The 72,089-nt window shown below is 46.6% G+C and overlaps 1 pseudogene; it reads right to left on the bottom strand.

The window, feature by feature from the left end:
• Window positions 1-36,959: 36,959 nt before the first annotated feature.
• On the bottom strand, window positions 36,960-69,187 carry LOC125436404 (annotated as a pseudogene).
• Window positions 69,188-72,089: the final 2,902 nt, after the last annotated feature.

Genomic DNA, 72,089 nt, shown 5'->3' with positions numbered 1-72,089 from the left:
TGGTTGCTTTCCCTCGATGTAGTATGGATGTTTTGTGTTTTGTGCTTTATGTTGTGTTTCCTGCTTCTTTAAACATGCAACGTGGAGCAAGGAGTTTTTATAGTCGGCAAGTCTTAATACAAATTGGGCTGAGGCTTAGAGACAGCTTCTACTCTAGAGCTGTGGCGATGCTGAACTCCGGGGCTTCGTGTTGATGTGTTTGGGGCTGTGTAGTGATGGGTGGAGGAAGGGGAAAGTGAGGATGGGGTATGAGTCTGGAATTTGTGTGCACCGAGGAATGCTGCTGTAAATTTTCGTTGTGCGTGCACAATGACAATAAATGCTTATGCTTATGCTTATGCTTGTGAAGTAGGTGGGGTTGAGAGAGTTCCAAAGGAGAACCAATTCCAACGTTTTGAACTTCCTCACTCCACTAACCACAACTCACATGATTATGGCTCCCAGGGAATTATCTTTCTCGGGATCAGAAAGGGTTGTAAACCCAGAGAAGGAGGAAAACTTTCCACTCAATTGACTGGATCCCATCTAAAAGACCCACATATTCAAGAAAGAAAGTCTATCCCTGTCCCCTGCCCCTCACACATACGCACACTTGTGGCATCTCTCTAATTCATGGTGTTGTGGTTAAGAGCAGGCGCACTCTAATCTGGAGGACTGGGTTTTATTCCCTGCTCTGCTGTGGAGGCTTATCTGGTTAATCAGATCAGCTCGTGCACTCCAGCACATGCCAGGTGGGTGACCTTGGGCTAGTCACAGTTCTTTGAACCTTTCTCAGCCCCACCCACCTCACAGGGTGTTTGTTGTGGGGGAGGAAAAGGAGATTGTAAGGCCCTTTGAATTTGAGGCGGGATATAAATCCAACTCTTCTTCTCTCAGAGAAACATTTCATGAAATGTCAGGGGCTGTTTTGGAATGTGAGTCTTCCTTCTTAGTCCAGCGTGAGAGCGGGGGGAAAAATTCAACATAACTCTCAGAAACTTTCACACATCTTTTAAATTCCACTAAAACAAAACTTGAAGTTGACGAAATCTGGGGCGATACCACATTTCTCGTGGGGAGTGGTTATCCGAGCATCCCTCCTTTTAACCTTCAACAGGAAGATATTTCTCCGGATACTGAAGGCTGCTTCTCACCCTTCATTCAAGCAGATGCTCGGTGAGTTATTCAGAATAGTTTGGGCCTGCAAAACTAGAACAGCCATGAGACGGACGAGAGACTCACGCCTGCCGGAAACAGCACCACGGGTTCCTCGCCACAGGCTAACACGTCAGCTGTTCTGGGCTGGGCTGGGCCCGGGCACGACCATCCATCCGCACCTCTGCAAGGAAGTGGCATCTTCCCCTTTTCTCTGTTTCCTCCTCCAAATTAAGAGAGAGAAAGAGAGAGGCCTCGTGAAGTGGACACGATAAACAAAGCCAATTGGAAGCAGCGTGAATAATTTAATCGCTCGGCGGGGACTGACCAGCAACGAGGAGATACGCTTCAGCATCCCCCAAATTAATAAAAAGGCTTTTATGGAACCATAAAAACAGGCATAATTCAATCATTTTCAAAAGGGCACTGGCTATGAAGCTTATTAAATGCTCAGTACAGCTGAGGTGCGCGCTGGGATAAAATAGAAAGCGTGCTCAGCAACTATGTGGCAAAGGGCCTCTTCCTTTCTTTTGCTGACAGGCAGATCGCCTGACCTGGGCATCTAATAAGCTATATTTACTGATCATATATATTTTCACTGACTTCCACAGCCAGGGTACAGCGCTAATGAAGAAAATAATGGCAACCGGAGACACGGAAACTTTTTTTCCCCTTAAGTGCACTGAGGGAGGAGGTTTCTGTGTCTGAACAGGACACTTTGCAAGCTTACCTGGGCAGCAATAATCTTCCCATAACAGAATAAGGACACACGTTCCCCTTGAACGTAGGGACCCGGAAACACTGCATGCGTTTGATGCACATGATTTTTTCCATAATTTTTAAAATGCAGTTAAGATACAGTTGGTTAAGAGCAGGTGGATTCTAATCTGGAGATCCGGGTTTGATTCCCCACTCCTCCACCTCAGTGGCGGAGGCTTATCTGGTGAACCAGATGTGTTTCTGTACTCCTCCCTTGGGTCAGTTCTTTGGAACTCTCTTAGCCCCACCTACCTCACAAGGTGGGGAGAGGAAGGGAAAGGAGCTTGTAAGCCACCTTGAGTCTCCTTACAGGAGTATATAAATCCAAAACTACTACTACTACTCCTGCTCTTCTTCTTCTTCTTCTTCTTCTTCTTCTTCTTCTTCTTCTTCTTCTTCTTCTTCTTCTTCTTCTTCTTCTTCTTCCTCTTCTTCTTCTTCTTCTTCGTCGTCGTCGCCATCGTCGTATTCTTCGTCTTCGTCTTCTTCCACTTCGTCTTCTTCGTCTTCTTCTTCTTCTTCCACTAGTCAGTGGTGGCGAACCTTTGGCACTCCAGATGTTATGGACTACAGTTCCCATCGGCCCCTGCCAGCATGGCCAATTGACCATGCTGGCAGGGGCTGATGGGAATTATAGTCCATAACATCTGGAGTGCCAAAGGTTCGCCACCACGGCACTAGTTGGTAGCATTACAGGAACCAGCCCAAGACTGATGAAATGACATGGGGATTAAATATCTGTTCTATCCTCCTGGTTGGCCAGATTTGAGGTTTTTAGTCATTCACTGGGCATAGAGTAGAAGTCACAGGGAAAATGGGGGTTGGTGAGGTAGCTGTGAATTCCCTGTGTTGCATATGGATTTAGAGTAGTCCTTTGAGATCCCCTCCAGCTCTGTGTTTCTGTGTTCTTATGTTTCTAACTGTAGGCCAAAAGCTGGTCTTATAAAGCTGCTAACTCTAGCCTGGATTCAGTGGCTAACCCAGGACTAAGTGAGAACAGATGCCCCGAGCAGATGTTGTTGGGGTCACGTGGGGGGCCCCATACTCCTTCTCCTTCCCCCTCACCATGCCCCCGCCAGGCCCCACTGCCAACTAAGATATGTGGAGCACAGGGAGGTGCGAGGGGGTGGCGCAGGGGCCCATGGGAGGCAGAACACTTGGAGTCTGCCCCGGGCTTCATTTTCCCTAGCTACGCCTCTGGATCGTCAGTCTGAGCAACTCTTTGTTTAGGCCTTAACAGTTTGACTCATTCATTTTTTGCCAGCTTCGGAGCTCATCAAAAGAACTGACGCTGCCGATACTTTATGCATTCCCGACTGACCTTGGGGGGAAAAAATAAATGTAAACAAACAAAAATGTTCTGCAATTAACCTTCGCTCAAATCTATCCTTAAGTGTTTCAGATTTTTTTTTCCCCAAAAAATGACTTGTGGTTGGCCCCTTTTTCGACAAAAGCTTCGCGCAGCTCCTATAATTCTCAAGGATCGTTTGGCAGCAAATATAATTGCGTCTTCAAATTCACTCCTATGTTTTCTTCTCCCCCCCCCACCCCCAAAGGGGCCCAAGGGAATCTGGCATCTCAATCGGAAACTCGCAACACTATGAATGCTGACCCCAAAGGTCACCGAAGACAATGAGATGACTATGGAAATTTAACGCAGGTCATGTTACAAAAATGCTTAGCGCAGCATCGGATAATGGCTTTATTTGTTAGCCTCGAGATTATTCACATTTAGAGCAGAGACAAAATAACTGTGTTTCCTGCCAGCATCTTGGCAGGGCTCAAAATTCCCTTTTCTTGTTCTTGAATTGGTGGCTACTTTCTGTTTCCTTGAGCTAGACTTGAGGGCATTGTCAGATGGCCACATTGTTACCCGACTGACCTGTGGTGAAATAGGGGGAGGGGTGCTTTTATTGATAGCGGAGTCAGAAATGAATGATTCCATTTCTGATCTTGATGTTCATAAAGGTGAAATTCTGTTTTATTTCTTTATAAGTTAGATAGGAACAAGTTGTATTAGGTAGAATGTAGGGATTACTGTTGTATTTTGTATTTGTGTCTGCATGGAACCTCCTTCGCTCAAGGCAGGAATCCACCCCTGCTCCACCTGGGCACGACCCTTTCATTTGCTAAAACCATGAATGGATGTTTGACAAAAGCAACCCCGGAAGAAGCGCCTCCATCTGCCTTAATCCCACCAGCAGGCAGATAAGGGGGCCATCGTCGTTAGGTTTCGATTCCTGGCCCTAAGCACCCATAGGATTCTTTTGTGTTTTTCCCGCCTGTGCCTACGTCATTGCCTCGCCCCATTTCTGCCTTCAAGATTCAGGAAGGGACTCTAATTGGTTGCTATGTATCTGCAAATGAATGGTTGTGGGCTGTCCTGTATTCCCCCAGACTCCTGGGGCGGGAGAAAGTGTATAAAGGTTGTTGTCAAGCTGCTAGGCAGCTGCAGTAGCCGTGGTGTGGAGGTGCTGACACGTAGGTCAGCATCTCAATAAACTCATTTTTATTTTCAATATTCTCGCTGTGTTGGGTCCTGTTTCTGTTCCTCTGCGCTGCTGAGAGCTGCAGATCTGGGGAAATAAAGTTACCCAGGCAGCGCGGTAACATTACGAAGCAGAGTTCTACCACTCTTCCATAGAGGTGCCCTGGCAATACAGGCTAAGATGGATGCCATCTCCAGCCCTATGCTGTGTGGCCCGTAGGAAAAGGATCTGTCTGGACAAGTCAATCAGTTGCCTTCTGAGGGTGGGAACCACCTGGGTGAATCCTCTCCAATAACCACACTGGACTCTGCTGGGATAAACATTTTGGCCATAGCTGTTTTATTAGCCAACCAACACAGAAGCGTGAGGCGTAGCATGGGTCTTGATCTGGCCTGTCTGCTTCATAGCGAAGCTCCAACGGGCGGCTGCCCTGTATTGGACTTCGCTCCGCTGAAGGGCTCTGCTGGGCGGACGCTCCTGGCAAGACGTCATCCCCATTTGCCGGTTCAGCAGGGCGGTTGCCCGTCAGCACTTCCAGATCATTACCCATGCACCACTGCCAAACGGCTATGACAGAAACATGCAACAACCGAATGAACCCAGGGAGAGGTGGGTGGGCAAATCACCAGCTGGCCGAAGCACATGGCCAGAACAAAGGAGGGCTTTCCCCTTTAAAGGGTCAATCTGCCCTCCCCTCCTGGTGACGTCAGCCCTTGCCCAACATGGCCCGGGCTTCGCTTCTGCCCTCAGTTAAGCGGAAGTGCTCATCTTGGCTCCACCCATCCCACCCCCAGAGGCAACTGCAGCCAGTGGGTGATTCACAGCTGTCTTTTCCAGTAGAATGCATGGCAGCTGGCTACATTTTTCCTAAAGCTATCTGGGAGGACGATGGCCAAGCCCTGAGAAAGCCCCTTGGACTCAGCTCCCCATTTCCCATTGATTCCACATTCCTCCCCCAAAGTGGTGGACTCTGATCTGGAGATTGGACACACACTGGTCCAGTAGATGTTTGCAGTTACTCTGCCCAAATCAAACACTTGACTGGTTGGCTCGCATCTGATCACCCCCTTCACACATGTTAAGTTGAACATATTTGTGGTGAAATCTGCAGCATCTCTTCCAAGGAATGCCTCCGCGGATCCAACACACATTTCCTATTAGAGGGCATCACACAACCACATCATTGACATGAGGAAGTGTTAGCAACCACCAAGTAGTTATCATGATGTTGTGGTTGTACCGTCATTCCATTCAGTGCAATATTCCTGATTGATTGGTATCCTCCATGGCATATAATCCCTGAATAGAATCATAGAGTTGGAAGAGACCCCAAGGGCCATCAATCTTGATCCTCCTTGATCTCTGATTGCAAATGCCTTAGCAGACCAGGTGCTCAGGAGCAGCAGCAGCAGCAGAAGGCCATTGCTTTCACATCCTGCACGTGATCTCCCAAAGGCACCTGGTGGGCCACTGCGAGTAGCAGAGTGCTGGACTGCATGGACTCTGGTTCAAATATCTGGTTCAAATATCTAAACATGGATATCATGTCACCTCTTTACCAAACTAAACCCCCCAGCTCCCTAAGTCTCTCCTCGTAGGGCATGGATTCCAGACCTCTTACCATTTTGGTTGCCCTCCTCTGGACCCGTTCCAGTTTGTCAATGTCCTTCTTGAATTGCGGTGCCCAAAACTGTACACAAGATTCCAGGTGAAGTCTAACCAGTGAAGAATAGAGAGGTAGAGTTGCATCCTGGAGAGAAAAAAGTGTCTGCCAGGAAACGATGACTGAAGAAACGACTGAACTTGTCCAAATTTAAATTTAGGGGGAGATTCTCTCCCACTGAGATTGCTATTCCTGACCTGAAATTTGACAGTGGAGAACATTCGGCACAAGTGGCACCAAGATATTTCTCTTTCCCAAAGTCCATTATGTAAATGTCTGCGCAGCCTCTGGGCTTAAAATGTCTGTGCCTATTTCAGGTTCAACAGGCATCTTATCTCCAATTATTTCTTGCCTGCTTTATCTGCCCTTCTAATCTGCGCTGCCCCCCACTTAACAAACCTTTTTGAACTTTTCAAATGTCTTCTGCTCATCCTTATTATTTGCCATTGTCTCCTGTATTTTCTGAACGGCACGGATTTTGCGAGAACAGATACCGCCTGTACTCATCGGCCAATTAGGTAAAGAACTCCCTTCTCTCCTGCTCCCTCCCTAATCATAGATTTTCTGCACTGCTGTTGTTATAATTTTACTTCTTACAAATTATTCCATATATTTAGCTCCCCAAATCAATCTCTTTTTAAAAGTTACCATAACTTTTGGAGATTCTATTTTCACACGTACCCTGAGGAATATTTCCTATCTGAATATATTACGATCAGAAGCCAGCCCTTAGAATATCACTATTTCTGGTCTGCATATCATCACTTCAGATCATTTGCTGGGGCTCACTCGGCGGTTCCTGCTTTATTCCCTGAATGTTGCGTTAAGAGAAGAAGAGAAGAGAAGAGTTTTGGATTTATATTCCCCCTTTCTCTCCTGCAGGAGACTCAAAGGGGCTTACAATCTCCTTGCCCTTCCCTCCTCACAACAAACACCCTGTGAGGTAGGTGGGGCTGAGAGAGCTCCGAGAAGCTGTGATTAGCCCAAGGTCACCCAGCTGGCGTGTGTGGGAGTGCACAGGCTAATCTGAATTCCCCAGATAAGCCTCCACAGCTCAGGCGGCAGAGCTGGGAATCAAACCCGGTTCCTCCAGATTAGATACACGAGCTCTTAACCTCCTACGCCACTGCTGATATGTTAAGGAAGCATATCAGCCCTGTCTTAGGAGTCCTGCGGTGCGGAGAGGTAAGCTGCAGGACTATAGTCAAAGCTGTACCCGTGATGTGAGTTCAATCCCAAGGGAAGTCAATCCCCAGACTGACCTATGGTGGACCAAAGGGACCCTGTTGGGAAAACAATTGTGTCTCTACCCAACTCAGCCAACCCTTGAAGTGCCTAGTAATGCGATGCCAAAAAGGAAAGCTTATTTTGTGCATTGGCTCAGTATACCCAGAAGGAGAAAGAATTACGTCTGGAATTGTCGAAGACTTTCACGGCCGGAATCACTGGGGTGCTGTGTGGTTTCCGGGCTGTATGGCCGTGTTATAGCATCATTCTCTCCTGACGTTTCGCCTGCATCTGTGGCTGGCATCTTCAGAGGATCTGATAGTTCCTCTGAGTCTATCAGATCTATCAGATCTATCTATCAGATCTACCACACCCTTCGTGACATGATTAAGTCAACACAAAGACCTCACCCTGGAAAGAGTTCCCATCTCCAGCCCTGGACCACACACCCCAGTGAAGGCAATGGATGCGTTAATATGCTTGCCTGCCCAGTATTGTACTAACCCAATGCTTCTTCCTCTGGCTACCACCTTTAATGACCACTTCATTTGCACTGTCATTGTTTTACAGCTTTGATTTCATCAGCTAACTTCCCCTTTGGAGGCACTCCCCAAGCCTGGAAGCTCAAGCTGATGCCTCAACCCATTAGATCAATGACCCAACCATTATGCTTTATCTCTGCCTCTTGTCTTTCCCAAGGAAGGCAGGACTTCTCTTTTCCTGGAAGATTAAAAATTCCTCTGTGTAACCCTCAGTGTCTGTTTTCTTGCAAAAGCTGACTCCTGTATACATAGGCAATCAAGGTCCCAACTTTGCCCGACCTCTAGCTCAGCTAAGAGTCTGCTCTCTCTCTCATTGAGTTTGGATTTATACCCTACCTTTCTCTCCTGTAAGGAGACTCAAAGTGTCTTACAAGTTCCTTTCCCCTCCTCTCCCCATAACAGACAGCTTGTGAAGTAAGTGGGGCTGAGAGAGTTCCAAAGTTCTTCAGAGCTCTATCAGCCCTACCCACCTAACAGGGTGTTTGCTGTTGGGGGAGGGGGAGGGAAAGGATGTTATAAGCCCCTTTGAGTCTCCTTACAGAAAAGGAAGGGGGGATATAAACCCAACTATCCTCCTCCTCCTCCTCCTCCTCCTCCTCTTCTTCTTCTTCTTCTTCTTCTTCTTCTTCAGGGAAGCAGAGAACTGTGGGGAACATAGTCAATAAATCATGCTGTGGCTGAAGACATTTTCAAAATGCTTCCATGAGAGAATTGTTTTAAAAGGGGATTCATTTAAAATGTTTTGAGACTGGAAATAAAACATTTTGGGGCAAAAAAAAATGAACAACTGCATACAGGAAATGTTTCATTTCCTACCTCAAAACATTTTAAATGAATTGTTTTTGAAAAGCCCAATAGCTTACAAACTCCTTCCCTTCCTCTCCCCACAACAGACCCCTTGTGTGGTCAGTGTTGCTGAGAGAATTCTGAGAGAACTGTGACTAGCCCAAGGTCACCTAGCAAGCTTCATGGTGAGGAGTGGGAAATCAAACTGGGTCCTCCAGATAAGAGTCCACCACTCATGTGGAAGTGAGGGGAATCAAACCCAGTTCTGTAGAGAACCCAGTTTTCTACAGCAGAGGCTGCTGCTAATGTGGAGAAAAGAATCAAACCCAGTTCTCCAGATTAGAGTCAGCTACTCAAAATCACTACAACATGCTAGTGGTTAACAATTTTCTGCCTCTCTGAATGAGAAGATATCCAAGAGGTCTTACTACACCAAGTCCTCAAAAGTTCTTTGTAATTAGGGTTAATCTTTAACCACTAAATTTCCTAGATGAAGGACCCCTGGATCTTCTGAGTGTAGCCCAATCATTGGCCTACCACACGTTATGTGTCTGGAGATACAATAATGTGCTCCTCTAGGAATATCACTGTAGGCCTCGGAGCACCAGAACTTAATAACTTAGGCTAGTCTTCATAACTGCATTCAGTTTGTGGTTTTTTTGACATAGTCATGTGCTTTGCTCTTATGACTGTTTTAGCGGACTGCTCCGAAAAGTCTCACCTCTAGAAGTTCAAATCCTTCTTTTGCTTTCCGGTCTAAAAGTGTTAATGGCCAATTTGTAGTCTCCTTTGACCATAACACTTCTTGCCCCCTTTCCTCTAACCCCTCTAATGTTGTTGTAGCTGGCAATAACGTCCTCTCTGAAGGTGCTGCCGCTACAGAAATTCTCGCTGAGGTCACCAGAATGGTCTGAGCCATATTTGGACTTCTCCCACCTTCTCTTGAACCTCCTTGGGAAACGGAGGCACCTCCGCGTGGGAAGAAAGGCCCTTATTAAAAGCTGTCCATCACTTCCAGCTATTACTTCAGCGCAAAAAAAAAAAGGTTGAGAGGAATGTCACAGCCTTTTGCTGAAACGGCAAGAAGACGATAGAGAGGCAAGCCAGAGGGTCAGCCTGGGCCAGAGATCTGCAAATGAATCAACGCTTTCATCTCCGCAGAAAAGGGGACATCACATTCGGAACTCTCCAATTATCGTCGGCTTTGGATCCAAATCTGCCCGGTCATTTAATTATCAGTTTTTTGAAAAGAAAAAAAAGTCTTCCATTTTACATGGTATGTAACTCAGTGAAATGTTAGAGGTTATATATAATACCGGCAAGCTAATTCTTCCGTAAGCCTCTCCGTTTCATTTACTGAGATGGCATTATGTCAAATCATGGCGACTTGCTAGTGATGGGTCCCTGACCTCTTCGGTGTCCCATGAGGACAACTCGAAAAGAAATCGTTCCTAACGAGAGGGAGATACCTGGGAAAGGTCATTACCGCTCCCCTATATTATTAAACTTTTCATTACTTGGGTCATGCTGACTTAGTAGTCCACCTCTGTATCCAGGGCAGAGGGTCTCCCAAGAATGAGGGCCTTTTGCCAGGCACTCAGGAATTAAGATATCCAGAGTCATGTTTTATGTTCCGCTGTAGCTTTATTTGCAAACTTATCTGCAGGATCAAATGACAACTTCCCTCCCCAGGGATCCAGTGTTGTGAGCAAATAAGAACAGGTGGATTCTAATCTGATGAACGGGGTTTGTTTCTCCGCTCCTCCACATGAAGCCTGCTGGGTGACCTTAGGCCAGTCACAGTTCTCTCAGAACTCTCTCAGTCCCACTTACCTCACAAGATGCCCACTGTGGTGAAGAAGAAGAAGAAGGAGGAGGAGGAGGAGGAGGAGGAGGAGAGTAGTAGTAGTAGTAGTAGTAGTAGTAGTAGTAGTAGTAGTAGTAGTAGTAGTAGTTTGGTTTTATATCCCCCTTTCTCTCCTGTAAGGAGACTAAATGTAGCTTACAAACTCCTTTCCCTCCCCCCCACCCTCGCAACGAACACCCTGTGAGGTGGATGGGGCTGAGAGAGCTCTGAAGAACTGTGACTAGCCCATGGTCACCCAGCTGAGCCCTCCCAGGAACGGGCGGCCTAAAAACCCATAAACAAACAAACAAATAAATAGATGTATGTGTTAGAGTGCACAATCTAATCTGGTTCACCAGATAAGTCTCCACAACTCAAGTGGCACAGTGGGGAATCCAATCCAGTTCCCCAGATTAGAGTGCACCTGCTGTTGACGACTACACCACGCTGGCTTTCTTAAACAGAGAACTCAAAAAACAAACAAATGATGTAATGGCAGCCGGGGATCAATTCAAGGATTTGAGTGCAAACAAAAGGGGTGGGGGGGGGTAAACATTTCATGAACTTGTAACCCCATGCTCAGAATGGGTTGACCCAGTAAGGGGTGGAGACTCAAAGCAGCCAGAGGCTGCAGCAGACCTCATGTAGTTGGGACACAAGGCTACCAGACTCGGATCTTGATTTGCATAAGCCATTAACACCTTGTTAAGGTAACTGCAATGTTGTTGGGAACTACTGGGAAGGTAGTTCTTTATTTTCGCTATGCTGTAAATGTTGGAGTTTATTGTTTCAGGGTTTTCTGTGGTTGTAATGGGTGAGAGTTCTCCTGGAAACCTTCATCATGTTGAATCCTGTTCACCAAGTCCTTGGAGTCTTCAGGAGCCAACCCACTTGCAAAGAAGAATTGGACTTGGCAGTATCAGTAGACTGTAAATAGAAGGACTTGAAAATGCAACCTGAACAGGACCTTGAAGTGTGATGTTAAATGTTGATGTTATATGTTAAGAAAGTAAACCTTTTTGTTTTTAAAAATTGTTGTTGCAAACTCATTCCAAGTTCTGCCTCACAGAACCTACAAGCTGAGGTTACAAACTTATGCAGAAAAGGCCTTTCTATCCCAGTTTTTCAAACCTATGTTTGTACGAAAACACTGTTCCAGCAGTACATGACCCGACAGCCACACTCTGGAACCATGTACATCTTGATAAAACCTTGTCAATCACAAAAGGTCACATTGCTTGGATCTGCACATACGCTACCCTGACGCATTAGGATGTTCTCAGAAAGAATCCCATACATACGTAGACCAACCCCGGATGACGATCTGGCCACTATAAATTTACTTAATAATGATAATACGAGGAATTTGTCTTCCTTCTACATGAGCATAAATCTGAACCATTCTAAAAATGTTGTTTGGGGTGGCTTCAAAGTCTAAAAAAAAATATTCCATCATCATTAAACCGTTTGGAGCCCATCCATCTCCGCTGTTACAATTTAGGTCCCCGTGACTTTCCAATCTGTCAACCAACCTTCCCGCAGAACTTTCCACGGCGAGCCAGATCGGAACCCCCTCAAGCTAGCCAAGCAATATCAAGCTACAATTAAAGACTCCCCACCCCTCCGTGTTCCGCCTCTGTGTCACGATGGCTCTTTTTGCAGACTGTGACTACGGGGCCATTTCCTTCCAGATGTCAAAGTCACCCATCTGGGTTTGTGACGGGATTCAGTCGTATCTTTCAGCCGGGCGGAACACTTAGCAGAAAACCGTTTGCCAATCGGATGCAAAAATCGAGGGAGGGGAAACTCCTTTGGGCAAAGGAAAAGAAAAGACAGAACTTTTAAGAACTGTGTGAAAAGGGGAAGTAGCTGATTGCAAACCGCAGAGGTCCCTTCCGCAAGTGCAAAATAATGCACTTTCAATCCACATTCCATTAACTTTGCAGCTGGATTTTACTGTGCGGAATAGCAAAGTCCACGTTCAAACAATTGTGAAAGTGGATTGAAAGTGCCTTATTCTGCATGTGAGGAAGAGGTCAAGGTGTCTGTTGTTGGGAGAGAAAGGGACGGGGTTTGTAAGCCAATTTGAGTCTCCCAATGGTTGAGAAAAGCAGAGTAAGAACATAAGAACAAGCCAGCTGGATCAGACCAGAGTCCATCTAGTCCAGCTCTCTGCTACTCGCAGTGGCCCACCAGGTGCCTTTGGGAGCTCACCTGCAGGATGTGAAAGCAATGGCCTTCTGCGGCTGCTGCTCCCAAGCACCTGGTCTGCTAAGGCATTTGCAATCTCAGATCAAAGAGGATCAAGACTAGTAGCCATAAATCGACTTCTCCTCCATCAATCTGTCCAAGCCCCTTTTAAAGCTATCCAGGTTAGTGGCCATCACCACCTCCTGTGGCAGCATATTCCAAACACCAATCACACGTTGAGTGAAGAAGTGTTTCCTTTTATTAGTCCTAATTCTTCCCCCCAGCATTTTCAATGGATGCCCCCTGGTTCTAGTATTGTGAGACAAATCAAAACTCCTGTTCCTCCACTTCTGGTTCTGTTGGGGGGTACATTTCACAGCATGAGGAATTTGAACCACCCCAGGGCTTTTCTTGTACTCAGCATCTCAAAAATAAGGGCAAAGTTTTCCCCATGGGGGCGCTCGAAAATTATTGCGCAATAAAGGAGACAGCTGTTGATATTGTGGACCGATGAAAGAGAATGTTAGATATTAATCACTTCCCACCAATTGCAGCATTGATTCAGTGTCAATAGTCCTGTCAATGTTGAAATGGTCCCCTATTTATTTGTGCTATTTATATTTGCTTACTTAGAAGAGGAGGAGGAGTTTGGATTTATATCCCGCTTTTCTCACTGATAAGGAGTCTCAAAGCAGTTTACAAACGCCGTCCCTTCTCAGTAGTAGTACCTTTCTCCAGGTGGGGCACCGGGATCTCCTGAAATGACATCTCCAGATGACAGACAACAGTTTCCGTGGATAAAATGGCTGATTTGGAGGGGGTGTTGTACCCCAATGTGCTCCCTCCCCTCTTCAAACCCCACCCTATGAAGACTCCGCCCCCCCCTCCCAGTCTCTAGCCGTTCCCAATCTGGCGTTCAGAGCCCAAACTTTTGAAGAGCTCCCAAAGTGATCAGAACAGCACTTAGGCCCCATGAGAAAGGCGGGCTATAAATAAAGTGAGTAAATAAATAATATTTTGCAAGACTCTTCTATATTACGTAACTTTAGAGACTTCAGTCCGGAAATGCCGAGTGCCAATCTTGCTATACTGACATCTTGCGCACAGACTAAAGTCTCTCTTCAGAACAATTAATTTTCATAAGCTTTCCCCAGACAGTTGCAAATTCCAGGTTGGGAAATTCCTGCAGATTATGGGGTGGAGTTTGAGAAGGGCAGAGTTCGGGGAAGGGAGAAAGCTCAGCCGAGATGGGATGCCGTCGAGTTCATCTTCCCCAGCTCCCATTTTCTTCAGAGAAACTGAATTCTATAGTCTGGAGTAAAGAGGTAGTTCCAGGAAATAGTGTCCTGGCATCCCTATTTCTCCAGCACGGCCCCTTCCGCACCTGCAGAAAAATGAACTTTTAATCCACTTTCGCAATGGCTTGCAAGTGGACTCTGCTATTCCGCACAGTAAAATCCAGCTGCAAAGTGCATTGGAAGTGGATTGAAAGTGCATTATTCTGCAGGTGCCGGAGGGGCCTTAGAAGGAGAGTTGCCCCAATCATATGAGTTGGGTCTGCCCCCTGGGACCCTACTCATTTCATTCTCATTGAGAATTTGGGGTTGCAGAAGTTGCAAACAGCCAAGACATTCCGACCCTAGGCAAGAGATAGAAATCGCGGGACGGAAGAAATGTTCCTACAAATCAACGGAGGGAGCGAAGCAGTAAAATCATGCACGTAGCCGGATTAGATGCCTAAAATGAGGTGCCGGAGAAAGAAGTAGGGCCCATTGCCTTGTATGAATATGCAAATAGTCATTACCACAGCTCCCCTCCCGAACGTGCCAGTGGAGGCACCGAGATCTGAGGAGGATGATTTCATGCCATCTGCCACCTGTTTTCTGAAGGATAATAGCTGGCTGGTGTAACACCAGGCTTGTTTGAAATGTTCGCACACTGTCTTACTTTCTTAAATTATGCAGCTCCAATGAGGGTGTCTTTTCACTTATTTCAATTGACACCAGATGCAAGGAGCTGCAGACGGCTTCCTGCTTTCCGCAAACGCAATCTGGGCAAATGGAACATGGTGGCTTCGATAAGAACACGCCGGATTCCTTCTTCGACTCCCCACCCATTCCTGAGTAAAAGAAAAGCCCTGGGGGGGCTCAAATTCCTCATGCTGTGAAATGTACCCCCCCCAACAGAACCAGAAGAGGAGGAGGAGTTGTTTTGATTTGTACCCCACTTTTCTCAACCATTAGGAGACTCACACTGGCTTACAAACTCCTTCCAACAACGGACACCTTGGCCTCTTCCACACATGCAGAATAATGCACGTTCAGTCTGATAGCGGAGCCAGAAGTGATTTTATTCCACTTCTGGTCTTGTTTTGAATAAGGATGGAACGATGTTTTATTTCTGTATAAGATAGGTAGGAACAAACTGTATTAGATAGAAAGTAGGAATTATAGCTATCTTTTGTATTTGCGTCTGCAGGGAACCTCCTTGGCTCAAGGCAGGAATCCACCCCTGCTCCACCTGGGCATGTCCCTTTCATTTGCTAAAACCATGGATGGATGTTTGACAAAAGGGACCCTGGAAGAAGCGCCTCCATCTGCCTAATCCCACCAGCAGGCAGATAAGGGTACCATCGTCATTAAGTTTCATTTCCTGGCCCAAACACCCGAAGGACTCTTTGTGTTTTTTCCACCAGTACCTACGTCATCGCCCCGCCCTGCCTCTGCCGCGAAATTCAAGAAGGGGCTGCCCACCGGACTCTGATTGGTTCCCATGTACTGTAGATGTATGATTGGTTGTCATGTATTTTGTGAATGAACGGTTGTAAGCTGTCCTGTATTCTCCTGGACTCCTGACGGGAGAAAGGGTATTTAAGATGTTGTAAAGCTGCCAGGCAGCGCAGTTGCCATGGTGCGGAGGTGCTGACACGTAGGTCAGCATCTCAATAAAATCTTTTATTATTTACTATACTCGCTGCGTCACGTTCCTTTTCTGTTCCCCTGCGCTGCTGAGAGCTGGTTGGTCTGGAGCAACTAAAAGTTACCAGGCAGCGCAGTAACAAGTCCACTTTCACAATTGTTTGAAAGTGGGTTTTGCTATTCCGCAAGGTAAAATCCAGCTTCCTAGTGCATCGAAAGTGGATTGAAAGTGCATTATTCTGCATGTGTGGAAGGGGCCTTTGTGAGGTTGGTGAAGTTGAGAGTTCTGAAGAAACTGTGACAGGACCAGGGTCACCCAGCAGACGTCGTGTGGAGAAGTGTGGAATCGAACCCAGTACTCCAAATTGAGGTCCACCACTCCAGTGTAATGATTAAAAGCAGTGGACTCTAATCTGGAGAACCAGATTTGATTCCCCACCTCTCCACATGAAGTCTACTGGATGACATGAGAGGCAGACTCTAATCTGGAGAACTGGGTTTGTTTCACCCAACTCCACCACATGAAGCCTGCTTTACCACATGAAGCCTGCTTCAGTCACAGTTGCTCGTAACTCTCTCAGCCCCCTCCTCCCCATGCAATGTCTGTTGTGAGGAGAGGAAGGAAAGGACTTTGTAAGAGAGGGCCAGCATGCTATAGTGGTTAAGAGCAGGTGCACTCTAATCTAGGGAACAAGGTCTGATTCCCCGCTCTGCCACTTGAGCTGTGGAGGCTTATCTGGTGAACTAGATTAGGCTGTGCACTACAACACATGCCATCTGGGTGACCTTGGGCCAGTCACAGTTCTCTCTGAACTCTCTCAGCCCAACCCACCTCACAGGGTGTTTGTTGTGAGGGGGGAAGGAAAAGGAGATTGTAAGACCCTTTGAGTTTCCTGCAGGAGAGAAAGGGGGGATATAAATCCAAACTCTTCTTCTTCTAAGCCATAGGTGTCAAACTTGTGGTCCTCCAGATGTTATGGACTACAGTTCCTATCATCACCTGCCAGCATGGTGCTGGCAGGGGATGATGGGAACTGTAGTCCATAACATCTGGAAGACCACGAGTTTGACACCTGTGTTCAAAGCCATTATTAGCCTCCTCACAATTGAGAAAGTGGGGTATAAACCCGAATTCTTTTTCATTTCTTCTTAACTACTACCCCAACATGGGTTATTTGCCATATATCCTGGTGCACGACCCTGGAATGCATTGACAGTGAGAATGGAAGTAGTGGCTTGCAGCCAAGAGGCATAAATAAGAAGCAAAGTTTCATGAAGTGTATTCAAGTTAGCATGGTGTCTCACCTCATGCAATGCTGATCAGGGAAAGTTCATAAAAAAAAGTTTTGCCGGGAATTTCCCCAGTGAGTTGTTTCTCATTTTTGTACAGTTCTCATCCTGGGTTTCTGCTTGACTGTTCCAGATGTCACCTTCCCCAAGGGTGGCTGTTCCCAGAGGACCTCAGCAACACCTGTCTAATTCTAAAGTGGCCTCACGATATTAGGGAAGTCAGCCGTCTCCTACATAACTGAATGCGGAATCTCTTTTTCTCCCATGTCAATGCTGAATTGAAATGCTGAATTGTCAACGCTGAATTGAAACCAGTCTAAACTCACAAGAACAGGGGTGTCAAACTCGCACCCCTCCAGATGTTCATGAACTACAATTCCCATCAGTCCCTCCCAACATGAGCATTGGCTATACTGGCAAGGGTTGATGGGAATTGTAGTTCATGAACATCTGGAGGGCTTCTTGTTTGACACCTGTGCACAAGAACAACAAACACTGTAATGTATATGTCTGATGAGGTGCTTCGCCTCAGTAGTTATCTGCTTGGCATGCGAAAGGTCCCGGATTCAAATCCTGACACCAAAGAGTCAGTGTGGTGTAGTGGTTAAGAGAGAGAAGAAGAGAAGAGTTTGGATTTATATCCCCCCTTTCTCTCCTGTAGGAGACTCAAAGGGGCTTACAATTTCCTTGCCCTTCCCCCCTCACAACAAACACCCTGTGAGGCGGGTGGGGCTGAGAGAGCTCCGAGAAGCTGTGACTAGCCCAAGGTCACCCAGCTGGCATGTGTGGGAGTGTACAGGCTGATCTGAGTTCCCCAGATAAGCCTCCACAGCTCAGGCGGCAGAGCTGGGAATCAAACCCGATTCCTCCAGATTAGATACACGAGCTCTTAACCTCCCACGCCACTGCTGCTTGGCATGCGAAAGGTTCCGGGTTCAAATCCTGACACCTGATAGGTGATGTAAAAGACTGCAAACTGAGACAGTACTAACCATGGTGGATCACGAGACTGAGCTCCCACCCTCTAGTGCAGTGGTGGCGAACCTATGGCACGGGTGCCAGAGGTGGCACTCAGAGCCCTCTCTGTGGGCACGCGCAAACAGAGTCGCCCCCACCCCCCCACCATCTAAGCTGCCCTGGGTTGCTGGGCTCAATTATTAGCATTAAACCCAAGACCTAGTTTTGGGGAAGCAGTGTAGGTAACCCCATTGATTTTCAGGCTAAGAACTAAAGTGTGATCCTTTTCCTGGCAGTAAGCTCAGTTGCTGGCAATGGGAATTGCTTCTGAGTAAACTCTCCTAGAATCTTGATTCACCCGTTGGAAGAGATGCACGGTTGCTTCAAAGCAAAGACACCAACTACCACCAAGCTTACTCCCGAGTAACGCACATTTTGGCACCAACCGTTTTTTTCTAAACTAAAGCCTCAGTATTCAGGTTAAATTGCCATGTTGGCACTTTGCAATAAATAAGTGGGTTTGGGGTTGCAATTTGGGCACTTGGTCTCGAAAAGGTTCACCATCACTGGTGTAGTAGTTAAGAATGGCTGGTTTTAATGTGGAGAATGGGGTGTTACCCAGCTTAACAGGTTATGAATGTATTTTTAAGAAATCTCCACCAGCTGCTAAGAGTGTAACAGCACACAAATATCTTTAAAATAGCTATGGGGAAAATAATTCGGCTTGGCAATGCTTTGGGGAAATTGCTCACTTAGCGATGCGAGAGGCAGACTGGGAGGGGATCTTTTATACTATGCATACGGGGAAATATAGCATGGAGCGTTCCGCAGAGTAACACAAGGACTCCAAATCAAGTTTAAAATGTTTATATAAATTTGGTTTCAAGCATACATACAGGAAGATATGGAGGCACATACACACAAGTTCCTAGAGATATAAAAAGGCAAGAAAAATAGGTTGGGATGATAGAGAGGGAATTGGGAAGGCAGCAGGGTGATATGTTACCAAATGGTTCCAATGCAGTAGACAAAGTAGAAGGCAGGAACTCTATGCCAGCACAGAGATCTTGTAGGAGGATGATATCGTGTCTCACACCTACTTGACCAAGGGAGGTTCAGGTTGGAAATGAGCAATGAGCTTAAGGTGAGCAGGGCTTTTATAGGGTGGATTGCTAGTTTGGCGGGAGAAGAGACCCTTTGCATTAGGTTTCGTTTCCTCCAGCTGTGCTGGGTTGCAGGGCTGAGCTAATCAGTAGCTCTATCTATTGTCCTAAACCCAGGGGTTGGTAGCCAATTGTTTCCTTGATTACATTAGCAACACCTTGAATAGGTGGTTGGAAGAGCGAGTCTCTGGCTATTGTAATTTAGCTGAGGCAGCAAGATTAAATCAGGGTTGGGAGCACTTAAGAGCTTTTAGGAACAGCTGAAGGGGAGGAAAGTTGCAGTATCTCAATTCAAGGGATAGTTCACATTTACAACTCTATTGACTGTAGCTCTGGCTTGGGTGTGGACAACAAGGAGCAAATGAGTAGATTTATTTTCTACTGACTGTTTGCTATTTCTTAGGCTTGCTGTTAGCCCATTTTATCCTGCGCCACACCATATATATCTGTTAACATTAATATAACTCAAAAATATATCTCACATATACCTTGTATTCATAAATATCCCAGCTTGGATGCATGATTTAAGATGTGGGGTGGAAGGGGTACATAGGGGTTTGATTCCCACTCCTTCACATGAGCAGCAGACAGAGGCGTAGCTCCAAGGAGGTAGGAGGGGGCACAGTGCTCCGGGCGCTTGCCCCTGTGTGGTTGTGGTGAGGGTATTCTGGGGGTATGGCAGGGGCATTCCGAGGCAGGGGGGCGTTCCAGGGTGGGACAGGGTGGAGGACGCACCGGTGCACCGGGCACTTTCCCCCCTTCTACGCCTCTGGCAGCAGACTCTAATCTGGAGAACTGGTATTCACTATAGAGATTGTAAGGAGTGTTGTGTGACATCTCCTGCCTCATGCCCCACAATCAAATCCTCCCCCGATTGTCAGGAACAATGCGTATAGCTCTAGATTCTCAGGACAACAGCTCAATGGACCAAACCATTGTTACAGCTTGTTACATCTCCATAGTTCATCTGTGGTCATCTCTGATATCTGGGTTTCTTTATTCTCTTCTTAGACTCCACTCCACCAAGGGAAAGAGAAGGCTGTGTACCAGCTTCACCGTCAGCATGTACCATTTATGGAACGGAGACTTAAATCAAATTTTAGCCTGGCTGTGGTTGTAAATTATTGTTGCTGGTAAGTTGGAGTTGTGGTATGTTGTTGCTGAATAGTGACCCATCCTGAGCACAGGATAGAAATATGATTAAATAATTAAATGTCTAGCATTTGTCCTTGTTTTTCTCCAGGAAGGGCAAGACAGGTGTCATCTCCCCATCCCCCCACAACCACACTAATTACCCCATATGCCCCATATACCCCATATGCCCTACTGAGCGCAGAGGCCAATTTGCTGGTGGTTCCTGGCTGCTCAATGATGCGGCTGGCCTCCACACAGGCCAGAGCCTTTATGGCCCTGGCCCCGACCTGGTGGAACACTCTTCCTCCAGCTGTCTGGGCCCTGCAGGACCTTGGTGAATTCCGCAGGGCCTGCAAGACTGAGTTGTTCCGCCGGGCCTTTGGAGTGTCCAGTCGCTGAGTAGGGCGCCCCCCTTTACTCACTTATTTTTACTATTCTATCTTTGTTTACATCTCCGTTACCCTCCTAGGGAGGAGTCCGGCTGTTCCCTCTTTTTGGGGAGTCTTTTAATGAATTGGGTTATGGGACGCCTGTTATTATTGTTTTGACTGCTGTTTTAATGGATTTTAATGGATTTTAGTAAATGTAACAATTGTTTATGTGGTCTCTATTGTGATCCTTTGTTATACCTTGTATATATGTTGATGTTGTTGTGCACCGCCCAGAGCCCCTTGGGGATGGGGCGGTTTACAAATCCAATCAATCAATCAATCAATCAATCAATCAATCAATCAATCAATCAATCAATCAATCAATCAATCAATCAATCAATCAATCAATCAATCAATCAATCAATCAATCAATCAATCAATCAATCAATCAATCAATAATGAAATCAATGGAAAAATTATGTTGGGTGCATAGAAATGGCACAAGCAAGGCAGCCAGCGTCACACAACACAACAATAAATCAGAAAAACGAAGGACAAATGTGCAAAACAAAACAAAACAAAAGGCTTCCTTTAGTTAACATGTCAAAAAAAGAGGGGAAGAAACAAAGCAAAAAGAAACAAAAGGGTGTAAAACCGAAAAGAAATGAAAAAGGCGTGTTTGGATTATCCAGAGCTGTTCTTCTCCTTTCTTAAGAGCCCACCACGGAGCAAACAAAGGAGTCGACAATCTCAGGGAATATTCTCTTATGTGCACTGTAAACATAGCCTCTCCATTACCATAACAGAGTTCACGGACTCTAATAAAGGGGAAATTACCCTAAATTTCAATGTGGCGTTTAGAGATTTCCTTCTCCCACTTACAATCAGTGGGTAGCTATTGAACTCAGGTGCTTCCTCCCCCCCCCCCCCCCCGGCATATTTCTCTATCCAGACACATTACTCTGCTCTGTGCAACGGAATTGTAAGCAAGAAGCTCTTTGCATAAATGCCTGCAATTTCCCAGCACTCCAGTCCCTGGCAAACATTTCCTCGTATCTGGCTAATATTTATAGCCCTTCCCCCAGTGCTTGGAGAGCTACCTTTTGTTAACATGGCCTTACCAGCTCCCCCACCTTCCATATCAATATTAGATTTATTGGGTTGATGTCCAGGCTGCGGAGATTATCTAGCAATCTGGTGAGGGAGGAGGAGAGCAAACGTTCAGGTTGGGTCAAAATTACTGGGACACCAAGGACATAAATTCAAATCTGCCAGAGAGGGTTAGAAGAGGGAATGAGAGAGACATGCGGGGAAACCAGGAAAAAAGTTCAGATGGTTGGAGATCCTGGAATGGATCTGGGGTGGCCGGTCACCAGATGGGATCTGGAATTACAGTTGATCTCCAGATACCGTGTTTCCCCGAAAACAAGACAGTGTCTTATATTAATTTTTGCTCCCAAAGATGTGCTATGTCTTATTTTCAGGGGATGTCTTATTTTAAGAACAGAAGAACATAAGAACAAGCCAGCTGGATCAGACCAAAGTCCATCTAGTCCAGCTCTCTGCTACTTGCAGTGGTCCACCAGGTGCCTTTGGGAGCTCACATGTAGGATGTGAACGCAATGGCCTTCTGCGGCTGTTGCTCCTGATCACCTGGTCTGTTAAGGCATTTGCAATCTCAGATCAAGGAGGATCAAGATTGGTAGCCATAGATCGACTTCTCCTCCATAAATCTGTCCAAGCCCCTTTTAAAGCTATCCAGGTTAGTGGCCATCCCCACCTCCTGTGGCAGCATATTCCAAACACCAATCACACGTTGCGTGAAGAAGTGTTTCCTTTTATTAGTCCTCATTCTTCCCCCCAGCATTTTCAATGAATGCCCCCCTGGTTCTAGTATTGTGAGAAAGAGAGAAAAATTTATCTCTGTCAACATTTTCTACCCCATGCATAATTTTGTAGACTTCAATCATATCCCCCCTCAGCCGCCTCCTCTCCAAACTAAAGAGTCCCAAATTTTTTCTGTGTTCTGTTCATCGGGCATGCTTCCAAACAAAAACTTTGCTACGTCTTACTTTTGGGGGATGCCTTATATTTCACACTTCAGCAAAACCTCTACTACGTCTTATTTTTAGGGGATGTCGTATATTCGGGGAAACGGGGTAGTAAAGATCAGTTTCCTTGGAGAAAATGGCACCTTCAAAGTGGGACTTTTTGAAGGGTTCTCCGGTGCAATGTTCAGAGGCACCAGGGCACCACCCAGTATTTTGCTTGGCACCCAGCAAACATTTTCAAAAAATGGGTGAGATATATCTCACTGTGTTCTAGTACAAATCAAGAATCCATCCATCCATCCATCCATCCATCCATCCATCCATCCATCCATCCATCCATCCATCCATCCATCCATCCATCCTCAATCCTCAATCCTCAATCCTCAATCCTCAATCCATCCATCCATCCATCCATCCATCCATCCATCCATCCATCCATCCATCCATCCATCCATCCATCCATCCATCCATCCATCCATCCATCCATCCATCCATCCATCCATCCATCCATCCATCCATCCATCCATCCATCCATCCATCCATCCATCCATCCATCCATCCATCCATCCATCCATCCATCCATCCATCCATCCATCCATCCATCCATCCATCCATCCATCCATCCATCCATCCATCTATCTATCTATCTATCTATCTATCTATCTATCTATCTATCTATCTATCTATCTATCTATCTATCTATCTATCTATCTATCTATCTATCTATCTATCTATCTATCTATCTATCTATCTATCTATCTATCTATCTATCTATCTATCTATCTATCTAATTGTTATGGAATATTTTCTGCCCAAAAATACTCACGAACAAGGCGGTCAGCAGTAAGCAGTTTATTGTAGTCACGACTGCAGATGTAGAGAGAGGGCACCTTGGTGGGTGCGGCTCTCTAAAGTCTGTGGCGCAGCACAGCTCATTTTTAAGGCCCCTGCTCTGCCCTCTTGCCCACCCCTCAAGTGGATACAAGGTTCACAATCTGACCAATCAGCTTTTAACACATATCCCCTTGATACATCAGGGGCTTTCCACATGCAGGCATTAGCTAAGCGAGCATAAAATACTTTTATTAGGAAATCAGCTAATTCTATATGTGGCACAAACATGCATCAATATCCTGTGTTTCTGGCTACCACAGGCCTAGTTCCCTGTTCTTTCCTCCCTTTAGTTCCACTTTTCTCTCTGTCTCATTTTCCGTAGTGTGACCTTCACACTGTGACCTTCACACTCAAGAAATACATTTTTCCATATCATCATCATCATCATCATCATCATCATCATCATCATCATCATCATCATCATCATCATCATCATCATCATCATCATCATCATCATCATCATCTCGTCTGTCTGTCTGTCTGTCTGTCTGTCTGTCTGTCTGTCTGTCTGTCTGTCTGTCTGTCTGTCTGTGTCAAATGATTTCAAGGCCAGAATCAAGTGGCTCTCGTAGTTTTTTTTCAGGCTGCTCCAGATTTTTCACCCACATCTATGGTTGGCATCTTCAGAGGCACGTCATGGTAGGATGTGAATCATGGGGAGAAACAAGCCTCCATGATATCCCTTGGAAGATGCCAGCCATGGACACAGAGAAAACATTTGGACCCAAAACTACCAGACCATGGCTACACAGCATGAAAACAATGACCAGTCTCTATCTGTCATCTATCACACACAAACGTATGTTTTATGTATTGCAAAAAAAATAAACTTTTGTAAATAGACTGTGCTATTATATATGCATGTTTAAAGGCCAGACACAAAGAAGAGGAAAGAGAAATGCTGGCACTTATTTACCCAAAGTAACAAAGCCAAAGAAAACCTCCAACCTTCCTAAGACGTAGGAAGGAACTGGCATATTAGATTTGTATACTGCACACAAAATTGCTATAATTTTTCTCCCCGTTGGTATTTCTGAAACACTGCACCAACTACCTGGGTATAATTAAGGTCACGAGAGCCGGCAAATGCCGAGGCTCTGTGAAATCCCAAATTGCGGAGTAGGGTGAGTCATTTGCGAGATGAAAAGTTGGGTCTGAAGTGGTTGGGGAGAGACCGAAAGGTAGCTTAATTAATAAAGGCATCTATTTCCCAAAATACTGTTCACCGTGAACTTTTTTAAAAATGCGGGGGGGGGGGGGGGGGACTTCTAGCTGTTACGGTCATTCCCAGAGTGGACTAAGAAACTCATCATAAAGCCATTAAATACTATATGTATACATCTCCAGAAAGTTCTTTGGAAATGTGGCCTGGGGAACAAGTTACCTCAGCGTCGAGAGACAGAATATTGTTTCTATAAAAGAGGGGGGAAAATGGAAGGTAGGAAATGCTAAACTGTGCCTTCCTCCTTAGGGAAAGCTTCCAGCAGGTGGGCTACAAATAACGTTTCGGTTAGAGTGGACAGTTCAGAACGAAAATGCTAGCAAAATTTTGTTGTTTTCGGCCTACATTGTGAAAAAGCATCAGAGAAAGCCTCCGGTTGCCAACCTCCAGGAGAGAACTGACATTCTCTGGAGTTAATCTCCGGTCTACAGGGATCACTAACCCTGGAAAAAATAGCAGCTTCAGAGTACAGACTCTATGGTATACCATAGAGTGTAGATGAAACCACTCAACCAATGTTCCTCTCCACAGACACCACTTCCAAATCTCTAGGGATTTCCCACACTAGAGCTGGCCACTAGAGCTGGCCACTGAAGAAGAAGAAGAAGAAGAAGAAGAAGAAGAAGAAGAAGAAGAAGAAGAAGAGGAGGAGGAGGAGGAGGAGGAGGAGGAGGAGGAGGAGGAGGAGTTTGGATTTATATCCCCCCTTTCTCTCCTGCAGGAGACTCAAAGGGGCTTACAATCTCCTTGCCCTTCCCCCCTCACAACAAACACCCTGTGAGGTAAATGTGGCTGAGAGAGCTCCAAGAAGCTGTGACTAGCCCAAGGTCACCCAGCTGGCATGTGTGGGAGTGTACAGGCTAATCTGAATTCCCCAGATAAGCCTCCACAGCTGAGGCGGCAGAGCGGGAAATCAAACCCGGGTCCTCCAGATTAGATACACGAGCTCTTAACCTCCTACGCCACTGCTGCTCTAAGCAGTTTTTTTTAAAGAAAAAGAATAAATAAAATTTACCCATTGGTCCTTTCCACACAAACACTTTAAAACGTTTCAATCATGAAATAAAACATTTCTTCCGTGGAGTTCTTCATTGTTTGTGCCCCAAAACATTTTATTTGCCGCCTCAAAATGTTTTAAATGAATGCCCTTTAAAGTGATTCTTTAGCTGAAACATTTTCAAAATGGCTTCATTGGCCTCTCCACCTTCCCTGCACTTTCTGAATGGCACCATTTTCTCTGCTCGCTTCTTGCCCCTCCCATGTTTTTCCTTTAGGTTTTCCTGCATTTCCTTTTGGTTTCTTTATTTTTGGGAAGCTAGTCATTGAAGGATGGACTACGGAAGGCGCAGAAAATTGCAGCACTCTGCTGTGAAGCACAAAAACAATCTTCTCTAACAAAAAGGGAGCAAAAAGAGAGAAATACCAAAATGGCAGCCAGAAATCATTTGGAGAAGGTGAGGGCAATTGAAAACGTTTTACAAATATTTTGGGGGCTTCGTGCAGAAAAGACCATGTGGTGCTTTCTTTTGAAACTATGTGCAGTATTATCAGGGTTTCCAGTCCCCCACTGGGGGCAAGAATCTCCCTCTCCAGTGACCCCCTCTCTGGAGCCAGTCAGCTGGTTGGCTGAGGACATACAGGCAGGAAAACTGTGCCTAGGTTTGCCACACTGGCAACACAGTAATGTCACCTCTGGTGTACGCCTGGAAGTGACATCATCCCAATGCCAGAAGTGCAGGGACACTCTGGTACAGTGTTTCCCAAACTTTTCGAGGTCAGGGTACCCTTGACCTCACTCTTCATATCTCATGGTACCCCTGCCGCCACCCTCCACCTTCCCTTCCCATTGCCCCTGCTTGCCACATCCCCCACCTTCCCCTCCCAGACCAGAGTGAAGGGAAGCACTGGGGGTGGGGGTGGCTGCTGTCCTTGTGGCAGGCCCTGCCCCATGGGCCAGCTCCATGTCCTTGTTGGCGCCTGTGGGAGACAACACAAAAATGAGGGGGGGGGGGCGGTAGTGTTGCCGTGGTACCCCTGGGACATGCTCACGGCACCCCAGGGTACCACGGAACCCTGATTGAGAATGGCTGCTCTGGTATTTGGACAACAAACTCATGGTAGAAGTCATTTTTTACCATAGAGTTTCTGCCAAAATCCCAGAGCTTCCCCATGTTGCCAGTGATGTGATGATGTCAGTTCCAGTGTGTCCTGGAAGTGGAATCACTCCATTGCCAGGGATGTAGTCTGAGGTCTAGTTTTCCTTCCTGTAAATCTTCAACTCCCATAATTGCCAGAGAGTTATTACAGCTGATCTCCAGATGACCAAGATAGAACATCCCCCTCCTAGCTCCTTCACCTGGGTCTCCGGTTCAACTTGGTAGTCTTGGCGCCATTCACTCAGTGGATTATTTGCCCACCTTTATCTTCAGTTTCAGGTCAGAGGTGCCAGAAATCCTGAAAAAAAATAGCTCCCAAGGATCTCGCTAGTTGAAATTCTAATTCATGGGGATTTTATGGCAGTTGAGGAAGATGCCTGTGTAACCTCTATCTGTGGGTTCTGTGGGGCAGAACTTAGAATGAGTTTGCAACAACAAATTTTTTAAAAAAACAAAATGGTTTACTTTCTTAACATATAACATCAACATTTAACATCACACTTCAAGGTCCTGTTCAGGTTTCATTTTCAAGTCCTTATATTTACAGTCTACTGATACTGCCAAGTCCCATTCTTCTTTGCAAGTGGGTTGGCTCCTGAAGACTCCAAGGGCTTGGTGAACAGGATTCAACATGACGAAGGTTTCCAGGAGAACTCTCACCCATTACAAACATAAAAACCCCTGAAACAATCAACTCCAACATTTACAACATAGCAAAAACAAACAATTACCTTCCCACTAGTTCCCAACAACATTGCAGTTACCTTAACAAGGTGTTAAGGGCTTATACAAACGAAGGTCCGAGTCTGGTAGCCTTGTCTCCTCCAAACTACATGTGCTCTGCAGCCTCCTGCTGCTTTGAGTCTCCACCCCTTTCTGGGTCAACCCATTCTGAGCATGGGGGTTACACCTGCTCCCTCCTTGCTCCCATTGGAAAAAATAGGTGGGGAAGAAACTTGAAGAGGCGCAAACCGTTCAGAGTGGCCGGGGGTTATTTATGAGGCCAGCTGAAATGCAAACCAGATATTGGTTCAGACTGTGATAAGAATGTTGCTTTTTTTTAACTGGAAGGGGTAACTTCCGAGGGCTTCCCTCACAAAATAACAACAGCAACAACAACGACACATGGATATTGCAGGTAAGAATCATGGTCACCGCTGATTAATACTGGCTCTGTAAGTGCTTGGAAACGGCTGCTTCACAGCTACCCTTCATATGAACTTTTGTTAAAGACACCAAGGATTGCACCTGTTATGCGAAGCACACGCCTGAATTAGATCTGTAGGCACAGCTGATGTGTCTTTGTAGGTCTCCTCTCCCCATTTCCAGCTGCCAGCATCTACTGCTGTATTACAGAGGCAATTCCCCGCCCACCCCCACACACAGACACACGCGGAGTTTCAAAGTCTGGGAGTAAGCCGATCTGTGCCCGTTCTTCCTCTCTTGCAGAAAATCAGCATTTGTTTACCTGACACCATAACAAGTGTAAACAGCTGTACGTTCTGGTGACAACAAGATGTTACAAGTGTAAAACAGCAGCCATGCATAATGTACTTGTGGGTGCTCCACAGGTGCTCCGCCAATTTCCCTGGGATGATACAATATAGGGCGAAGCGTGGCAGGATTTTAACCGGGCCTTGACACAGCTGAACCATGGAAACTGCTGACATATTTTTTCCCCCATTTGCCAAACTAAGCCCTGGAGAATATAAATGGCTTTTGTGACACATTTTTTTTCCCTGGGTTTCACTTGCTGCACTGACTGCCATCTCTTGCTTCATTTCTTTTAGGCGCCATTGTTCATATTATCCTCAAGTGCCTTGCGGGGACTAACTTGAGGGTGAAATAGGAGAATCTCATTACTGCAACCATTCCCAAGTTTGTGGAGGAAGAGTACACTGTACACGAATAGAGTAGATTTTGCCCCTCTGACTGGTAGTTTTTGTGATTTTTAACGTCAGGGATGTGGTCAGGATTCTTTTTTGGAATCTGAGGCTTACAAACATTTGCAAACCTGGACTTGTGAGATAGACCAGTGTTCTGATCCAAGCAGTGTGGCCAGATAGACCAGTGTTCTGATCCAAGCAGGGCTAATCTGATGTTCTTATGAAGGTTTCAGCCTCTGAACCCAGTTGTTAGCCCTTCAGAGGAACTGGTTGGCCGTTCTCTGAGACAAGATGCTGGATAAGATGAACCACTTGTCTGATCCTGCAAGGCTCTTTTGAAGAAGAAGTAGAAGTAGAAGTAGAAGTAGAAGTAGAAGAAGAAGTAGAAGTAGAAGAAGAAGAAGAAGAAGAAGAGGAGGAGGAGGAGGAGGAGGAGGAGGAGGAGGAGGAGGAGGAGGAGGAGGCGAAGGAGGAGGAGGAGGAGGAGGAGGAGGAGTTTGGATGTATATCCCCCCTTTCTCTCCTGCAGGAGACTCAAAGGGGCTGACAATCTCCTTGCCCTTCCCCCCTCACAACAAACACCCTGTGAGGTAGGTGGAGCTGAGAGAGCTCCGAGAAGCTGTGACTAGCCCAAGGTCACCCAGCTGGCGTGTGTGCGAGTGTGCAGGCTAATCTGAATTCCCCAGATAAGCCTCCACATCTCAGGCGGCAGAGCTGGGAATCAAACGCGGTTCCTCCAGATTAGATACACGAGCTCTTAACCTCCTACGCTCCTGATGTTCTTTGTCCTCTATTGTTACCTGAATTGGAACCCCAGCCAAAGGGGATCCCCTTTTGGGAGTATCATGCTGCCCATATTGGCGAATTTGCCCTCCCCGGGGCACGTACTTCAGCAGATGCTGCCACCCTCGCCTCCCAACACCCCCAGGTTGGAAGTGGCACTGAAGATGGCACCAGCAATCCAGTGCCCCGGATGCCACTGGTGGTATAGTGGGGTCAGGGGTGGGGCTGGGGGCATTTGCCGGCATTCCACCAGCAGACTGCATTCCAGACTTAAGCCAAACTTTTAGCTGTCGTGAGTTCATTACAGCCCTTATAGGCTCTTCCGTAACAGGGAGGTTGTTTGACTCTCCCTATGCCCCCGGGAAGCCTCTTCAGGGGTGGCAGCCAGGCACACAGCTTGTGGATGGAACCGTGAGTGTGTTTTGTTCTGTTTTAGTTTGAGAAATTAGCATTGTCCAGGCCTTGCAATGTGACAGGCTGGGTGGGGTTTACACCAATTTACAAGCATAAGCATAGGCATTTTTATTGTCATTGTGCACGCACAACGAAATTTTCAGCAGCATTCCTCGATGCACACAATTCCAGACTCATACCCCATCCTTCCTTTCCCCTTCCTCCACGCATCCCTACACAGCCCCAAACACATCAACACGAAGCCGCGGAGTTCAGCATAGCCACAGCTCTAGAGTAGAAGCTGTCTCTAAGGCCGTTTCTGCATGGCCGTTGATGCGCCTCCACGCCGGCAAGAATTCTGCCGGCGTGGAGGCAGAGGCCGTTTGCACGCACGCGTGCGGGCAGCCTCAGGAGAGGCCGGCGGACGGCAGGCAGCTCCTCTGCCCCCTTCCCTGTTCGACTCACTGTGTCCCCGTCGTCGGCCTGCTGGCCGTTGAAGCCCCACCCACGCTGCCTTCCGACCTCCAGGGGTCGGAGGACAGCGTGGGCGGGGCTTCGACGGCCAGCTGGTGGCTGACGCCGGGAGCCGGTGAGTCAGACGCTGAAGGGAAAAATCATGTTCCCGGAGGTGCTGTTAGCACCTCGGCGGCGGGCTGCCTTTGTTCTGAGAAAAACAACCCTTTAAAGGGTTGTTTTTCAGGGCGGCCTGACGCTGCCCTGGGGGAGGGAGAGTGACGCCAGGTCGGCGCTGCAGTGCCGCCTGTGCGAATGGCTCCCTGGGAACGGCGTTTTTACCGTTCCCAGGGAGCCATAAAAAGGCCGTGCGGAAACAGCCTAAGCCTCTTCGTCCTAGTTTTGATAGACCTGTATCGTCTGCCGGATGGTAACAGTTCAAAAAGAGAGTGTGCTGGAGGAGACGGGTCTCTCAGAATATTTTGGACTGTCTTTAGACTTCGGGAATTATATAGTTCTTCCAAGGAGGGGAGAGGGCAGCCGATAATCCTCTGTGCAGTACTGATCGCCCTTTGGAGCACCCTTTATACAGAGTCCAGACCCCTTAGAAACATGCAAAAAATAAAAAAAGAATTAGGGAGCATGTTTACAATTTTATGAAGGACTGAACATTGTCAAATACATACACAAGCAGCAACCACGTGCACACAGAGTTTCAAGGAGCCTAGGATGTAAACAGAAATGACAATAGAATGGAATAGAAGAGGGTATTGGGTGAAGGGTGATGTTTACCATCCCAGAAGTGAAGAGGTCCAAAAATAATGAGAGAGAGTGCCAGCACTGCTCAGGCGTGCAACGAGAACACCCAAGTGCAATTTGTCATTGACCCTGGCATTCTATTTATAGGAAAAAAGGACCCTCTGGCCATGATAAGAGGGGTACTTTTCCTGAAACAAAGCTTAGTTTCATTCCCAGGCACAAACAATGCTATGGGGAAATACTTGACTGGATTAAGAGCCAGCAGCATCCAGCTCTTGATAAGATTTGGGCTACATGGATGGAATTAAGACCAGGAACATTCCAAGCATAAATGAGTTGGAATATTAAAACACCAATATTAAAACAAAGAAACTATAGAAGTGTAGTTTCTCCTCCACATAATGGCAGAGTCTAATCTGGAGAAGCAGGTTGGCTTCCCCACTCCTACACATGAAGCCTGTTGGGTGACCTTGGGCTAGTCACAATTCTCTCAGAACTCTCTCAGCCCTATCTGTCTTGCAATATGTCTGTTATGGGGCCTCTTTGAGACCCCTTACAGTTGAGAAAATCCAAACACCCCCTCCTGCTCCTGCTCCTGCTCCTGCTCCTGCTCCTGCTCCTGCTCCTGCTCCTGCTCCTGCTCCTGCTCCTGCTCCTGCTCCTGCTCCTGCTCTTCTTCTTCTTCTTCTTCTTCTTCTTCTTCTTCTTCTTCTTCTTCTTCTTCTTCTTCTTCTTCTTCTTCTTCTTCTTCTTCTTCTTCTTCTTCTTCTTCTTCTTCTTCTTCTTCTTCATCATCATCATCATCATGGGTGACATTGGGTCAGTTGCAGTTCTCTCCCAACTCTCTCAGTCCCACCAACCTCACAAGATGTCTGTTATGGGAAGAGGAAGGGAAAAGGAGTTTGTAAGATGCTTTGAGATGCTTTACAGGAGAGAAAGGCAAGATATAAATCCTCCTCCTCCTCCTCCTCCTCCTCCTCCTCCTCCTCCTCCTCCTAGCTTTCATAAAGCAATACTAGGAGATTGGCTGTTGACTTATTACTGTGCTTCTGAATTGTACCTTGCTCTTTTCCAGACCAAGTCTTGTGAATCATCCCCAATCTAATAATAGATGTATTAATAACACCACACTGTACGCTCCACCTCCTTTCCCTCCTCCTCAGGACTTCTAGCCTCTTTGGAGGTTTAATGTCTTGTTAAAACCTTTCTTAAAAATTTATTAATTTTGCCAGTGACAGAGGGCTGATTAGCTTCTAAATTACCCTCCACCTATTTTTAGTGTGAGGTGCCCCTACCTTCACACACAGTTTAATCCCAAGGTATTAATTCGTCTCCATATAATGCTGACTCGTGTTTCCTTGGTTCTTCTAAATCGTACGGTATTGGCTACAAGAGTAACATGGCTACTTTTGCATATGGGCAGAACGAAAATTAACATTAGTTTCCCTCGAACTTACTTGTTTGTATGTCCATTCCGTAAATTCATCCATGACCAGGGAACTACCAGTGGACCTCAACAAAGAAGGATCGAAGGAGAGTCCTGCTGGATCAGACCAGTGGTCCATCTCGTCCAACATCTTGTCTCACACAGTGGCCAACTGGTTCCTCTGGAGGGCCAAAAACAGGGCACTGTAGCTGAGGATTTCCCCTGATAAGAAGCTTTTGTTTCAAATCCTACTTTCGTTTCAAATCCTTCCGTTCCCCTCATTTGCGTTTAATGTCCATTCTGTCAGTCATCCATGACAGAGATTACCAGTGGACCTCAGCAAGAGGATCATGAGGAGAGTCCTGCTGGATCAGACCAGTGGTCCATCTAGTCCAACATCTTGTCTCACACAGTGGCCAACTGGTTCCTTGTGGAAGGCCAAAAACAGGGCACTGTAGCTGAGGATTTCCCCTGATAAGAAGCTTTGAAGAGACCTGTTGGATTGGACTAGAGGTTCATCCAGTTCCGAATCCTGTTTGACACAGTGGCCAATCACCTCCACTGGAGGCTAAGTTCTTCCCTTAATAAGAACCAATGAAAACTGCTGGAGTGGATGAGTGGTCCATCTAGTCCAGCATCTGATTCCACATAGTGGCGAGCAAGTTTCTCTGGAGGACCAACAGCAGGGGATGGAAGCTGAGATATTCCCCCAATGTTGCTCCTGGCACTGGGAGATTCAGAACTTGTCTGCCTACTGTGAGGGTTCCTTTTAGATACTGTTTACTAATAGCCATGATTTTATTATTGTTGCTGTTGCCTACCCAAGACTACATACACAAAACCTCAGATGAGTTTTCCAAAGGGACCTTTTATACTTCCTATAAAAGTGGTGGCGAACCTATGGCACTCATAAGAACATAAGAACATAAGAACAAGCCAGCTGGATCAGACCAGAGTCCATCTAGTCCAGCTCTCTGCTACTCGCAGTGGCCCACCAGGTGCCTTTGGGAGCTCACGTGCAGGAGGTGAAAGCAATGGCCTTCTGCGGCTGTTGCTCCCGAGCACCTGGCCTGCTAAGGCATTTGCAATCTCAGATCAAAGAGGATCACGATTGGTAGCCATGAATCGACTTCTCCATAAATCTATCCAAGCCCCCTTTAAAGCTATCGAGGTTAGTGGCCAGATGTTCATGTCCAGATGTTCATGTCCAATTGGACATGCCGGTAGGGGCTGATGGGAATTGTAGTCCATGAACATCTGGAGTGCCATAGGTTCGCCACCACGGTGTCACCGATCACAACGTCAGATAAAACCAAATGGTATGACTCAGCCAGCTCTGTTTGGAGGTGCCCTTGGCTTAGTGGTCGAGCATTTGCTTGGATGCAGAGGGTCCCACATCCAATTCTTGGCATCTCCAGTTAAAAAGGCGTGGGTAGTAAGCAATCTAGATTGCGAACTCCATGGGGATTTGGGAGAGGAACTTGAGGGGTTTAGGGTTCAGTCAGGGGAGGGACCTCAGTAGGATATAAGGCCAGAGTCCACCTTCCCAAGCAAGCATTTTCTCCAGGAGAACTGACCTCTATAACCAGGAGGAGCAGTAGTGGCGTAGGAGGTTAAGAGCTCGTGTATCTAAACTGGAGGAACCGGGTTTGATTCCCAGCTCTGCCGCCTGAGCTGTGGAGGCTTATCTGGGGAATTCAGATTAGCCTGCACACTCTCACACATGCCAGCTGGGTGACCTTGGGCTAGTCACAGCTTCTTGGAGCTCTCTCAGCCCCACCTACCTCACAGGGTGCTTGTTGTGAGGGGGGAAGGGCAAGGAGATTGTCAGCCCCTTTGAGTCTCCTGCAGGAGAGAAAGGGGGGATATAAATCCAAACTCTTCTTCTTCTTCTTATAACTCCAGGAGTCTCCAGCCACCACCTGAAGACTGGACACCTAAGTAATCTGAAATACCTCAACCTGAGGCCCTGGAGATTCACTGCCAATCTGAGTAGACCATACTGACCTTGCTGACCTGTCAGATGGGCCACTGGTCTGATCCAGCAGGGCTCTACTTATGTTCTATCAGGCTCCTGTGCCTGTCGTGCTTCCGTAGACACCCTATAATCTGGGTTCAGTTGCATGGACTACAAACTGTGCAGCACTGATTTCATAGAATCAGAGAGTTGGAAGAGATCCCAAGGGCCATCAAGTCCAATCCCCTGCCATGCAGGAACACACAATCAAAGCACTCCTGACATGTGTTCATCCTGCCTCTGTTTAAAAAAACCCCAAAGAAGGAGACTCCGTAACTGTCCGAGGCAGTGAATTTCACCGTCGAACAGCCCTGGTAGTCAGGAAGTTCTTCCTAATGTTAAGGTGGAATCTCTTTTCCTACACCTTGAATCCATTACTCCTGGTCCTAGTCCAGTGATGGCAAACCTTTTCGAGACCGAGTGCCCAAACTGCAACCCAAAACCCACTTATTTTTTCGCAAAGTGCCAACATGACAATTTAACCTGAATACTGAGGCTTTAGTATAGAAAAACGGTTGGCTCCAAGGCGCGCGTTACTCAGGAGTAAGCTTGGTGGTAGTAGGTGGCTTTGCTTTGAAGCAACTGTGCAACACTTCGAACTGGTGAATCACAACCCTAGGAGGGTTTACTCAGAAGCAAGTTTCATTGCCAGCAACCGAGCTTACTCCCAGGTAAAGGATCATGCTTTAGTTCTTCCCATGAAAATCAGTAGGGTTTAGCAGCGCTTAACAAGGTTACCTACACTGCTTCCCCAAAACTATCACATGACGAACTCTGTGCACGCGTGCCCACAGAGAGGGCTCTGAGTGCCATCTCTGGCACCCGTGCCATAGGTTCGCCACCACTGTCCTAGTCTCCGGAGCAGCAGAAAACAAGGTTGCTCCCTCTTCAGCATGGCATCCCAACAAATATTGAAACATAGCCATCATGTCCCCTCTTAACCGTTGCTTCTCCAGACTAAACATCCCCAGCTTCCTAAGCCTCTCTTTGTAGGGCATGGATTGAACCACATCGGTACCATCTGATCCCAATACCTTCAGAACCCTGTTTGGAAATGTCATATTTTAAGGGTTGGCTTGGGTCTGGGATTATTTCTGCAGAAGCTGGGTGTTTTAGAAAACAATCATGCTGTAAAGCTGGTTTGATCTAGTTTGATTTTAATTGAAACAGAATGGGATGCTCCGACTTTCCTTTAATGCATGGGTTAACGCTGCCCCCGCAATGACGGCTATATATTTCAGCGAGCAACTATATTCCAAGAATACATAGCAGGTGCCCAAAACTATTGTCTTCCAGAGGTTGCAGCTTAGCAAATTCCACAGAAAGTCTCCTTGTGGCAGAGAAACTGAGAGGACGATTCTGCCGGTTGTACAACTTTTGATAATCAAACGGGTTTTTTTGTAGCCTTGAGGGAAAGCGCTGTGCGGCAGAACTCAACATATAGTTTAATTTCCTTATCTGATCGTTTCCAGCGTATGAATAGCTTCCATTTCCTGTTCTGTTTCAAATTTCCTTACACAATTCAAATGGCATGGTCGTGTTCGTGGGACTGATGGTGTTGATAACTTTACTATGAGAGCGCTGTTTTCTCCTTTTACCATGCCATGTATTTCTGAGAGTTTATTCATCCATGGACTGTTATTCGCAACCTCCTCCTATGTTTCTTCCCTTCCCATTTCAGGCTGTGAGTTGTAGCAGAAGTCATTTTGCATATTATTTTGGGTGTGTTTGTGTGCCGGGGGGGGGGAGGAAGAGAGAGAGAAAGTGATGGTCGCTTTCATAATTTATGGTGTGGCCCAGAGGTGGGATCCAGCAGGTTCTCACCAGTTCCCGAGAGGGGGTTACTAATTATTTGTGTGTGCCGAGAGGGGGTTACTAAATCGTGGGATCTGCTTTCTGTTAGGGAAAACTTCATTAGGTCCCAAAAAAAACTCCTGAAGTCCTGTTGTTTCGTGATGGTTGGTTGTACGGTTAGCGAAAGGTAGAAAACGGATCATCATCTCCCGGTTGGGCTGTTTTCAAAAGCATGTTTTAGAAATATGGTAAAGTTCCTTGTTTAAGGAAAGTATCCTTCTTTTGATTTCTAGAAACAAAATTAAGTATTTGAAAGTATTAAGTATTTGACAGGCAGTCAATTAGAGGAGAAGTAGTTGTTTCTGTTGGCAGTAGATGATAGGACTTGCTATAATGAGTTTAAATTATGGTCCGAAAGATACCAGCTGGAAATTAGGAACTTTTTTTTTACAGTAAGAGTTTTTTACAGTAATAGAGAAATTATTAATGCCCCACTCCCGGAATGCCCGGCCACACCTCTGTCGTGCCCCGCCCAGCCCCATTGGCGCTACGCCACTGTTTGAATCCCACCACCCTGGGAACCTGTTACTAAAATTTTTGGATCCCCACCCACTGGGTGTGCTCTGTAGTCGCGGGACCGCTGGAGGCTTCCAGCATTAAGAACGCAGACGAGACGCTGGTGATAACGCATCTGGTGGAGAGCCTGCCAGCAGCGGAAGCTGGGTGTCCAGTGTTCCCAGCGACTCTCCCGCGTGCTGGTTCCTGGCACCTTTATTTACATGATTCTAAGCGGGGGCGTGTAGAAGGGCGCAGACGGGGGGAAATCCGATGGAGAGCGGGGAGAGCGGAGAGACTGGAGAGATCATCATGTGATGCATGATCTCACCTGGCTGCTGCGTGCGAGGAGAGAGGAGCATCAGCTGTCTGGGCCTAATCCTCTCACCTTAAAGGGGCAAGACCATGGTCCCTTTGTCTGGGACGCCCGGGGGTTGTGAGCCAGGTGCGTTCTATGGAAGCCCGTGACTCCATCGGGGGGTGAGGTGTTGGGGAGGCGGTCGCGAATTTTCACTGAAGATTGTAGCAGGGAAGCCGCCCGGTGTGCCAGCGCTCTACTTACGGCGCTGCTGGGTCAGCAGCTCATCCCTACAGTGGCCATTCACTCAGATGGCTTTGAAAGGACTTCAGATGCTTCCACAGCGAAGAGGACAGTCAGTGTCTAGTGCTGACCGTCAACTGAAAGGAAGAAGAAGCTGTAGAAATCTCTGGCCTTCACATTCTTGAAGAACCTTCCTGAAAATGCCTGAATGACTTCTCTTTATTAAAGGCAACTCAAGGTGACATGCAACATTAGGCCAAGCTGCTAAACAAACGCACCAAAAACCAACAATCCACCTTCACACCTTCCACAGAAATAGACCCTGTATGTGTAAAGTGCTGTCAAATTACAGCCAGCTATTCCAACCCCATTGGGTTTTCAAGGCAAGAGTTGTTTAGAAGTGGTTTTGTCATGGCTATCCTCCAGGTAGTGATTCTGGACTTCCTTGGTGATTACCCATCCAAGCATTAACCATAACCAACCCCACTTTAATTCCACAATCTGATGAAATCAGACCAGCCTGGGCAGTGGCGTAGCACCAACGGGGTAGGGTAGGGCACAATGCCCTGGGTGTGGGCTGGTGCGGCAACATGGCCGGGATGTGACGGGGGTGTTTCTGGGGCATTCCAAGGGCATGGCCAGGGTGTGGCAGGGGTGTTCTGGGGCATTCTGGGGGCATGGCAGGGGTGCAGGGTGCTTGTAAGCTTCAGGCACAGTTCCCCCTCACTCCACCCATGAGCCTGGGTCATTCCGGTCAGGGGTGATGGACCCTGTGTGTGTGCCGTCAAGTCACAGCTGACTTATGGTGACCCTGTAAGGCAAGAGACATTCAGAAGTAGTATTCCATTGCCTGCCTCTATGTGGGCTGAGAGAGTTCAAAGAGAACTGTGACTGACCCAAATTCACCCAGCAGGCTTCACGTGGAGGACTGGGGAATCGAACGCAGTTTTTCAGATTAGAATCTATCACTTTTAGCCAGTATACTATGCTGGGTCTCTTACATGGACTTTACAACAGAACTGAAATTCAATCCCAGGTCCAGCTAAATAAAATGGCCTCACAGTTCTGCAGGACTGGGTTACTCTCTTCTTCCTGAATGTAAGCCATTCCCAAAAAGCTGGTGTTGTTCTTGAAAAGGAGCACCGCCATGTGGGGACTGAATGGATCGATTCTTGGAAGAGGGTGACAATCACAGGGGTTATTTTTTTGAAGAAATATTGACATAGCACAGTAGGTCATGTTGGAAGGGGTACTTTGAGAGGGTAGCCATGTTGGCCTGAACGAGATGGTTAGGCCCTTTCCGCACGGGCCTTTTACAGCGCCCTGGGGACGGCAAAAACTCTGTCCCGAGGGAGCTGTTCGCAAGGGGGGCACAGCTGCTTCGTAGCCGCGCCGCCCTCGCTCCTCCCCAGCGGTGCGAAGCCATTTTTCCACCTCACTCCCTGAGCAAGGTTTTGGGAAAATGGCGGCTTCCAACCGCTGCCATGCGAACGGCAGCGGCTGGAAGGTGCCATCCCTCCCCCCTTGCCCAATCGACTTACCGTGCCTGCAACCATCCAGCACATTGCCGAGGCCTGGGGAACGCCCCCCTGCTCTGCGACTCCAGAGCAGTCGCGCAGGGCAGGGGGGTATGTCCCCCGGCCTCGGCAATGCGCCGGACGTTCGCAGGCACGGTAAGTCGATCGGGTGACGGCACAGCGTGGCGCCGTCTTCCCGGTTGTGCGAACAGTCCTGGGGGGGTTGGGTCAGCATCATGTATGCCGACCCAACCCCCAGTGTGTCCGTGCAGAAGTGGCCTCTGATTTGGATTCAGTAGCTTCTTCGAGACCAAAAAGTTTTTATGACTATCACCTTCTGAGAGTCCAGCCTCCCTTTGGCAGATACACTAATCAGATTGAGTAATGTCAGCCCTTTCCGCATGAATCCCCTAAAACGTTTCTAAAATGTTTTCAGTCCTCATACTCCTCTCACAATGTGTGTCTGCATTCACTACCTCTAGGTAATTCCTGGTTGCTGTTTTGTGATTTCCCACCTCCTTTTTGTAGTTCTGTGTTGAATAAATGCTGTCAATGTTTCACACCCTCATGCTGCATCCTATATTCTTCATATACTCGATGCTTCGAAGATTGGGCCCCCTAAAATAAGAGACCAAGCAGAGAAATGCTGGAAAATAAACAGGAGGGGGAGAACGGAGTGAGCTCAGAAAATGGACACTTAAGGAGAAAGTTCAGGAAAGCAGAGAAGCGTGGGAAACAGAGTCAATAGATTGTGCAGCAACTGAACACATTTTCAAAAAGTTTCAGCCAGATAACTTTTTTTTAAAAAAGGGGATTTAATTTTAAATGTTCTTAGGCTGGAAATAAAACATTTGGGTTAGAATCGACATGGAACTCCATGAAGGAAACATTTTATTTCTTTCCTGAAAACTGTTTAAATGTTGGGGTGCTGTGTGGTTTCTGGGCTGTATGGCAGTGTTCTAGCAGCATTCTCTCCTGACATTTCGCCTGCATCTGTGGCTGGCATCTTCAGAGGATCTGATGGTAGGAATGGAAAGCAAGTGGAGTATATATACTGTGAGGTCAAAAGGTGAGGCCCTCTGAATAGAGTAGCCTGGTATGTGAGTCACAAAGAAGTCTGTAGCCTGGGAGTAACAATGAAGATAGCAAGGTCAATAGGTGAATGGATCTGAATAGAAGTATCCTGGTCTTTGTTTCCTTTGATTGATATTGTCTATAGTTGTCCTGTGTTTGTGTGGAGCTGATTTGTCACATTTGTTTAAAAGTTTTGGGTGGAAAGGGCTGCAGTCCTTCAAGTAAACAGAGGTCATCTAGGGCTTAAAGTCCAATAAAGGTATCACCCATTGGATTGAGAAACATTTAGGTAACCAGTGGATCTGTTATGGGATGGGTGGTGTATCATACATCTGTTGGCCACTGAGCCCCATATGTAGGTCTGCTTCTTCTTCCTCTCCGGAATGTGAACAGCGGCATGACGGTAGCACCTCATGTTACCCAGCAGCCAATGACCAAGCTGGGGCACTGTAGAAGATAAAATGACGATAGATATTTCACTATATGACACGTTGCGGAAGAGAGAACGGGGGAACTAAGCACAAAAGAAGAAGAAGAAGAAGAAGAAGAAGAAGAAGAAGAAGAAGAAGAAGAAGAAGAAGAAGAAGAAGAAGAAGAAGAAGAAGAAGAGGAGGGAGGAGGGAGGAGGAGGAGGAGGAGGAGGAGGAGGAGGGGGAGGAGTTTGGATTTATATCCCCCCCCTTTCTCTCCTGTAGGAGACTCAAAGGGGCTTACAATCTCCTTGCCCTTCCCCCCTCACAACAAACACCCTGTGAGGTGGGTGGGGCTGAGAGAGCTCCGAGAAGCTGTGACTAGCCCAAGGTCACCCAGCTGGCATGTGTGGGAGTGTACAGGCTAATCTGAATTCCCCAGAGAAGCCTCCACAGCTCAGGCAGCAGAGCGGAGAATCAAACCCGGTTCCTCCAGATTAGATACACGAGCTCTTGACCTCCTACGCCACTGCTGCTCCTCAGGATAGAGAACTTAATCACCATATCACCACTTGAATTCTTCCAAGGTGCAGATGTGAAGAGATTGTTTTTTCAGATACACACTTGTGTGTGTGTGTGTGTGTGTGTGTGTGTGTGTGTGTGTGTGTGTGTGTGTGTGTGTGTGTGTGTGTGTGTGTGTGTGTGTGTGTTGGGAGCAGGATACCGAGAGTATGGCAGCTATTCCCCGATTCCTTGATAGAACGGCGCTCACCTTGCCACGTTGACAGGGCAAGCTGGGCTGGGGTGGGAGAGAGAAGTCATTCAAAGAAATGAGCTTCCCTAAGTAGACTGTGCCTTTAAAAGCTGACATTATTGCCAAGAAAAGTATACAACACATTGTCAAAAATGGAATAAGCAGGACCGGCCAAGTTGTCATTCTTGACAGGTCAGTGTAATGAGCTCGGGAAGGCTGAGACTGTCAAAAAAAAAAAGTTTTCCCCCTTGTTCTTGCTGGTTTGGGTGATAACAGGCACTCTCCCGCACACATCCATATATATATCTATATGACTCATTAAAAGTGCCGCATTATCAAAATGATGGCAGCTTGACTATCACGGTTCACCGTATTTATGGACTGTGTGATCCAACTCAGCATGCTTGCTGTTCTTCCCCTTCCAATCGTTGAACAGGACAATAAGGCCACATTGTATATGGACGAACAGGCCGTCAAGTGTGTAAGGATTTGAGCCCGTGGCTAGAATTGCCAAAGTAGTCCGCCCAATTTTGTTTTCCAATTGCCTCTGTCCTCTCATGTCGAGCCAAAGCCGTACAATCTACCCATACACTCCGGACTGCTTCATCTTGCCTTTATTGGCACAGCAAGTAAAACAGAACATCTAGAAAAGGAATCACTTCAGATGAAACAAGCAAATGGAAACCATCCACATAAAAGTTAAAGAATAACACTATATATAGCATGATAGACATAAGGGATTACACCAAGACCTTATGTGATTGCAACTGTGATCGCAACCTCCTCCTCCTCCTCTTCCTCTTCCTCCTCCTCCTCCTCCTCCTCCTCTGTGTGGACATATGAAGGCCAATCAGAAAATGCCATGTTCTCCAAGTGGAAGTTCCTCTTGCACCATGGGAAGATTCTTGGAGATGAAGAAAACACTCGTTTAAGTGGGACAGACCCATAGAACCCAACTTACTGTTTTGACCTGTCTTGGAATCTTTCTAGAAGACTGAAAATGGGTCAACATTCTCCTGCAAAAGGAAAACACACTGCAGTGATTGTATCAATCCAGTTTGGCAAGAGGAACGTTGATTTCAAGTACATTTTTGATTGCCCTGACCTGGATGGCTCAATCTAGCCTGATCTTGTTCAATCTCAGAGGCGAGCTCTTAACCTCCTACGCCACTGCTGAGAGAAAGAGAGGGGGAGGGGAGAAGAATGGATGGATGGATGGATGGATGGATGGATGGATGGATGGATGGATGGATGGATGGATGGATGGATGGATGGATGGATGGATGGATGGATGGATGGATGGATAGATGGATGGATGGATGGATGGATGGATGGATGGATGGATGGATGGATGGATGGATGGATGGATGGATGGATGGATGGATGGATGGATGGATGGATGGATGGATGGATGGATGGATGGATGGATGGATGGATGGATGGATGGATGGATGGATGGATGGATGGATGGATGGATGGATGGATGGATGGATGGATGGATGGATGGATGGATGGATGGATGGATGGATGGATGGATAGATAGATAGATAGATAGATAGATAGATAGATAGATAGATAGATAGATAGATAGATAGATAGATAGATAGATAGATAGATAGATAGATAGATAGATAGATAGATAGATATTCTCCCAGAATGAAGAAGCCCATTTCAGAGGAGCAGATTTCACAACACCAAAACGTCTGTGCAATGTATGTACCTGGATATTTTGTTTTTCTTTTTTGGGAGCTGGTACCCACCCTTCTCTGCCTCATCCCTCATCCCTCTCCCTCTCCCTCTCCCTCTCCCTCTCCCTCTCCCTCTCTCTCTCTCTCTCTCTCTCTCTCTCCCTCCCTCTCTCTTTCTTTCTCGCACACAAAAATCACTTAAGGTTCGTGACTAATTAAATTTTCACTCCAGTCATGATTAATGTAACAAATAATTACAGTTTAGGTCTAATATAGGTACAACTAATTGTTCTGTCCACAGTGTGTCACGAGTAACAATTAAAGGGTGCTTTTAGAAGTGAAAAGGGAATTTGGACTCTGCTGTGTCCTGGCAGGAGAAATCGGCCGACAGCTTCCCTTCCCACCTGCAAATGCTGGCTCATTGGCCAACTGTTAGATGTTAGAGAATCTAGCACCTTTTAACTTTGTGGACTCCCGCTTTGAGGGACCGAGGGGAAAGAACGAAATGGCACGAGGCTGTTTCCTGAGGGAGTCGAAGCCCCAAGAAAAAGATATACATTCCCAACACTAGTTCCCTTACGACAGAAGCCTGAATCGTATCAGCTCAAAACGTGTGGAAGGGTCTGTGCTGAACCCTGTTTGGCCATGAAATCGGAGCTTTCTGATATACTTCCCTCCGCTGCTTTAATTGAAGCAAACATCATTGAGTTTGGCGGCTGTAGGTTTTCTGGGCTGCGTGGCCAAGGCCTGGTAGTTTTTGCTCCTACCGTGCTTCCCCGAATATAAGACAGTGTCTTATATTAATTTTTGCTCCCAAAGATGCACTATGCCTTATTTTCAGGGGATGTCTTATTTTTCTGTGTTCTGTTTGTCGGGCATGCTTCCAAACAAAAACTTTGCTATGTCTTTCTTTCAGGGGATGCCTTATATTTCGCACTTCAGCAAAACCTCTACTATGTCTTATTTTTAGGGGATGTCTTATATTCGGGAAAACAGGGTAATGTTTCACCTGAATCTATGGCTGCGATCTCCAGAGTCTTGTCACAATAAGTTGTGCTTCATCATCTCAGTGGCAATGGGCCTAGACACACACAACCAAGGGGGGGCACCTGCCCTCTCCAGCAGATGCCTAGCCACTAATACACATACATGGCCACCAGGGTGATTGTTGTGGTGGAAGAAAGAAGAAGAAGAGTTTGGATTTATATCCCATATATATGAGAAGACTCAAAGGGGCTTACAATCTCCCTTCCCTGCCCCCCCACCACAGCAAGCACCCTGTGAGGTGGGTTGAGCTGAGAGAGTGCCGAAGAACTGTGACTAGCCCAAGGTCACCTAGCTGGCATGTGTTGGAGTGCACAAGCTAATCTGGTTCACCAGATAAGCCTCCTCAGCTCAAGACCTGGGAATCAAACCCGGTTTTCCTGATTAGAGTGCACCTGCTCTTAACCACTACTCCATGCTGGCTCTCTTGTGTGTGTGTGTCTGAAGGTGCCAGCCACAGATGCAGGTGAAACATCAGGAAAAAAATGCTACTGGAACATGGGCCATACAACCTGGAAAACCCGCAACACCCTATCTTTATATTGGATTGAACCGGAAGGAGAAAGACAGAAGACTGAGGGATTAAAAGTTTTCACACTTTGACTGGGTTGTAGATAGAGTTAAACAGAGTTATTTCATGAGATCTTTCTAATTTTACAGCTGTCCAACTTAAAATTTCCAGGAAAGGATACCATACATACAGATGAATCATCATCATCATCATCATCATCATCATCATCATCATCATCATCATCATCATCATCATCATCATCATCATCATCATCATCATCATCATCATCCGTTTGGATTCGAAAGTCCCATGGGATCTGTTTGGTACGTGTAATAATAATAATAATAATAATAATAATAATAATAATAATAATAATAATAATAATAATAATAATAATAATAATAATAATAATAATATGCCTTATTCTGCACTGGGTTTATGATTCTTATGTAAGTAGGCCAAAATGTTGATTAAATGTACTGAATAAGCATCCTGGGATTCCTCAGATCTGTTTGGTACGTGCAAAATCTGCGGCTTGTACTCTCCGCCAGAGTAGCTCAAAGACAATCTGGAGTTTTTTTTCACAATTCTTGAAACATCCTTTCAGGCAAACGGGCCTCCTTGCTTTCTTTATAGTCTGTTTCCTGCACAGAGAAGAGACTCCAGGAATGTCAGAAATGGGCATGATTTAGCAGGCAGCTGTGAGATAGACAGGGAAGATAAACTCGCCTTCCCCTACCGGGATGTGAATGACATTCTGCCGTCACAAAGACAGCGGTGAGTCAGTCCTCATAACGCAATCCGAGACGGGCAGTGGCACAGGCTTCAGATGCGTCATTGTGGGACATCTCCTGCAAAGTCCAGCGCTCTTGCAGATTGTCAGCAGGAAACATCCGCCTTCCGTACGGTACAGACAAAGCTGTTTCTTTCAAGTTTATCCATCCTTGATCAAATGTCTGCCGTTTCAGACACGAAAAAGTGTGACCTTCCTTCCGGATGCCCCTAGCTCACAGGCAAAGAAGCCCCAAAGAAGCCGCGGATGCCCCTAGCTCACAGGCAAATAAAACTGCAAGGATTGTCATGCCCTTATATAAAGCCGTGGTGCGACCGCACTTGGAGTACTGTGTTCAGTTCTGGTTGCCACATCTCCAAAAGGATATCGAAGAGATAGAAAAAGTGCAGAGAAGGGAAACAAGGATGATTGAAGGATTGGAGCACCTTCCTTATGAGGAGACGCTGCAGCGTTTGGGACTTTTTAGTTTGGAGAGGAGGTGTCTGAGGGGGGATAGGATTGAAGTCTATAAAATTATGCATGGGGTAGAAAATGTTGACAGAGAGAAATTGTTCTCTCTTTCTCACAATACTAGAACCAGGGGGCATTCATTGAAAATGCTGGGGGGGGGGGGGATAAGGACTAATAAAAGGAAACACTTCTTCATGCAACGTGTGATTGGGGTTTGGAATATGCTGCCACAGGAGGTGGTGATGGCCACTAACCTGGATAGCTTTAAAAAGGGCTTGGACAGATTGATGGAGGAGAAGTCGATCTCTGGTTACCAATCTTGATCCTGCATGATCTGAGATTGCAAATGCCTTAGCAGACCAGGTGCTCAGGAGCAGCAGCAGCAGCAGCAGAAGGCCATTGCTTTCACATCCTGCATGTGAGCTCCAAAAGGCACCTGGTGAGCCACTGCGAGTAGCAGAGTGCTGGACTTGATGGACTCTGGTCTGATCCAGCAGGCTAGTTCTTATGTTCTTAAGCTGTTTGCTGAGTCCACAACTAAGGTTGCCAATACAAGGTTTGGACATCGGTGGAAATTTGGAGGTGGATCCTGGAGGGGTCAGGATTTGGGAAGGACTTCATCAGGGTGTAGGGCTATACAATCCACTCTCCAAAGGAACTCTTTCATTCCGGGGAGCTGAGCTTTTTCAACACAACCAAATTTGTTTGGGTTGTTGCATGTTTTCTGGCTGTGGTCTGGTAGCCAACTTGAACCCATAAGGGGAAGGGCAGTATAATGATGTAATAAAATAAATAGTTTTTGCTCGTAACATTTTGCCCACATCTATGGCTGTCACTTTCACACACACACACACACACACACACACACACACACACACACACACACACACACACACACACACACACACACACCACAGCCCTGTAAAGAGCACAAAAATGTATCCCACCCCACAATCCCTCCACACCGTGCCCCAGAGAGAAACACATCTTTCCGTGACACTCTTCTGAAGATACCAGCCATAGTTTAGTGCAAAATGTTAGGAGCAAAAACTACCAGACCATGGTTACATGAGCTGAAAAACACCCAACAGCCAATTGATTCCAGCCATGAGAGCCTTTGAAAATACAAATCGGTTTGGATTGGGAGCATTTATCCAATTTCCAAAGAGCATTTTGCAGAGGCCAGGCCATGATGAGTAAAGTTTCGATTGTCCAGCCATAATAGTTTTGAGTGTCCATTCGTGATAAAGAGCCAGTGTGGCATAGTGGCTAAGAGCAGGTGGATTCTAATCTGGAGAACCGGGTTTGATTCCCCACTCCTCCACCTGAGTGACAGAGGCTTATCTGGTGAACCACATGTGTTTCCATACTCCTACACATTCCTGCTGGGTGGCCTTGGGCTACTCACGATTCTCTCAGCCCCACGTGCCTCACAAGGTGTCTGTGGGGAGCAGCAATCTGGAGGAACTGGGTTTGATTCTCAGCTCTGCCGCCTGAGCTGTGGAGGCTTAACTGGGGAATTCAGATTAGCCTGTACGCTCCCACACACGCCAGCTGGGTGACCTTGGGCTAGTCACAGTTTTTCTGAGCTCTCTCAGCCCCACCCACCTCACAGGGTGTTTGTTGTGAGGGGGGAAGGGCAAGGAGATTGTAAGCCCCTTTGAGTCTCCTGCAGGAGAGAAGGGGGGGTATAAATCCAAACTCTTCTTCTTCTTCTGTTGTAGGGAGAGGAAGGAAAAGAAGCTTGTAAGTTACCCGGAGTCTTACTACTACTACTACTATATCATTTCTTTGTTCAAGGTGGTGGATTTAAACCAATTCGTTCGAAGGTGGGTTCAGTTGTTAAGCAGTGCACTGAAACTCTTAAAATGGGTAATTTCTTTCAAAATACTCTTGCTGCAGCAAACTGTATCATTAATTGAAAAGAATCTGCAAATACAGGGAGTTGAGGGTCCATTCCACCACATGCACAGTCCGATATTGGAGTCATCTTTCATAAATGGAAACAGGAAATCTCCAAACATCTGTTGGATTTCGGTTCAAATGCCGTCATTTTTATTTTTTAATGAACATTAGAATTTCTTATAAGCAAAGTTGCTTTCTTTTTAATGACCCCGTTCTTGCGCAAACCTCGCCGAGACCATCCTCCCCCAATACGAAAATAAAATGGAGGGGAAAAACTTTGTCAGTTTTATTTCTTTATGTCCAGCTGTGGCACAGTCAGAAATTTCAAAAGCAATTGTTTCTTCTTTGGAATAGTGCCTGCTGCAGCTATTAAAGGTACAGGACATTCGCTCCTCTCTGCTCTCCATTCTGTCCACATCCTTTCTGAAGTGAGGTCCCAGAAGAAGAAGAAGAAGAAGAAGAAGAAGAAGAAGAAGAAGAAGAAGAAGAAGAAGAAGAAGAAGAAGAAGAAGAAGAAGAAGAAGAAGAAGAAGAAGAAGAAGAAGAAGAAGAGGAGGAGGAGGAGGAGGAGGAGGAGGAGGAGTAGTTTTGGATTTATATCCCCCTTTCTCTCCTGCAGAAGACTCAAAGGGGCTTACAACAAACACCCTGTGAGGTAGGCAGGGCTGAGAGAGCTCCGAGAAGCTGCAACGAGCCCGAGGTCCCCCAGCTGGCGTGTGTGGGAGTGCACAGGCTAATCTGAATTCCCCAGATAAGCCTCCACAGCTCAGGCGGCAGAGCTGGGAATCAAACCTGGTTCCTCCAGATTAGATACACGAGCTCTTAACCTCCTACGCTACTGCTGCTCTCAGTACACAAACTCCAGAACTGTACACGATACTCCAGGTGAGGCCTGACCAACGCAAAGTACAGCGGGACTATGAAACCTTTTGATTGGAATGTTATTCCCCTACTGATACACCTCAAGATCGCATTAGTCTTTTTTGTTGCTGCATCACACCACATGCTCATATTCAGCTTACAGTCCCTCCTGAACCCCAAGTTCTGGTTCACACATAGTGTTACCCAGAAGTGTACTCCCCATCCAGGATGTGCGCTGCTCATTTTTTTCACCCAGGTGTGGAACTCCATTTTCACAATGAGCCCATTTCACGTGAAAATTCATCTCTATTACTCAAGTTCAACAACTCAGGACCTTCCTGGAATGTTCCCCGAGAATCTTGCATGTACCACATTGGAAAGGGACATAACAAATAGACTAAAGAAACAAATAGACCTCAATGATGCAGCTGGCCTCCACACGGGCCAGGACCTTTACGGCCCCGGCCCCAGCCTGGTGGAACACTCTTCCTCCAGCTGTCCGGGCCCTGCGGGACCTTGGTGAATTCCACAGGGCCTGTAAAACGGAGTTGTTCAGCCGGGCCTTTGGAGTGTCCAGTCGCTGAGGTGCGCCCCCCCTTCTTTGCCTTGCTCCTGGGCTCCTTTGCTCCCTATCTTTTATAATTTATTTTTGCATATTTATTGTTATTTTTAGGGAGGAGTCCGGCCGCTCCCTCCTTTTTGGGGTGGTTTTCAAGGAATTGGGTTACAGAACGCCATTATTATTGTTACTGTTTTTGACCGCTGTTTAAATGGTTTTAATGGTTTTAATGGATTTTAGTATATATGGTCACTATTGTGACCCTTGTTATATATTGTATATAGATAGTGCTGTGCACCGCCCAGAGCCCCTTGGGGATTGGGCGGTCCATAAATAAATAAATAAATAAATAAATAAATAAATAAATAAATAAATAAAATATGATAGATAGATAGATAGATAGATAGATAGATAGATAGATAGATAGATAGATAGAGAGAGAGAGAGAGAGAGAGAGAGAGAGAAAGAAAGAAAGAAAGAAAGAAAGAAAGAAAGAAAGAAAGAAAGAAAGAAAGAAAGAAAGAAAGAAAGAAAGAAAGAAAGAAAGAAAGAAAGAAAGAAAGAAAGAAAGAAAGATTGATTTTTGGATTTCAGTTTTCTTGGTGAAAAAGCACTATGGCTTACATTCTCCCCCTCACTCCATTTCCTGCCTCTGTGCTTTTCTTTGTGTGTGTGTGCATGAGAGAGCGAATGTGTTCGTAAGCATATTTACACTCCTCCAGAGAATGTGTTGGCATAATGCAAATATTAATACAGGAAAAGGAATATCTAGCACTGGCCACAGCTTGCTGAGATAATCTACATATTCATGCCTGTTTAGATGTTTGGGAGGTCTCTCAGGCTCATGGTAAACACATCAAGCAGAATGAAGAATTCTTCATTCTGAGGTAGAATCTGCCACGCTTGAGCCCAATACACCGGAGAGGTTTCTTTCAGAATTATCCTTTTCGAAAGAACTCACAATGCGCAACACCATCAAGGTCAGAGAAAACACGGGCTACAGATGACAAAGGTCTTGGAAAGACAAGCAAAAAAACCCTCTAAGGTTTGTCGTCATTTGGTCGCGCGGTTTTCCAAAATGCGGGGCATTTTTTTTCCCTACACCACATAAATCAGCAGGGTCTGGAACTCGTGACAATGAAGTTCCCTTTCAGCATCTGTGCTCCTCAGTAAATTAGGAACAACAAGGTGGGTGTTATCTCTCCCTCTCTGACAGTACTGATGTTCACAGGGCTATGGGCTATAGCAGTGGTGGGATCCAAAAATTTTAGTAACAGGTTCCCATGGTGGTGGGATTCAACCTGTGGCGTAGCGCCAATGGGGCTGGGCGGGGCACGACGGGGGTGTGGGCGGACATTTTGGGGCAGGGCATTCCTGGGCGGGGCTGTGGCAAGGACGCAGCCGCTGCACCAGTCCTGGGGCAGGAAACGAATGCACGCGGGCGCCGGCTGCACCTCCTGCTAGACTGCTTCAAGTTCTGCGCGCTACTGCTGAGAGGAGGGGCGTAACTAAGGCAAAAATCACGTGGCAAAATCACCAATGAGTCACCCCCTCTCGGCACACACCAATAATTAGTAACCTACTCTCGGGAACCTGTGAGGACCTGCTGGATCCCACCTCTGGGCTATAGGACTGTGGGTGTTTTTATGTCAATTTACATTTGTCATACACAGGATGGGTTCATGGTTATTGGTAAAAGAAGTCCCCTTTCCAAGCACCAGATCATTACTGACCAAGGAGATGTGACATCACATCACAATGTTTACTAGGCAAACTAGCTTTCAGGGTGGTTTGCCATTGCCTTCCCAGTCATTTGTACTTTGATCCCAGCAAGCTGGGTACTCATTTTACCAACCCCAGAAGGATGGAAGGCTGAATCAACCTTGAGCTAGGTACCTGAAACCAACTTCTGTCAGGATCGAACTCAGGTTGTGAGCTGACCTTTGACTGGTGCCCTGCAGTTTACCACTTTGTGTCATGGGGGGGGGGTGTCTCTGGATTAATGGTTAGAGTGTTGGATTCGGTTCTTGATGATCTCCCAAAGGGGCCATCTTTCCCAAGTGAACTGATCTTTGTGACCTGAAGATCAGCTGTATTCCCAGCGTTCACCAGTCTGGAGGATGGGTTTGGGGAGGGATCTCAGTAAGGCATAGGGCAATGGCGTAGGACCGAGGGGACATGGTGGGGGCATTCCAGGCTGTGGTGGGGGTGTTCTGGGGCATGGCATGGTGGGCAAGGCTGTGGCAGGGGCCGCAGGGTGCACATGTACCCCGGACACAGTTCCCCCTCGCTCCAGCTCTGGCATAGGATTGCAGTTATGGGTTAAGAAGTACATAGCGCTTTGGAGGGTGGAACCTGGTATTATGCCATAGAATCCCCCCTTGAAGGTGGCCATTTTCTGTAGCAGAGCTGATCTGGGAGATCTCCAGGTCCTACCTGGAAGTTGTCAACCCTAACAGCCTTTAATGATGAGTATCCCACTTTCCAAATCAGCCGTTTTCTCCAAGGGAACGGATCTCTGTCATCTGGAATCAGTTGTAATTCTGGGAGACCTAGAGCTATCATCTGGCAACGCTGTCATCCTAGAAGTGACCAAGCACCATCATATAAATGCCATTAAGAACATAAGAACATAAGAACATAGGAACATAAGAATGAGCCTTCTGGATCAGACCAGAGTCCATCTAGTCCAGCTCTCTGCTACTCGCAGTGGCCCACCAGGTGCCTTTGGGAGCTCGCAAGCAGGAGGTGAACGCAATGGCCTTCTGCGGCTGTTGCTCCTGCTCACCTGGTCTGCTAAGGCATTTGCAATCTCAGATCAAGAAGGATCAAGATTGGTAGCCATAGATCAACTTCTCCTCCATAAATCTGTCCAAGCCCTTTTTAAAGCTATCCAGGTTAGTGGCCGTCACCCCCTCCTGTGGCAGCATATTCCAAACACCAATCACACATTGCGTGAAGAAGTGTTTCCTTTTATTAGTCCGAATTCTTCCCCCCAGCATTTTCAATGGATGCCCCCTGGTTCTAGTATTGTGAGAAAGAGAGAAAAATGTCTCTCTGTCAACATTTTCTACCCCATGCATAATTTTATAGACTTCAATCATATCCCCCCTCAGACGCCTCCTCTCCAAACCAAAGAGTCCCATTCCCTCCTTTTTGGCATTCTCTGCTCATTCAAGCAGTGATGTGGACTAGATGCCAGCAGCAGGGGGCTGGACTCGAACCCAGTCCAAAACAGCTGCATATGTTCATCAGCGACACGGCAGCATACCTGTTAACCAGGGGAGGTTCGGGGAAACGATCTCATTATTCAAAGCATCCCTGGACTGTTGTGCCAAATATGGCATTAGCAACTAGGAATGGAGAATATAATTTAGTCCCTCCCCTCAATATACCAATTTTGCCGACAGAATGGTCAGATTAACTTGTTTCATTGCTGATCAAGGAGGCTTTCCATTAGAAATATGTTCCGTAATGATTGAAAAGGTTGTTCGTGTTTGTCTTCAAACGAGATGCAAAGGCCTATTCCCCACAGCACAGAAAGATGTCTGGTTTTTTCCCCTGCTTTAAAATGTTTTAGGAGGTTTGTGTGGAAATGGCCAAATGAGCTCCTGGAACTGTCCCACACCTCAAACCATTTTTACCTGTGGTATGCATCCATATGTCTAGGCAGCCAAAGATAATTTCAAACCAAGGCCTTTTCCGCACTGCGGAAAGGGCGCTCCCCCACCGGCAGGAATTCTGCCGGTGGAGGGGTGGGGGCCATTCGCACGGGAGCATGCGAGCGGCCCCTGCAGAGAGCCAGGAAAGGAGTCGCCTGCTCCCCGTCCCACCAATCAACTCGCTGCCTTCAAGCCGCCTTGCTAAGCACCTGCTAAGACCTGCCCCAGCCTGCCTCAGCAACCTCTCAGGGGTCAGGGAGGATGCCGAGGGAGGGTCTCAGCAGTCCAGTAGAGTGACAAAAACGATGAGGTGAGTGGGAGAGGGACGGGGAGAACAGTGTGTTCCCAGCGGTGCCGTTCGCACCACGCCGCCCGGAATGCGCTGTTTTCCAAAAACCTCCCTCCAGGAGGGAGGTTTTTGGAGGCCGCCTGACGCCGCCCTGGGGGTGGAGGAGGGGAGCCAGGTCAGTGCTGCTGCATTTTAGCAGCGCCGCCTGGGGCGACCGTAGTTCCCCGGGGACGGGCGGCTGAAGGTCCCCAGGGCGCCAGCAAATGGCCCGGTAAGGCCTCCTCCTTTGAATTTCTGGCTGAAGTATACATTGCCTGGGTTAATGTCCGAAGCGGAATGTCTCTGGAATCCTTCAATGTCCTACTTGCTTACTTTTATATTTTTGTGGATTTGCTCCTTTTCGTTAATTTATGTCACCTTTCTGTTGCATAAGAACCACTGAAGGCAGCAGGGAATGGATTTGAAAAACCATCAGATCACACAGTCGGAAAAAACAGGTACAAAATATCACCAAGGACCAATAACATGAGAACTTTTGGGAAACATTTCAAAACGTCTTGGAATGGAAACATTTTGTTTTATAGTGAATTGTCTGTAAAAGTGCCATTTGTACCTTCTGAGAGAGAGAGAGAGGTCCTAAATTATGGGCTGGCAGTGGAAAAGGACCAGTGGCGGGATTCAGCAGGTTCACACCACTTTGGCAGAACCGGTTGTTAAAATGGTGCTTGTAAACAACCAGTTGTTAGATTATTTGAATCCCACCACTGAAAAGGACCCTGAGTTTCTGCCAACCCAGTGTGGTGTAGTGGTTAAGGGCAGGTGGACTCTAATCTGAAGAACCGGGCTTGATGTCTTACTCCTCCATATGAGCTCATGATCTGGATGAGGGGATGAATGACCCCAAATTAGGAGAAGCAGAAAAGACACCAGAAGATAGAGACAGAATTCAACAAGATGACAATATGCTGGGAAAGGGGGAAGATGTGAACAAGGTGCAATTCAACAAGGATAAGTGTTGAGTTCTCCATCTGGGTAAAAAAAAGAGGAACTTTTATACTGGGTGAGAGATATCCTTTTGGATAACTGTGTGCATGAGCAAAACCTTGGGGTATGGATGGACAGTAAATCTAAGCAACCAGTGTGATGCAGCAACAAAAAAGGCCAATATGATCTTGGGGTGTAATTTGGAACACTGTGTTTTATAGGGGTTTTTAGTTGTTTTAATACCAATAGAGCCGTAAGTTTGTACTGTAAATTATTGATGTTGTAAATTGTGCTCTACTTACATGATGTCAACCGCCCAGAGCCTTTCGGGGGAGGGCGCAAGTGATACAATAATTAATGGCGAATGGCTAAGAATAATAATAATGAATGTATCGGCTAATAAATAATAATATAATAATAATAACAAGCAATAATAATAATAATACAATAATGAATAATAATAGCCATGAATAACAATAGGGCACTTGAAAGCGATCTTCGCCAATTACGCACCAGCCAGTATTCCAAACCAGAAGGCAGTCCTGCTGGGATCCCCACTGGCCATATTACGCTGATACATTATTAACTTCCTCAGGCCTCTGGGTGAGGCTCCATTGTAATGAAGGCCAACAGCCAGCTAAAGATCTGGCAGCTGGGGAAATCTGGCCAGTAATAACAATAACCACAACATACAATACATCGTAAAAAGTGATCATCATCAACATAGCAGTCCCCGGTGACAGCAGCGTCATTGATAAAAGAATACCGGAAGGCTGTCACTTTCAGATACCTACAATTTGAAAAAAATCGTGAAGCTTCTGCATCTATGAAGCAGACAAACCGTAGCTGAGGTCGTCCCAGTGGTAATCGGCACGCTGGGGGCCATCCCGAAAACACTAGGGCAGCACTTGAAACACCTTCGAGTTGACAAAATTAACATCTGTCAGATTCAGAAGGCAGCCCTGCTGAGATCCGCGACGGTAATACTGATTACACTGATGTATGGCTTACTACCCCCCCCCCTAGGCCTCTGCGGGTGAGGCCTTAAATTGGACACCAGCTGCCGTAACAACCGTACGCTAAAAGCGATCTGGCAGCTGTGAAATCAACAACAACAACAACAACAACAACAATAATAATAATAATCCGTTTGGATTCAAAGTCCCACAGGATCTTGACCTTCTCATTTTCCATTACTTTCTCTGGACAATGTCCCCACCAGTTCGTAGCTGTTCTTATGTTGTAGTTCTTGCATAAATTCCAGTGGATCATCTTGGCCACTGAGTTGTGTCTCTGTTTGTACTCAGTCTGCTGCAAAAAGATTGCCCAGAATGTGGACAGAATGGAGCAGGCCCAGGGATGACCCTTCTTCACTTCCGAGATCCAGTGAGATCAGACTAGCCCACCTCACCAGCAACCCACTAGTCATTCTCATTTGCTGTCTCATGATTTTGCTTAGGGCAACTTTGGAGTAAACTGATACTGATCTGCTACCTTCAGCAATGGCTTTAGGCCTCTCCAGTTGTTCTACGGCGGATGTGTGTTTTTTTCCTGCCCACCAGACAAAAGGACAGGAGAAGCTGACGCTACCTTGGGATGTACAGGTGAAGAAAGCAGAGAGTCAAGACCATGAAACTGTTTTTCAGCTTGACTCCATACGGCACCTCATTTCCTGCTTGCTTGCCTTTCAGTCGCCTTTATGGTGAAGACAGAAAAGATGGCCTGTATTGGAAAAGCAGACATCTAGTCCAAAACGTAATTGAATGACTGGAAGAGGGAGATAATTTTTTTTATTACAAATCTCACACAATTTAGCTCCTACCACCGGTACATCACGGATATGCATTCACTTTTCATTGAATTTTTCCCCCTTCTTCCATCTGATATGTGGTTATTTAATCTTCTGTCAACGCTTGCTGCCAAGTCTATTTCTTTCCCTCAGCTAGCCACACTGTGCCTTTCTGCTATTGATGTTTTCACGGAGAAGGAGGTGTGTGTGTGTGTGAGAGAGTGAGTGTGTCAAATTATTGCTATTGATCTTGGTTTGTTTCTTTATGTGCATGCTTGTTTAGATAGCATTACGGCACCGCTGATTATGAAGGGATTTGGCTGGGAGGGGGGGAAAGAGGTGGGAGGTATGGCTAGAGAACAAACTACCATTTCTGTATATTTCATGAATGTCATTGTTTGGGAAAGGCCGTTTATTTCAGTTCAAAGCACAGAGGGATCAATCATTCCAATTCGGGAGATTTGTCCGGAGTCTTTTCCCCGGAGGAATAATCATGGCAGTCAAATAGATTTCAGTAATGTTATGCAGAAGTACAGAAGAAAAGAAAGGCGATTCTTGGTTATGCCTACAGTAGCCAGCGGAAAGGCTGGGGGGTGGAGACATGGGGCATGTGACACTGGTGATGCCACTGACATCATTTCCGGGTTGTACCCGGAAGTGAAAATGGGTAACTCTAGGGATTGTTAGAAACTCTCAGAGGTGGGATCCAGCAGGTTCTCACCAGTTCCCGAGAGTGGGTTACTAATTGTTTGTGTGTGCCGAGAGGGGGTTACTAGTCGGGTCTGCTTTTCCGTTAGAAATTCCATTAGGTCCAAAAATCATAAAGTCCTGTTGTTTCCTATGTGGCTGGTTAGCGAAGGTAGAAAACGGGACAATTCTCCCTGTTGGGCTGTTTTAAAAACATGTTTTAGAAATATGGTAAAGTTCCTTGTTTAAGGAAAGTATCCTTCTTTTGAGTTCTAGAAACAAAATGAAGTATTTGAAAGTATGAAGTATTTGACAGGCAGTCAATTAGAGGAGAAGTAGATGTTTCTGTTGGCAGTAGACGATAGGACTTGCTATGATGAGTTTAAATTATGGACAGAAAGATACCAGCTGGAAATTAGGAACTTTTTTTTTACAGTAAGAGTTTTTAACAGTAACAGAGAAATTATTAATGCCCCGCCCTCGGAATGCCTGGCCCCACCCCCGTTGTGCCCCGCCCAGCCCCTTTGGCACTACACCACTGTTTGAATTCCACCACCATGGGAACCTGTTACTAACATTTTTGGATCCCACCACTGGAAACTCTATAGTAAAACTCAGAAGTAATGTACGCTGGTAGGCACCAGATGTGATCGCCAGGAGCACTTCTGGCAGAGCAGAAGGTTTGCCAAATCTAGTTCCCTCCCCCTCCCCAGAAATGTTAGCTGTCTATTGGGCATAACTTCTGAAAGTATCAATATCAACCAGATGGGTTGCCTTATCCAGTCATCTACGGTGGCAAGAGCTCAGAGGCATATCTAGTGAAAATGCAGCCTGGTGCAAAATCTGAGTTTCCCCCTCCCTCCCGCCCCCTTGCCCTCCCCCACACCGACAAAACAACTTTTTTTGCACCAGGTCTTGAAGTCAGTGTATGGACTCAGGGGAAAGTTGGAGGGGTGTGTGGGGGGTGACTAAATGGTCGCAACCTGGGGACAGTTGACCCGATGTGTCCCCGTGGGTGGTACACCCCTGCGAAAGCATGACTCAGAAGACCCAGCCAGGAAAACTGAGGGCTTGCAAAATGAACCAGTCAAACTTCTCATGAAATTGTGATGCTGGGAACTTCGCCGTTGCCCAGGTTGCCGTGTGAAGTTGCCATAATCGAAGGCAGCGCATCTGATGAGCCCATCACAGGATTAGCTCATTAGTATGACTGAAGGGCCTTCTTGAGGACTTGCAGGTGTCAAACAGCACATGCAGCTGAAGACAATTGACCCGTTTCCTCCATTGTAAAGGTTCCAACAAAAACAAGGCATGGATTCCAACAACCAAGGGAATGAGTGCAACACAGCCCTGGAAAGTCTAATGAGTTGCAATCCGCTTTCCTGGGTGCAAGCTTCATTGAATGTATCTGAGTCAGCCACCTGACTGCTGCATTCTAAGTCCTCCAGGGGGTTTTCCCCACTACAGAAGGGAGCAAAGGTCGACTCGGTTCCCTTCAGTGGAGGGCGATTCCAGGCTGTCCCCACAGCAACTGAGTTAGCCCCCTGGAACCAAGCTAAGTGGGCGGGATCATCTTGGTGCCTGTTTCACCCCTCGATCGTGATTGGCGCTTGTGTTACGGCGGGAAACGGGAGCATTCTTTTTTTTTACAGTTTTTACAGTTTACAGTTTACAGTTACATGTGCTTTCTTCCATTCTGCGCATGCCACAAAAGCGGCTCGTGATGGGTTGAACGGATGAGGTGTCGTTTCGATGCTTCCCCACTTCGAAGCGGTATCGACCTTGTTCCAGCAGAAAAGTGTAGTTCATAACTGCGACAAGAATGTCGCAGTTCTGGGGGGGGAGAACTGAGACAAAACAATGTTGAGCTCGGTGGCAGTGGGGATTCACTGAGGCTAACCTAGGTAGAAACCAGTTCAACTCTGTGTGGAATGATATATAAGAAGAACATAAGAACATAAGAACAAGCCAGCTGGATCAGACCCAGAGTCCATCTAGTCCACCTCTCTGCTACTCGCAGTGGCCCACCAGGTGCCATTGGGAGCTCACGTGCAGGATGTGAAAGCAATGGCCTTCTGCGGCTGTTGCTCCCGATCACCTGGTCTGTTAAGGCATTTGCAATCTCAGATCAAAGAGGATCAAGATTGGTAGCCATAAATCGACTTCTCCTCCATAAATCTGTCCAAGCCCCTTTTCAAGCTATCCAGGTTAGTGACCATCACCACTTCCTGTGGCAGCATATTCCAAACACCAATCACACGTTGCGTGAAGAAGTGTTTCCTTTTATTAGTCCTATTTCTTCCCCCCAGCATTTTGAATGCCCCCTGGTTCTATGTACCCCTTCCTCAGATTAGAATAATGTTCTCTGGGTTTCCTAGAGAGGACTAATGCCTCAACTATAGTCCGTCTCAGAATAACAACAACAAAGAGATGCTAAAAGGGTTGTATATTCCTCCACCACAGAACTCAACATGCCAGACCTTCGTCCAATTGCAGAGTGAAGTGGGGATCCTTGCAATTCCCATTTGCCAGTGGCGATCAGGCACCCAACCCATCAGCAGACTGTTTGAAGAAGAGTTTGGATGTATACCCCGCCTTTCTCTCCTGTAAGGAGACTCAAGGTGGCTTACAAACTCATTTCCCTTCCTCTCCCCACAACACACACCTTGTGAGGTCAGTGGAGCTGAGAGAGTTCTGAGAGAACTGTGACTAGCCCAACATCACCCAGCAGGAATGTAGGCAGTGGTGGGATCCAAAAATTTTAGTAACAGGTTCCCTTAGTGGTGGGATTCAAACAGTGGCCTAGCGCAAATGGGGCTGGGCGGGGCACGATGGGGGCGTGGCCGGGCATTCTGGGGGCGGGGCATTAATAATTTCTCTGTTACAGTAAAAAACTCTTACTGTAAAAAAAAGTTCCTAATTTCCAGCTGGTATCTTTCTGTCCATAATTTAAACTCATTGTAGCAAGTCCTATCGTCTACTGCCAACAGAAACAACTACTTCTCCTCTAATTGACTGCCTGTCAAATACTTCATACTTTCAAATACTTAAATTTGTTTCTAGAACTCAAAAGAAGGATACTTTCCTTAAACAAGGAACTTGACCATATTTCTAAAACATGTTTTTAAAACAGCCCAACAGGGAGAATGATCCCGTTTTCCACCTTCGCTAACCAGCCACATAGGAAACAACAGGACTTTATGATTTTTGGACCTAATGGAATTTCTAACGGAAAAGCGGACCCAATTAGTAACCCCCTCTCGGCACACACAAATAATTAGTAACCCACTCACGGGAACTGGTGAGAACCTGCTGGATCCCACCTCTGAATGTAGGAGTGCGGAAACACATCTGGTTCACCAGATAAGCCTCTGCCACTCAGGTGGAGGAGTCGGAAATCAAACCTGGTTCTCCACATTAGAATCCACCTGCTTTTAACCACTACACCACGCTGGCTCTTTCTGGCCATTTGTAAGTTGCCCATGATTATTCACAAGGGGAACCTTCTTTTCTCCCCCCGTCCCCATTTCATGTGATTAAGATTTGAAGGTACTTGACACTTATGCAAGGAAGTCCAAAGACTGTACTATCTGAGACTTTTAAGGAAACAACAACTGAATGGAAAACTCCTGGTGTCCTTTTACTGCTGTGCTATAGAGAGTGTCTTAACCTACTGCATCTGTGTGTGGTTCTCCAGTTGCACAGTGGCAGATAGGAAGGCGCTCCAAAGGGTGATCACTACTGCACATAGGATTATCGGCTGCCCTCTCCCCTCCTTGGAAGAACTCTATAATTCCCGAAGCCGAAAGAAAGCCCAAAATATTCTGAGAGACCCGTCTCATCCAGGACACTCTCTTTTTGAACTGTTACCATCCGGCAGACGATACAGGTCTATCAACAGGAGCAGCAGTGGCATAGGAGGTTAAGAGCTCATGTATCTAATCTGGAGGAACCGGGTTTGCTTCCCAGCTCTGCCGCCTGAGCTGTGGAGTCTTATCTGGGGAATTCAGATTAGCCTGTGCACTCCCACACACGCCAGCTGGGTGACCTTGGGCTAGTCACAGCTTCTCGGAGCTCTCTCAGCCCCACCCACCTCACAGGGTGTTTGTTGTGAGGGGGGAAGGGCAAGGAGATTGTCAGCCTCTTTGAGTCTCCTGCAGGAGAGAAAGGGGGGATATAAATCCAAAACTCTTCTTCTCTTCAAAACTAGGACAAAGAGGCTTAGAGACGGCTTCTACTCTAGAGCTGTGGCGATGCTGAACTCCGCGGCTTCGTGTTGATGTGTTTGGGGCTGGGTAGGGATGGATGGAGGAAGGGGAAAGTGAGGATGGGGTATGAGTCTGAAATGGTGGGCATCGAGGAATGCTGCTGTAAATTTCGTTGTGCGTGCGCAATGACAATAAAATGCTTATGCTTATGCTTAATGACAATTGTGTTGCTAGGTTTGGCAATGTTAATCATCCACGAGCCATCCTTAAACTTTTCTTTTTTCATTCTAGGAAATATAATTTCATACATATAATGCAAAACTGCAGCTGAATAGGGCCAGAATAATTTTTGGGGGAGTACGTCACATAGGAGCATGGGACTCGGCACTGCCTGAAAACATCTGACTTGTGGGGCCGCAGGAAAAGAAATGGGTTGCGGTGTTCAGTGCTTAGCTGCGTTACTCCGCCGCTAGTGACTGGCAGCCGAAGCTCAGGTCAGCTCAGGCCAGTCTGCAAGATTCTTGGGATTCTTTTGCACTTTCCCCGCCATGGCTTCCTGTTCCGCTCGCTGCAGCCTTCTGCGCTAATTCTGTCCCTCTTTCCCACTTGGAAAGGGTCTCTAGGCAGTTGGCTAACAGGCGAGCACAGGTGGCCGAGCAGGTGGATGATACTCCGGGGGGACGATACGCAGGCCGTCAAGCATACGGATAAGCGTGCAGGCTGCCAGACAGTCCAGCAGGTGGGCCTCAGCCTGAATATAAAGTACCAGGCCAGAACAGTTTTTAAGGCCAGCTTGGACTCAGAGCTGATTTTTTTTTTCTGGGTGGAAATGGTAATACCACTGCTGGCCACCTGTTGTGGTGTCAGTGCTGAGCTGTTGAGATGGGAGCCTCAGCTTGCTCTGCCTGCCAGCTTCTATCTGTAGTAGGGCAGTTAAAAACATACCACAGCCTTTTTTTTCTGAGCCCCAGCGTTGTTGAGAGTGGTCTGCCCACTTCTGTCCTTAAAAAATAGAAGAGATAGAAAAAAGTGCAGAGAAGGGCAACGAGGATGATTGAGGGACTGGAGCACCTTCCTTATGAGGAGAGACTGCAGCGTTTGGACTCTTTAGTTTGGAGAGGAGACGGCTGAGCGGGGATATGATTGAAGTCTATAAAATTATGCATGGGGTAGAAAATGTTGACAGAGAGAAATTTTTCTCTCTTTCTCACAATATCAGGAACCAGGGTGGCAATCCCATTGAAATGCCGGGGAAGAAATTGAGGACTAATAAAAGTAGGAAACACTTCTTCACACAATGTGCATTTGTGTTTGGAAACATGCCGCCACAGGGAGGTGGGTGATGGCCACCTTAACCTGGATATGCCTCAAAAAGCGGCTTGGAATGCATCGGATTGATGGAGTGTAGAAGTCGCATCTGTGGTGGCTGCCTACCAAATCTTGATCCCTCCTTGATTCATGGAGGTGCTGCAAAGTCAATGCCTTAGCAGGATCCTGGTGCTCAGGGAGCAGCAGCAGCAGAAGGCCACTGAGTTTTCAAATTCCTGCAGGTGAGAGCCTCAAAAGCGGGCACTCTGGGTGACCACTGCGGAGAGCTGGACTAGATGGACTCTGGGTCTGATCCAGCAGGCTAGTTCTTATGTTCATAAAAGGGATTCCTATTAATTTGACCATTGAGGATCTCCTATACATAGAAGAGGATTCTAGGGCACACACATTTATAGCACTGTCAAGCCTCCAGTTGGGGGAGGGATGCCCAGTTCTGTTTTCCACAGCCACTCAGAGTTCTTAAAGAAAATCTGCTGCCTGCTGCAGAGCCACATACAATTAAAAAATGGAAAGAGCATAGGGTCGCCCCTGGAGTCACCAGAAACTCTATGGACTTTACTATAGAGTTTTCAGTGATTCCTATAGAGATACCAATATTACATTTCGTATTCAAGCTCCACCCCGAAACCTACAACCTGGAGCTGGGAAGATCAAAACAACCAAGAGCAACCTTCCTTCACTATGGTTATTTTTTTAATTTATTTATTTATTTATTTTTCTTTATTTATTTATTACATTTACCGCCCTCCCCCGAAGGGCTCAGGGCGGTGAACATGAATATACAAATAGAGCACAAAATAAAATCAATAAATCAGTTTAATTTTAATTTAATATTTTATTTTATTTTGATGGTTGAAGGGGATCTACGTTACAGAATGAATATCTCCAGGAAGATGGACCGGGAGACATGCAAGATAGAAATATGTGGGAAACCCCCCACCCCCCCACCCCCCACCCCCAAATTCTCAAAAACTTTTTCAGTGTAGTTTAGAACAATTTTCAACATTTGATTTAAAAAAGTAAACATTTTTTCCCAAGACTTCTGTTCCCTGTTTTGCAGTCAAAGTGTGATTCTAATGGATTCACATCCCTCCTCCTCTATAAACTGGATCTCTGGCCCAGCTGTGAGCATTTTAGGGACAAAAATCCATTATTTCTTTTTTCAATATCCTGCTTCTTTTCCTCTTCACAATCTGTTCATACTTTTTTTTTGCTGTGATTCATTTCTTCTCCCTGTTCCTGCTTATTGGTCGGTCTGCTTTTAAAGTAAGGCGGCTTGCTTCCCGTGCAAAGTTTGTTAGTGGTGTTAGTTGCTGGAAGATTTCCTTAATGGGTTTGGTATTTCACTCCAGCTTTCAGAAGGTGACACCTTTCAACTAGGAGGAGGGGCAGAAAAAACACTTCGGAGAACGTTTGATCTTGGAGGCAGGCGAAAAAAGAGGACAGCATTTGCAGCTTGCGTTTGCATTGGATTGAAAGAGGGGGATATAAGGCCAGTAGTGTGGCCAGGTCTTGGTTGGGAGATACCTGAAGATTTTGGAGGTGGATTCTGGGGAGGCTGGGGAGAAAGGGACTTGAGCACGGTACAGTGCCATAGAGTTCCTTCTCCAAAGAAGCCATTCTCTCCAGGGGAACAGATATAGGATGGGTGATACCTGGCTTAACAACACTACATGCGAAAAGGATCTGGGGCGGATTCTGCACGGGCCACAAACAGTGGTGTGAAAAAGGTGTGAAAGTGGTATAAACCCTTTTCCATCGTTCTAAACTCTTTTGCACTGTTTTCACAACTGTTTTCACAACTTTAGTTTGGAGAGGAGGCGTCTGAGTGGGGATATGATTGAAGTCTATAAAATTATGCATGGGGTAGAAAATGTTGACAGAGAGAAATTTTTTTCTCTTTCTCACAATACTTTGCAGGTCCCAACCAAGGGCATTCACATTGAAAATGCTGGGGAAGAATTTGAGGGGACCTCCTTTCTCTCCTGCAGGAGGAGACTTGCAAGGGCTGACATATTACCTCCTTGCCCTTCCCCCCTCACAACAAACACCCTGTGGAGGTAGGTGCAGGGCTGAAAGGAGCTCCGTGGAGCCGTGTGACTAGCTCCAAGGTTGGGTCAACTCCTAGCTGGGCGTGTGTGGGAGTGTAACAGGCTGAGATCTGAATTCCTGGGCAGATAAGCCTTCACAGCTCAGGCGGCAGAGCTGGGAATCAAACCCGGTTCCTCCAGATTAGATACACGAGCTCTTAACCTCCTACGCCACTGCTGCTCCTCAAAGTCACTGCTGCTCAGTTCAAAGTCACGAACCTTCAAAACGGGACGTGAATCTCAGCAGCTGGCCTTTTCTCCGGATTGTGGCCTTTCTCGGAGGCGCGAAGCTTTTCCCACGCCTTTTAAATTCCCGCCCGGACCCGCGAGTGGATTCCTCTTTGGAAAAATGAAAACCTTAAAAACGGAATTGTGTAAACATTTCCCAGCCCCATGCAGCTGGCGCCCCGGAGCACCAAACTCCCAGCAGCGGCGAAGTGCTGGGCGATGTTTTTGCAAGTACAAGACAGAAAATCTATGTAATTACCTCTGAAGCAGAAGACGCTGTGCAGCCTTGAAAGAACAGCATGTGTAGGAAGTTCCCTGTCATTTCTCCGCTGACTAATTTCCCCACCATCCACTGCTTTTCTTTCCCCCTGTTGCTAGTCTTCCAGGTTAACCCTCTGGGTTCAACGCTTGGCGTTCGCTCCCGGCCCCTTCCTCAGTCTGAATCGACATACCGGTGGGGCAAAAGCATCCATTCCTTCTCCCCCCCCCCAACCTGCTTTCATTCTCCTGCATTGGAACGATGCTGTAAAATGGTGGATCCCGACCCATTCTGTCAAGGAACAGCAATAATTGGATACCTAAAGTCCAGGAATTTAACATGGCGGACAGACTGTCACGCTGTCTAAAAAATGGTTCGACTAAAACCAGAGGTGGGATCCAGCAGGTTCTCACAGGTTCCCGAGAGTAGGTTACTCATTATTTGTCTGTGCCGAGAGGGGGTTACTCATTGGTGATTTTGCCACATGATTTTTGCCTTAGTTACGCCCCCCTCACTCCTCAGCTGTGTAGCGGGCAGAACTTAGAAACGGCAGTCTAGCAGTGTGAGGGTGCACTGGCGCATGGCAGCCTGCGTGCATTTATTTCCCGCCCCAGGCCTGGCACAGTCTCTGCGTCCTTGCCACAGCCCCACCCAGGAATGCCCTGCCCCTGGAATGCCCAGCCATGCCCCCATCATGCCCTGCCCATTCCCATTGGCGCTACGCCACAGTTTGAATCCCACCACCATGGGAACCTGTTACTAAAATTTTTGGATCCCACCACTGACTAAAACCTATAGCATAATGTGGGAATCGTGGCCAGTTCATGTAGCCCAAGATTTAGTATACCTAGTTTAGTTAAATGTGTGTAAATAGAATTAACTTGTTTGGTTTCCGATGTTTCACAGTCTGCTAGAAATTGTCTTAAGTTATGAGCAACTGCTTATCGTTAGTCTATAGATACCTGATCTATATTAACAATTGTTAGCTGACTAAAGGGAAAGTCACTGTATTATGTACTCTTTTACTAAGCTATATAGGTATATTACCGTGTTTCCCCGAAAATAAGACAGTGTCTTATATTAATTTTTGCTCCCAAGGATGCACTATGTCTTATTTTCAGGGGATGTCTTATTTTTTTGTTTTCTGTTCGTCGGACATGCTTCCAAACAAAAACTTTGCTATGCATTACTTTTGGGGGATGCCTTATATTTCGCACTTCAGCAAACCTCTACTACGTCTTATTTTCCAGGGATGTCTTATATTCGGGGAAACAGGGGTACTTTTATTTTGTGTAAGTCATATTACCCTAAGATCTAGATTTCTTTTCTTTGTTCTTTTTGACTCTTCGCCTCCTTACCTTTCTATCTCTTCTTTATTTTTTACCTTCTCTTTTTTCTTACTATTAACAGTGTATTGTAAAGATCTTTAATATTTCAATGTTTTTCATGTATCACTGTTATAAACTGTACTAAATAAGGCATTTAAAAAAGAAACAACAATAATGTGTTAATTTTTCTTCACCTTGCACGTGTGAGGAAATATGGTTGTCAACTCCAGGTTTGGGGATTTTGAGGGTGGAATCTGAAAAGGATGGAATTTGGGAAAGGGAAGGACCTCAATTGGGTATAATGTCGTAATAGCGGGAGATCACCAGATACCACTTTGAGGTTGCTAATCCTAGTAGGAAGATGATAGCCATGTTTAGATATTGGAAGGGATGTCGTGTTGGTGAGGGAGCAAGCTTGTTTTCTACGGCTCCAGAGACTAGGACCAGAAGTAATGGGTTCAAGGTGAAGGAAAAGAAATTCCACCTAAACATCAGGAAAAACTTTCTGACAGTAAGGGCTGTTTGACAGTGGAATGCACTACCTCAGAGGATGGTGGAGTCACCTTCTTTGGAGGTTTCTAAATAGAGGCTGGATAGCCATCTGTCAGGAGTGCTTTGATTGTGTGTTTCTGCATTGCAGGGGGTTGAACTTGATGGCCCTTGGGGTCTCTTCCAACTCTGTGATTCTATGAACAGGAAGTGCATTGTAAAGTTCATGAATGCATCCCCTTCCTATTTATGTTTGCTTAGAAGTTGCTCTGAGGTGTGTGTGACTTGTGGAGACCAAACCCTGTGAGGGAAGGCTGAGGGACTTGGGAATGGTTGGTCTGGAGAAGGGGAGATTGAGCGGGGAGATGATTGGTCTGTTTAAATATTTGAAGGGCTGTCATTTAGAGGGGGACAGGGAGCTGTTCCTGTTAGCAGCAGAAGGTAGGACTCACAATAATCAACCTAGATCATGGGCAGAAATGTCCCTAGGGGATATAAGGGAGAAAGAAAATTACTGTAATTGTTGTGCAAGAGTGGAATCAGCTTCCTAGGGCAGTGGTGAGTCCCTTTCACTGGAAGTCTTTAAGCAGTAACTGGACAAACACTTGTCTGGGATGCTCTAGGCCCGTGGTGGTGAACCTTTGGCACTCCAGATGTTATGGATTACAATTCCCATCAGCACCTGCCAGCATGACCAATTGACCATGCTGGCAGGGGCTGATGGGAATTGTAGTCCATAACATCTGAAGTGCCAAAGGTTCGCCACCACTGCTCTAGGCCATAGGTGTCAAACTCGCGGCCCTCCAGATGTTATGGACTACAGTTCCCATCATCCCCTGCCGGCATCATTCTGGCAGGGGGTGATGGGAACTGTAGTCCATAACATCTGGAGGGCCGTGAGTTTGACACCTGTGCTCTAGGCTGATCCTGCATTGAGCAGGGGGTTGGACTAGATGGCTTGTTTGGCACTTCCAGCTCTATGATTCTCTTATTCTATTCTATGACTTTGGGTGCCATCCAAAAAATAAAAGGACTGCACCAGTCACAAGAGATTAAGACAGACAGACAGACAGACAGACAGACAGACAGACAGACAGACAGACAGACAGACAGACAGACAGACAGACAGACAGACAGACAGACAGACAGCAAAAGTAGCATATCCGATAGACCCCACAAATAAAAAAAAATAGCTGCAGATGTAAGACTTCAGTCCCAAAATACAGCAACTGTAGTTTTCAAACTGTAGATTTTATAGGATAGCCAAAGCATAATGAGACATAGACGATTTCTGTGGAACATAGCTCGGGCTGGATCTTTAATCCCTGATGCCCACGACCCCCCGCTGGGCAGAAGGTGCCAGGGCTTCAGCAAGGTAACAAAAGGGGAGAGTAGGAACATTACAACACACATTACAACACAACAATGAGAGTACGAAGGAGAGGAACTACTTCACACCTAGGCGAATGCCGGCCCAGCCTGGCTAGCAGCCCCCACTTCGGAAGGAGGGGGGAGATAGGCTGGCGCCTGATAGCAAAGGCTTGAGTCCCCTTCCCCGATCACCGAAAAGGGGCCATCCTGACAGCGGGCACCAAGAATCCCTGCAGCACAAAATGTTGGGTGCAAATAGTGGAGGAAACTGACAAGAGAGTTTTAATGGGTGAGTGGGGAAAATAAGACATCTCAGCTCCTGAGCTTCACACAGCAAGAGGAGACATCTTGCAGACAACTTGAAGAAAAAAAGCCAGTAGTTTTATGTCCTCAAGGAGCAGCAGTGGCGTAGGAGGTTAAGAGCTCGTGTATCTAATCTGGAGGAACCGGATTTGGTTACCAGCTCTGCCGCCTGTGGAGGCTTATCTGGGGAATTCAGATTAGCCTGGGCACTCCCACACACGCCAGCTGGGTGACCTTGAGCTAGTCACAGCTTCTCGGAGCTCTCTCAGCCCCACCCACCTCACAGGGTGTTTGTTGTGAGGGGGGAAGGGCAAGGAGATTGTAAGCCCCTTTGAGTCTCCTTACAGGAGAGAAAGGGGGGATATAAATCCAAACTCTTTTCCTTCTTCTTCTTCTCAAAAGAGGATGACTCAGACTGAAATAAGATGTTTGGAGGTCATCTTGGGGGGAAAAGCTGTGCGGACTTCCTCCCTGCTATGCCTTTTTTTCCTGTCCCCATCGAAGGCTGATTTGTGTTGCGCAGCAAGGAGCGTAGTTTACTTTTACTTGAAGCGTTCTCATGGATTCCATATCCAAAGGCTTCAACCCATGTCTGATTGGGGATATGAAATCAAAACAGCAATGGACTCTGATGTCTACAATGTGGCACCTGTTGAGGTTCCTTTCATCGTGAAGATATCTTTCAAACTGATTGCTGACGTAGCGGGTGATCGTCTTGAAACAGTCTTGGCTATTAATAGCATTTCTGTACCCCAGGGTGCCTCCTACTGTCAGGCTGAGCTTTACCCCATGCTCTTCGATCTCTATGGCAGAAACTTCAATTTGGAATGTTTGCTCTATCTTTTTTTGCAGCTCCAGGAATGTAACATTCAGAATAGAGCAGTGGTGGCGAACCTTTGGCACTACAGATGTTATGGACTACAATTCCCACCAGCCCCTGCCAATTAGCCATGGTGGCAGGGGCTGATGGGAAGTGTAGTCCACAACATCTGGAGTGCCAAAGGTTCGCCACCACGGGGATAGAGGTTGGTAGAGCAAACTGTTTATTAAAGTGGATTTCCCCCAGCCAGATTCACCAACCACTCTTAGAGTGAACTCGGAGCTCTTGTTTATTGTCTTCCTGCAGACTTATTTTGGGGAGGCCAGCAAATTTGACACATCCTGCAAAATCAGCAATCTTTATTTTTTTTCACCAGATTGAGACATGTTTCTATACTGCAAATTTCAGGACCCATCCCCTCCAATCTATTCCCTTTCAACGTGCCAACTTGTTGCCAGTAGATACTGGGTGAATATTCTCCTGATTCTAAATTATGTAATTGAATATTTATTCTCTAACACAATCAATACCGAGAAAATAATAGCAGAACTGATGTTAAATGTTGTAGTCGTGCATGCCCGTGGGTTGCGCTAGTTAAGAGCAGTGGATTTTAATCTGGAGAGCCGGGTTTGATTCCCTGCTCCTCCACATGAGCAGTGGTGGACTCTAATCTGGTGAACTGGATTTGCTTCCTCACTCCTCAACATGAAGCCTGATAGGTGACCTTGGGCTAGTCATAGTTCTCTTAAAATTCTCTCAGGCCCACCTATCTCATCTATTGTTGCGAGGAGAAGAAAGGAAGGCAATTGTAAGCCACTCTCATTAATGGTAGAGAAAAGTGGGGTATAAAAACTAAGGCTGGTTCTGCACAAAGTATCTGCTGCAAGATGGCAGCAAGATTTCTTGTATGGATGAATTTCCTCAAGCCCCGCTTACACTTTCTGCGGCAAGCGAGACCACTTATAGCATGATTTTAATTTGCTTCACTGTCAAAGCAGAACTTATTTGCCAGTGAGCACAGCTTTACCCTCCCCTCCATCAACAGCTAACCTTCCCATGCGTTCACACTGCCATCCACCCCTTCCCCTTCACCACCCCTTCCATGTTTCTGGCTTCTTCAAATCACAGCAAAGAAGATCATTCACACAGCATGATATAAGAACGTGCTTGGAAAGAACAAGCCTCTCTGTCCTTCGATAGCAGCAGCAGCAGCAGGAGGAAGTCTGCATTTGTATGGAGGGGAGGGAGAGAGAATATGAGCTCTAAGATGCTCCCCTTCTTTAGCAGCCTGTGGTCCAGGAATTTGCTTCACCTCTTTCATTTGCAGGGGAGATTATTTTTAGAATAGTAATATCAATATAAGTGCAGCTTAAAGGGGTAAGCGAGCAATCTTGACTGCTGGGTGTAATGAGATCTGTACCTTTAAGGATTGGTTGATGGGTAGAGCTAAAAGAATCAGGCCTAGGAGGGTTCTCTGCAGAAAAGCTTCATGAGCAGGGAGTTAGTGCCATTTTCCCTGCTACGTAAACATCATTAAAACATCGTGGATTCCCACTGCCCTCTGCAAGGCCACTGTGCAGAGAAGAATCCGAAGGTGAACATTCCATGCATAACGAAATTAAGTCAGCATCTTCCTTTATTTGTTTTAATGTGGTTTAGACTTTCTTCTGAAATCTGCCACCTCTTCCCTAACTGCAATCCGTGTCTCAGGCTGTTGAGCAAGCATTGAACTGGCTCAGTCCCCTGGAAGGGGACTTTTTAACCTTCTCAAAGATGACAACTTTTTTCCCTAAGCTAAGTGGCTTCGAGGTCAAGGCGCCAAGTACAGCTCTCCATCAGTTAACTGTGTGTCTTAGCTACTGACACTTTTTCCACCTATTTCTTGTGCCTTGAGGCCGTTCCTTTGCTTGCGTGGAAGGTCAGCAGCATATCTCAAGTGCTTTGAGGTGTCCCTTCAGTATCCAGATACTGTCAATGGTTCAGGTCAAGCCAAGTCTCTGAAAGGAATGACATCAGCAAGACAAACAACGACAATACAGGAAGGATGCCGAGTTCAAAAGAAAGCCCACAGGCACAACAGGTCAAACATACGAGGTATGAGTCAGGCCTCCTTAGGACCACACACCAGAAAATGACGTAGTTGCTAGGTCAAGATAGGGCAGCAGAGACCCCTCACTGAAGCCTTGATACAACTCAGCTTCTGGCTCAGTAGCTTTACGTCCTGATACTGCCACAGAAAGATGCTGATATTCAGAGTGTTTTCTGCCACACCAACCCATTGTAACACAGCTGTAAATATGCTGCCAATCTGATGGGGCTGCAAAGTGGAGCCAAGTTGCAATCAACTGATAGCGATCCCATAGGGTTTTCAAGGCAAAAGTTGAATAGAAACATTTTGCTGTATTGCGGTGTTGTGCAGAGGTGGGATCCAGCAGGTCCTCACAGGTTCCCGAGAGTAGGTTACTAATTATTTGTGTGTGCCGAGAGGGGGTTACTCATTGGCGATTTTGCCACGTGATGTTTGCCTGAGTTACGCCCCTCCTCTCAGCAGTAGTGCACAGAACTTGAAGCAGTCTAGCAGGAGGTGCACTGGCGTGCGTGGCAGCCTGCGCCTGCATGCGGCCCCGCTTCCCACCAAGGACCAGCGTAGCAGCTGCGCCCTTTTGCTACAGCGCCTCACCAGCAATTTTCTCCCCCCGGAATGCCCGGCCATGCCCCTGTCGTGCCCTGCCCAGCCCCATTGGTGCTACGCCACTGTTTGAATCCCACCACCATGGGAACCTGTTACTAAAATTTTTGGATCCCACCGCTGGGTGTTGTGTGGTTTCTGGGATGTATGGCCGTGTCCCAGTAGCATTTTCTCTGGACATTTTGACTGCATCTGTGGCTGGCATCTTCAGAGGATTTGATGGTAGAAAAGCAAGTGGAGTATATATCCCTGTGGAATTTCCAGGGTGGGAGAAAGAACCACATGCATTGGTTAGCAAGTGTAAAGTGTGCAATTAGCAAGTGTGATTTGCATGTGTTAAGTGGAATCCACTCATTTTTGCATATGTAAGTAACAATGAAGTTGCACACTCCATTAGTAAGGGCATCTGCATAGTAGTTGCCTGGCATTTTAATCCATTTGATTGACATCCTGTGTCTGGGTGGTGTTCACTAACCCTTGTCTTGATTCTAGTGTTTTTCAGTACTGGTAGCCAAACTTTGTTCATTTTCATGGGTTCTTCCTTTCTGTTGAAATTGTCCATGTGCTTGTGGATTTCAATGGCTTCTCGGTGTAGCCTG

The sequence above is a fragment of the Sphaerodactylus townsendi genome, linkage group LG07 (genome assembly GCF_021028975.2).
Source record: "Sphaerodactylus townsendi isolate TG3544 linkage group LG07, MPM_Stown_v2.3, whole genome shotgun sequence".
NCBI classification, from domain to species: domain Eukaryota; kingdom Metazoa; phylum Chordata; class Lepidosauria; order Squamata; family Sphaerodactylidae; genus Sphaerodactylus; species Sphaerodactylus townsendi.
Note: the sequence above shows the minus strand (reverse complement) of the source record. Positions and strands in the feature narration are given on the sequence as shown.